At 39.9% G+C, this 51,482-nt stretch overlaps 3 protein-coding genes across 4 annotated transcripts; 1 reads left to right on the forward strand and 2 right to left on the reverse strand.

Moving 5' to 3' along the window:
* The first annotated feature begins 20,855 nt into the window (after window positions 1-20,855).
* Window positions 20,856-22,874, forward strand: LOC108670521. Its single transcript, XM_018157996.2, has 2 exons — window positions 20,856-20,954; window positions 22,075-22,874. Exon 2 carries the CDS (start codon window positions 22,145-22,147, stop codon window positions 22,703-22,705), a length of 561 nt encoding a protein of 186 aa, XP_018013485.1. The 5' UTR covers window positions 20,856-20,954; window positions 22,075-22,144; the 3' UTR covers window positions 22,706-22,874.
* A 3,391-nt stretch (window positions 22,875-26,265) lies between these two features.
* On the reverse strand, window positions 26,266-27,573 carry LOC108670520. Its single transcript, XM_018157995.2, has 2 exons — window positions 27,526-27,573; window positions 26,266-27,032 (listed from the first exon to the last, which is right to left on the reverse strand). The coding sequence occupies exon 2, from the start codon at window positions 26,963-26,965 to the stop codon at window positions 26,438-26,440; it is 528 nt and encodes a 175-aa protein (XP_018013484.1). The 5' UTR covers window positions 26,966-27,032; window positions 27,526-27,573; the 3' UTR covers window positions 26,266-26,437.
* A 3,450-nt stretch (window positions 27,574-31,023) lies between these two features.
* LOC108670523 lies at window positions 31,024-32,748 on the reverse strand. Of its 2 annotated transcripts, none has more exons than XM_018157998.2 (2): window positions 32,668-32,748; window positions 31,024-31,862 (listed from the first exon to the last, which is right to left on the reverse strand). In XM_018157998.2, the coding sequence occupies exon 2, from the start codon at window positions 31,793-31,795 to the stop codon at window positions 31,250-31,252; it is 546 nt and encodes a 181-aa protein (XP_018013487.1). In that variant the 5' UTR covers window positions 31,796-31,862; window positions 32,668-32,748; the 3' UTR covers window positions 31,024-31,249. The 2 variants fall into 2 exon arrangements, with proteins under 2 accessions (XP_018013487.1, XP_047737614.1); XM_047881658.1 differs by lacking the exon at window positions 32,668-32,748 and adding an exon at window positions 32,278-32,429.
* Between the last annotated feature and the right edge of the window lie 18,734 nt (window positions 32,749-51,482).

The raw sequence follows: 51,482 nt of genomic DNA on the forward strand, positions 1-51,482 counted from the left end.
ACAACAACAACTACAACAACAACAACAGCAACAACAACAACAACAACAACAGCAGCGACAACAACAACTACAACAACAACAACAGCAACAACAACTACAACAACAACAACAACAGCAGCGACAACAACAACTACAACAACAACAACAACAGCAACGACAAAAAGACGTCGTCGGCACGAGAGCCTCGCGCGCAGCCAACTGGAGCGCTGCACCTGCTGCTGCTGTTTGACCAGCTGCAGCAACAGTTGCTTCACCTGTCGTGTCAGCAGCAGCAGGTGCAGCAGCAGCAGGTACAGCAGCAGCAGGTGCAGCAGCGGCAGGTGCTGCACCTGATGTTTAAACGGCAGAAGCACTTGTTGCTGCAGCAACAAGTGCTTCAGCTGTTTTTTTCAGCTGTAGCTTCTCTTGAGTCATCAGATGATTTTGATGTAAAATGTTGCATCAACATCTGATGATGCAACACAGTTGCAGCAACTTCTGTGTTTACTACCATTGATGCACCTGTTACTTCAACAGGTGGTGCTGCAGCTGATGTTTCAGCTGTTCTTGCAGCAAAATGCTTCTACCAACTAAGCACTAGACCGAACTATGATAAATTAATAATCTATAGAATATTTAGAGCTTTGCTCAGGGCCGGGTGCAGCAATACGCAGGTTGAATGGAGTCCCTTTTGTATAGGCCTCTTGGTCGGGTTGAGTTCGGAGGATTGGCTTAAATTAAACTTGGAATTTTAATAAAGTTTTAATTTGAATCATAGGTGGCCAGATTATAGGTGGCTGTCCTCAGCAAACGTCTTTTGATAAAGGACTGAGAGGTGCTTGATGATTTTCAGCTCGTCGATAATTTTGTATGATGAGTACATATTATAAAAATGAGATGAAAAATTAAATAATGATTGATACTTTTCATTTGCACTTCAAACTGTGACAGCTGGTGTTATTAAAATTATATTTATTAACGCAAATTCTGTCTAATAATATCGTTTCCACACTTTCGACCATATATAGAAAATGTTGATTTGTGTGGATAAAAATAGCAAAAGCCCTGCCACACCGGCATGAACAAGAAGCGTGGAGTAGACCGTACTCTATGATCGCCCCGCGACATCGGCTGATCGACACCGAACAATATATTTTCACAGGCATTAAATGAGCTTAATATGTTTAACTATTGATCACTAGTTACTCATGTTATTAATATTTGACAGGAAGTTCGTTTCAAGGCGGAGTCCGTGTCCGTCGAAGTTTGCAAGACGACTCTGGAATAAAAAAATTTAGTCAACTTTGAGGAGACACGGCTAGAAAGCGACATTGATAAATTCTAACTACTGATAACAGTGGAGAAAATCGTTGTCACAAAGGTTGTCCGTATTATGCAGAGACTTGTCATTTTGCGCAAATCTAAAGCATGCTAGAGCGATAACGATTATGTAGAGTTACATTGATGTTATGGGATCACTTGTTAATGATCAATAAATAAGCGGATACGGTGACAGTTGTTAAAAGGCTGCGTTTCGGTAACACAAAATTTAAATTCTAAGTTCTTAAACCTGTAGATTGACAATTTCAGTCAATCAATCAATTCAGATTTCAGTAACAAGCTTAAAAAACCAATGTGAAGATTGTAATTATTGATTAATTGGTACGGGAAATAGAAGTTTTTGAAATCTGAACATTAGTGAATAGTATTTTAATAATAACTCTCTTCAGTGCGAAAATGACAATCAGTTTGGAAGTAGCAAAGTTGGTGCCACCCAAATCGTTAAAGGAAAAAGATCTTTGCAGTGAACAAGTATTTAGACACTGTCTCGTGTTATTTAATTATCATAATATTTAAATTATCCAATTATCATAATATATGTATTCAATTATTATGTTATTCAATATATAAAAAATTGGCTAAAGAACCATTCGCCACTCCTGAGCCATTAAAATTAGTGTCATTGCAGCAAGGTCGCTGAAGGAAAATTTTAATTGCGTGCCATGCAGCCTGTGATTGCTTGAGAGCAATAGAGGCATGAGCATGAAAACACACGACAGAATATTGCATTGCATGAGCTTATTTAGTGAAGATTGATTATATAGTGGAATTCTAGAGGGAATACTCCACCCTGGTAGAGGGTAAGAATAATTATTCTACCTGTCGTTACGCAGATAATATCCATAAAAAATTACATAATCAGGGTACCAGCGATTATGTGCACTGGTGGCCATTCATAAACCGCATTGAAAATCTAATGTACACAGATATGCAAATTAAGAGCACAAAATTGTAATCCTGCTTTTTCATTCAAAAAAATATATTTCTATCATAAAGTCGTTTAATTTTATTTGTGGCGAATGATTGATTTGTAATGCATGGTAAGAATGCCTGCATTAGGTTGTGCCGATGGATCGTCGCTATACTCTTATTCATGCCGTGGAGGCTAAAGGGTATGATTATTAATCGAAGCAATAGAGGTATTTATTTAGTTAAATGGGAATACCCAAAAAGTTACGCACATTCCAGAGAAATGCAAGGATTTCATTGCGTTTCGCACTGCAAGATCAGTTAGCGCCTGGCAGTGTGCATTAAGGCTCACTGCATGAGGCTCAGTACGCGCTTGGCAGTGCACACTGAGGCTCACTGAGGCTCAGTACGCGCTTGGCAGTGCACACTGAGGCTCACTGAGGCTCAGTACATGGGGTGGTGGTGATGGGGTGGTGGTGATGAGGTGGTTGTAGTGGTGTGGGTGGTGGTGGTAATGTTATGTTGGTAGCACTGAGCAACGCCCTCTACCAACTAATATTCGCAAACTACCGCTGAATTCAATCTTAGAATTCAAAGAACATCGTATGACACTTGATATTTTACGACCATCACTCAGGAGGAATACCATCACTTCGGCGACAGGCCTATCCAGGCCTATTTATTTATTGCCGAAGATACTATACTACTATACTAATATATCCTGTCCATACTGACCGTCAGACATGACCACTCCACCGAACCTCATGTCCAAACTGTTGTTCACATTTGTATCACTCAAATTCGTCAGAGTTTTACTCTATTTAAAAGCAGCAAGATTGAAGCAGTGAGTTGAAGGTTCAAAACCCAACCACGCTGTGAAATTTCGTCATGTCTAGAATCGAGGCGCGACAATATGTATCCTAATCATAATTGCCAGTGCCATTATGTTATATTATATTAAAATATTATAAATTTCTGTCGCTAGATTCACGATAAGCTGACTTCCACTTTCAAATACCATTAATTATAATATTCTTCGGGATCAGCAATAGGAAGGTTTTCATTTTGCATTTATGTCATTGAACATTTTGTTATCCATAAAAATATATCTCCTCTTTCAGATTGGTTATTTTTCGTATGCAAAGTCAGTCTTCAACCTTGATGTCGTAGAGTAGGGAAATACATCTTATATTGAGGTTTTATATATTGATGCATTTCAGCTTAACGAATCAGACGCCCGCGCAATGTTGCAGGATTAATTGAGATTTAAATGCAGAATAGCTTCCATTACTAATGTCATTCGTTCTGCGCAGTGAACATGTGTCTGCTGGTGTGGTGTACTCTTCGGTGTCAAAATATCAAATATCATTTGATATTTACATAGTAGGGTCAATACCGTTGTTCTTTGTTATATGACCTGAAACTTTTACTTGTGATGTTTAACTTGTATAGAATAAATGTAGCCTTTTTGTTAGGTCTTAGTGTGAAGTTTGAGGCACGAACCATTTGTATAAATCAGTTTTTATCTCTAATGCAGAAAGAGAGACCATCGAAGTCTAGACTGAATCCGAAGTCTAGACCTGAAACCGAAGTCTAGACCTGCAACCGAAGTCTAGATCTGAATCCGATGTCTAGACCTGACTTCAGTTCATACCCACATTGTTGTTCTTTTCGTCGTTGAATGGAAGTTTGCTGTGCAATCGTCTTCATTCTCCTGTCCCGGTTGAACTGCGAGAAGTGCGATGAACCTATACGGGTAATAACGGATAGTTTAGAATCTCGAGTTACGCCCGGGTGATGCTGGCCGCCGTAAACATATGAAATGAAGTTAAAATATAATGAGTATTGGTACACAAATATCTGCGATAGTTATCTATGCCTGCACTAGTAATCATAAAGAGTATGTAATTGAAGGCTAGTCTCCCACGCTGCAGCCTGCTTCTCCAAGTTGACATTTACGACAGTTTTGATGGCCGGCAAGCAATCCCGTCCTGTACAAGTCACCACATCACATTCCTCGAGTCTTGACCTTTACGACGACAAAACCTGCGCGCTTGTCTCCGTTTTGTGACATTTCCCGGACCAAAGACCGGACGGGCAGCGCTGGTCCGGATATGCAGATGGGCTACATTCAACCGGCCACCGGCTTCCGGTCGCGTTGGAAATCACGGACATATTTGATTAGCTTCGTTGTCAAGTGGAATTGTGTTCTAATTATCATTAATTGGTTTTCTCAAGCTGCCAAGAAAAGGAGTTAATTAAGATTCCGTTTACGTTTATTTAGGTTGTTGATGAACGGTCTATCACTGGCATTTTGGTAAACTACATTTGTAATAACGCGAAAAATTCACACATGTGGTAAAATTGCATATTAACTGTAGCTGCGTTACTGAAGGCGATTATAGAGTGGCTTCGCGTTGAATTAAAAATAATGTTCACTAGTTTCAACGCATAAACCTGGATCATATAAAATGAAAATGAAGCATAACAATATGCAACTCGACAAAATGAAATTCGGGCACACCAAACAAAGGTATATAGCAAAGTTTAAGGTAGACATTTGACTTATGGATTAATTGTGAACGGCGTAGACGAACAGTATGACGGTGTAAATATTGGCACAAAAAGGGTTCGTCACTTGTAGAGCAACTCTACTCTTCAACGGAAGTCTGTGCGAACTCCACTCAAACTTCTGGACCGGTTTCCAGTTCTATGCCAACAAAATCTCTCAGTAAACTTACCCTAAACTACTCTTAATATTTCTCCAACTTTCCTCATTACTAAATTCAGCTTAACAAGTAGAAATTCAATGATCGGTGTGAAATTTTCCTAACCATCTCTATTCCAGGGAAAATTTACAGACGCTTCAGCTTCTGATTTGGAGTACCAGAAGCTGGGGCGACTCTATATTTTGGTAGGGATGAAGATGATAATTGTACCGCTCTTGTCACTATTCGACTTAATGATGGGTTGCGCCTGGAGTGGCCCGCCAGTCAGAGAACCGCAAGACATTCTCGATCGTATTGGTTACTAATAGTGCATGTAAATGAATCAAGTGCATTCACGTCGCGTTGAATCGTGTTGAGTCATGTCGAAAAGAGTTCAGACACGTTGAATCACGCAGGTTACTTGGCCAGCGTTATGCAGATGGCGCGGCCAGCGTTATGCAGATGGCTCGGCCAGCGTTATGCAGATGGCTGGGCCAGCGTTATGCAGATGGCTGGACCAGCATTATGCAGATGCTTCATGCATAATTCAGTGCGAGGATTATCCATTGGCCACTGATTACCATTCACGGGACTTAGCATTTATGCCTCTATTGGTTATTCATCCAGAATAATTTGCGGGCTTTAATAATTCCTATGATTCAATTCCTTCCTCAATTTTCCTGCGGTCTTTCGCAGTCCAGTTTTAGATTTTCCTTTTTCCGGGTTACTATCATTGCTCGAATTGTATATTTTTTATGATCGGCTATAGAATATTTAAGTTTGTATATTGTAGTATATACTGTATAGTGAATATTTTAATTACTAGGAAGCAGATGGACTCCCGAGGAAAAAATTTCTTGAAAGATTGTGACAAATCATGCTGCATTCTCAACGCTAATATGATTTGAAGGCAATTTAATGACAAAATTTCGGATATAAAAATGAATTCAAGTAAATCAAGTGAATCCTGGTGACAATTTTCATATAAATAAAAACATATTAAAGGTAATACAACGTACGACACTTCACACTTCTTCACCACACCACTTCACCATTACTCGCACACTTCACACTTCTTCACCACACCACTTCACCATTACTCGCGTACTTCACACTTCTTCACCACACCNTCTTCACCACACCACATCACCATTACTCGCGCACTTCACACTTCTTCACCACACCACTTCACCATTACTCGCGCACTTCACACTTCTTCACCACACCACTTCACCATTACTCACATCACAATATCTCGGGTCACTGAGCCCGGGTCCGCTCGCCCGGTCATCAGGGTCGCGCTATCGCCAGTCTAATGTGAGCCCAAGCGCGTAATTATCGTCGAATTACGGCCGGCCAGGGACCCTAATAGAATAGATGCGCGGCGCCGCATGCCCGATACGACGACGCCGATGTCCCGATACTCGCGCACTCATAACACCAAATAAACAGAACACGTCGGCCCCGCTCCCACAAATTTCAGGCTGCGCTCGAAACCTTAGAATCTTATGGGCTCACAATCAGACTGATGGCAATCCAGGGGGGCTTAAGTTGCAAAAGAAATCGTGTAACCTTTTAACTGCAGTGCACGAAAACGTGCGCTGTCAACGAAATCTCGGGAAATTGTTTGGACTTTTCCCCGCGTTGGAAGGTTCTCGTTTCGATCGTAAGAAATCTATGGGTTTTCAATTTTATTGAAGAGGATTTTTCTGGCTTAAAATGAAGGCAAAAGTTCTTTGTCAAATTTTCTAGGCGTGGCGCAAGTGATTTGAGGGCAAATAGCGTAGAGCGATAGCCCACATTTCGGCCACCCAGAGCTCGTTCATAAGTGTTAGTCGAGGTACCCACGACGCATGGTATATAACGGGAAGAAACTTCGAAGTTGATACTGGAATATTTTTATTCATTTCACATACGAAGAACCACCTTATTACTTTCACTTTATGCTTAATTAATCACGTTTCTACTTGATTCAAATTTAAGGATGTTTGACCTATTATTTATTATTTTTGAAACATTTTTTATGTTCGCAAATCTCTAATTAAGTGTGCCTAAACCGCATAAATGGAAAAAAAATTTCATCTTCATTTTAATTCTGATTGCTGTACCTAAGATACTGATCGCTGAAAGTGTTTGCTAAAGCTGATTACGCTCAGAGAGTATTAAGTATTAAATATAAAGTATTACGCTCATTTGCAGATAAAATGTCAGAAAAATATATCAAATTTGATGATGGCATAAATTTAAGTTTAAAATTTTATTGGAATTGGAACCCCAAAGTGATATTAAAAAACGTAGGTTTTGGTGGAACCACACCTGCTTGGTCACGAGTCAGAAGCGTCTGCTAAAAACAATCTACAATTACTTCAGCGGGCGTTGAATGCACGGTGTTTGGTCGAGCGTTCGTCTGCTATAATTTTCTTCTAGTGTGCAGCTTTCTAAACATACAGGCTCGTCCATGAACTTATTGCGTCCAGTCCGGTGGTGTCAAATCGGACGTCAAGAAATCTGCTGAGGTTTCTTCGGCGTGGCCGACGATAACGCGACGATGTGGCCGCCGATAACGCGGCGACGTGGCCGCCGATAACGCGAAGACGGGGTCGACGATAACGCGATGACGTGGCCAACGATAACGCGAAGACGTGGCCGACGATAACGCGACGGCGTGGCCGACGATAACGCGATGACGTGGCCGACGATAGCGCGAAGACGTGGTCGACGATTACGCGTTGCTGACCCTACGTTTCACTGATGATGTGATAGCTCGCCGCGCCCCAACCTGAAATTCACGAAGCACTTCGCGGGTTCCGGTTCAGTAAAATCCTCTAATTCGTTCTTCTTCCATGAAATATTCAATATGAATCGTGGAATTATCTCGTTAATTTTGCACGAATATTAACGAAATCAACTTACGCAAGAAACGAAGACGCAATCTTCAATCCGGATATGAACTTATGATGGCGAATTAAACTGGTATTTTTTGCCGATTGCTTGTATCATATATCTAACATTGCAGTTCTTAGAATGATGAAAGTAGACAGATTTGTGACGAACAAAAAAAAATTATCTAATAAAAGAGATGTTTATCGCGTCATGATAAAAGCAACCTCATTACGTGCTTATATCCCAATTTTCTGGCAAAAAAATCAGAATTCGAGATTATTAACACTGTTCTAGAGGTCTGAATGGCAAGACAACAATTGGAGCAAAAATATAAGATAATTCATAAAACGTTCAATAAAGCATCTTTGCAAATATGGACCTACAATCCTGCCAGTCAATGTCTTCAGGAATTACACGAGCGTTCCTGATTTAAACGCGCGTTTGTTTTCCCTATTACTCAAACAAGTTAAATGACCTCCAAAACCTGTTTCCTAACCTGTTTCTGAACAAATTCAATCGGTGCTGTCTCATCGTAAGGAACAATTTACATTTCCTGCCTCAATTCTATCTCAAAATCTTTGTTTTGGGACCGATCTGAAGCCTATGTAATTGCTGTACATGTGCTCTTTTCATCCCCCACGAGCAAAATTCATTCATGAAGCTCATGCATACGGTGCTGCTTATCGTGGCCAAATCCGTCGCTTGTTTCATATTCACAAGTGGATCGTAACTTCGGTGCTTGGCTGCGAGCATTTCGTGAGGGTATGTTGGGCAGTTTTTACAGCTGCCTCTCCTATGGTCAGTATTAGAAGCATTCTTCCGAACAGGTGATCTAGGTAAAGTAAAAACTATATTAAATGAATCTAAACATTGAAGTGTTGACAGTTCTTAATTGTGATTTATGTGTTATGAATTTATGGAAACTCGAGTTCGATATTGACATATGTTTCAAGAGTTATCTGAGGCATATATGCTGCAAGAGGCAGGTTGAAAACACACCTGTGGCCATACTTTCAAAACTCGCTAAATGAACGTAAATACTTACGCTCAATTTTTCTTGTCTATGATTGGTGGATTTTGCTTGAAAGGCCGTCAATGATTGGCTGACGAATTTACGATCTCTTAACTTTTTTTGAAAGTATAGGCCCAGTTGATTAACTTTAATTGGAGAGATCTATAAAAATTGACGCCAACTTTTTTTGCCTTCTGTTTATCTTCATTCCGCCTGAACCAACCTGCACAAATTATCGTGCCTGCACTTGAAGTGCAGCTTCATATTTTGTCACTCAGATTCTGTCTCATTTTGCAGCCCACTCTCTCATAATATGAAAATAAGAAACATAGCATAGTTTTGAATAAATTAGCTGTCATATAATTGGAATGAATTCTTCGGAGCTGTAAGGAAACACGTAAGATTAACTGTAGTCAAAAATATAAGGAGTCTTTCTGCAGGGAACTTCCGGATAATTTCCCGATAAAGAGGTGGGTGTGTAGTGCTCCATGAAATCAAATTCGGCATCTGTGGTATGGCGAAAAACAGCCAACAGTTCTCCAGATGTCCAAGCTTTCGAATTGCTGCTGTTCAGGGAAGCGTGCTCAGAAACTTTATTCAGCAGAACATGAGTTGGTGGACATGTTCAACATGTCGCGCCAGCGCCCGAGTTTGCGGACATGTTCAACATGTCGCGCCGGCGCCCAAGTTTGTGGACATGTTGAACATGTCGCGCCAACGCCCAAGTTGTGGACATGTTCATCATGTCGCGCCAGCGCCCGAGTTTGTGGACATGTTGAACATGTCGCGATAACGCCAGAGTTGGTGGACATGTTCAACATGTCGCGATAGCGCCCAAGTTAGTGGACATGTTCAACATGTCGCGCAAGCGCCCAAGTTGTGGACATGTTGAACATGTCGCGATAACGCCCAAGTTTGTGGACATGTTCAACATGTTGCGATGACGCCAGATATTGTGGACATGTTGAACATGTCGCGCCAACGTCAGAGTTGGTGAACATGTTGAACATGTCGTGTTTTGAACACAGGAATTGCTGTGAGAGAATGAGCTGTCACAGAAAAGCTGTCCCCATATAATAGATGCACTCGCAAAAACCCGATCTGTTTTTGTTCTGCAAATCCAACATAAGGTTAGATGTCTAATGGACGTTGTCTCATGATTATATAAATTATAATAATAATTATTGAACTTTTATGCTTGCTTTTACTTGATTGTAAGGTACTCAATATGACGATTGGTTTAAATATGCAGGCAAGAAAGATGCCAAATTATTACAGAGTAGAATAAATAGAAACGGCACTACCGGAACAAATTTCAATTGAAAATTATTCTATAGAATAACACCAAAAAATTTTCAGCAAACATTATCAAAAAAATAATCTGTCAAGAAAAGTTGGAATGAAAATTCGATGAGTAACTTTTAAGTGCTGAAATTATTTGCCTCAGTTGGATCTTTTAGAGAATTGTATGTTCGAGCGTAGCTCGAACATATATACGTATATTTAACTTTATTTTCGAACAGCTATGATATATTTAACTTTATTTTCTCTATCATATTCCAGACTGCTATAGAAATGTAAACTGCATAACGGGTTCGTTTTTCCATGAAATAAGTTGAACGTCGCAGAGATGGCGGCGTGATAACAGCGCTGCCAGCGTCGCAAGTTATTTCTTTTTGTTTCTGTGCTGCAATGAACGACGTCGTGCGCGTCACGGAGAAACCAAATGTCTACAATACTTCAGATAATATTTAATGGGTAACGATGTCCAACTCTCTCTATTGGAGCAAATTTTCGACGTTGCGTGTACTCCAATTTGAAAACATTCTCGGTGCTTATGACGTAGTTTAACTAACGATTATACTAAACATTCGCAATGCTTCAGGCTTAGTATAATAAAACACATTATAGTGAACATGTTCAGTGCTTGAGATGTATTAACGGTTAAAAAATTATGCAAAACATTTTCAGCGCTTCAAATTTAATTCAATTGGTGAAGATACAGGACATTTAATTTTAGAGCTTCAGATGGAGCTTAACGTATTTTTCTTATAATGCATTAAAAATGTTCATGGATCATTGTTGGCGAAATCAGTGAAAATCAATGGTACCTTTTTCAATGGTTGCATACGTACCTTTTTCATAATTGAATAGACCAGAGAATATCAGATCTTCTGATCTCTGACGATCTTGCTGGCTGCTGTATCAAATTTAACGAACAACACGTTAAACATACCGAAATAGATCCCATGTAATAAGTTTATACTTTCTCCAAAGCATATGTGGGATGTAATTTTGAAAATAATATTCGTCAACATTGGGATAGGATGAACAGAATGACCTGGAAAATGTTAACGATAAGCGAAGCGCGTTGACGCATCTGAGGCCATACTTTCAAAACTCGCTAAGTGAACGTAAGTACTTACGCTCTATTTTCTTGTCTATGATTGGTGGATTTTGCTTCAAAGGCCGTCAATGATTGGCTGATCGATTTACGATCTCCTAACTTTTTTTGAAAGTATAAGCCCTGATGTGCATGAGCCTGGAGTTCCTAAATGAGGTCCTGTTAATGCCACAGTTTGTTGCAGGAGGAATGTTTGCAACAAAAACAGGGATTCCTAAAACAGAAAGAAGGATTTCATAGATAGAAAGAGGAATGCTGTTTATTTACGGGGACAATCGTTTGGACGTCCCAGCAAAAACCCGGCGTTCGGCATCCTGGTGACGCGGACCTTAAACTCAGCGAGGTGGCATTTGGATCGTAATTCGCCACTTAAATCTTTGTAAATATATTTTTTCAACAGGAATATCTGGAAATGAGTATATATGAATCTTTTTCCGCTTATGATCACTTCTCATTTCAAGTTCACAACCTAAAAGAGTTAGGGAAGTCGGCAAAAGGAAAATTTGTCCTTCCATAAAGTTTCTTAAAAACACATATAGAGACAGTTTATTGAAACATAAACAGATGTTGCGGCGGGAAAATGGAAGAAAATTGCACTGTTTAATTAATTTTAATTTAATTTGATTATCCATACATTGTTTTCATACTGGAGGTTTATATTCTGCACTGGATTTATACAATCATCCACAACGGCAACGAGAAAATCGAAACAATAGCGAAGGGCTCCGCAGACCTCACCTCGAGCATTCAGTGGTGAGCAGTCAGGATGCCCTTCTCTTGCCTTCTTTAACTTAGCTACGTAGGAAACTGCGGCAGGAATTGTGAGGAGACCCAAAACAAAAGAGCCTATGCTCCACAATGACTTCTATATGCGTTATTTGTAATATTATATATGACGGGCAGATTCCGTGAAATATTATCCCGTTCCATTATTAGCGCCCACGGGTTGAACAGTTCGGAAGTGATTGCGATGGAGGAGAAATACCTGTTTATTGGAATCAACACCTATTACTATTAACTATTATTAACTTATAAATCTTTCATCCATACAATCAACTCATACCATAAACCGTACTTATGAAAATGTTTTTTTTTGATGAAACCTGGAAGAAAATTTAGCTTGTCCCAACGAACATATGGATGGTAACATATGCGTATATATTTGCTTGGTGAATTGGATTCATTTCAAACTTTCCATCGATATTCGTAATATTAGTATTCAAAACACACAAAGTAGCAGTTGAGATAATATGCAACGAATTAACAAATTCCAGAAACAAAATTGTTCCTTTCAATTTTACAAAGTCAGAAGGTGTTCTGAAGAAATCACAGAATTTTAAACTTGAAAAAATCAGTTGGTATCTAAATAATATTATAGCAGGGCAACGATATTAATATTAAAGGCCCACATGTTATGTTGTACGGTGTCTCAACAAGTCACGTGTGGCAGTTCATCTTCGTGGAGGGATTACTTAGCTGGACGGCAGCTCTTGCTGTAGCCGCTGCACTGGATGCAGACACCATGTGTGTGTTCCCTTACAAAATTTAGAGCCGAGGGCGGCTCTGGAGTAACGCCTAGGACTCGGGGAGCATAGTCCACCAGCATCCCTATGTCCGCTTTTCGGTCTACATTCCGGTCCCCAACTCAGACAGCTACAAGCGCCTGGTCCTTATTCTGCCAACTCTTGCCCTACTCTCAGGAGACTAGCTATAACGTCGGCAAGGAGGTTCTAACTAGTCGCTGATTGCGATCAGTTCTCCAACTGACCCAGAATAACTCTAACGCGAGCATGGCGACTCTGGGGCGGAGGCTGAAGCATACCTTGAATTTTGTTAGAGTTCTTTGGGCCAAGTCGGCGTCATTGCGGTAATGATTTTGGGAAAATAATTGAAGTTTATTTGATGTTAGCAACTTTACTTGAAACAATAACTTTCTAGAAAAATATAATTAAATAAGTGATACAATATAATTTACGAGCAAAATCTTCAAGCATAAGTATTAAAGAATACGGTACATGCACCAATTACTCCGAAGTGTCCCGAAAATTGAGTTGAGGAGTGGTGTCTCATGCCAGGCTATCTGAGATACATCAATCTACATATGCTGAATAATTGATTTCCAGAATTTAATTTATTTTCATGTTCTGTGAACACTTTCAAGAGAAAAAAACGACGAGTTTGGTATTGAAAAAAAAAAATTATTATGAAATACGACACAGAATTCTGAACTGAATTAATATTTGAATTTTCAGGAGAATTTATGTGGTGATATTGCAGTCATTGTGGGCACCAAATACGTGCCAACGAATATGGGTAGAATTATTTAAAGTTGAAACATTTTATCAGAAGATTCAGAAGCCCGTTTTCTGTGTTCAATATACCGTCAATCATAAATGTTATTTTCTTATAAAATGTTTGTGATTCATTAGGCCATGGAAGTAAAAGAATTTCTTAGACCCTCTTCAACTTGACGTACACGAGTTACTCTGTTTATTCAGTTAAGTCTCGTTTTAATTTATTCTCTGTTCGCCGGTAAAATTCTTCCAGATCGATCTGGAACAAACAACTTCACTCCCGTTACTATTAATTTTTCTCGCGCACTTGCATAGGCAAAAACTCATTGCGAATTTCATAAAAATTAAAATTCACAAACAGAGCGGTAGACATAATATTTAGTTTCGAAGAATGAAGTCAAGATAATATTGGGATGGAGATCCTATTGTTATCAACGAATACAGGGCAGATGGTGTTTGCTTGGTATTCATGGCAGTAGAAGGGTCAGATTTGGGATAATATTAAGGACGTTACATTATAATAATAAAATAATAGCGGTTTCAGCGTTTAGTAGGCCGTAGGCCTGTCGCCGATTCTTAACATCGCAGAACATTCACAGCTTGTTGCGGTCTCGAACTCGCAACTCACTGCTACAATTCTGCTGCGCTTAACCGCCCGGCCTACTTGCCGATTCAGACCAGAAACTGACGCACGGAGCTGGGATCGAACCCGCGCCTCACTGCTCCAATCTTGGTACTCTGAACTTTAACCACTGGGCCACCCTGTCAAGTAACAAGTAAGTCAAGTGTCAAGTTTGTCAAGTAACAACTCGCAAATTTACATAATATTCCTGAACTGTTGTCAGGTGTCAAGATCATAAGAGAAAAATGGTCAACAGTAAACTGTTGAATACGTTGCTCCACATTAATAAGAGAATTTCAAGTTAAAAGGAGTCTCCAGGTCCCTAACCTCAAGTCAATATAGGTCGGCCTGACCTGAGCCGCGGCCACTCATGCCACGTGGCCGAATAAGGGCAAGCGTATAAAGCACCAAAAAGTTTTTCTGCACGCGTGTCGGAATGCAGGCACTGAGATTCCGTCACGTGGCCACCCCATGCCAAGACTGCAAGCAATGGCACGGCCAGGGAAGATGCCGAGGCGTACAAGGCATAGGCTTTATAAGGCGCAGGTCAAAATACCAGACAGTCTTGGCAAGGCCGTCATGCCCGGTATGGTCGTGCAGCTGGTGATCAGCCGCTGCCACAGCCCGATTTGGATGCGCGTAAAAGCCCGGGCATCAAGTTGAAGTCTCGGCCAAATTTTTTGGTCGCGCTTTCAACTTGGATTGCAATGCAGCTTCGAAGGCTAAGAATAGCAGGCTGGCATTGAATAAAAATTACGAAAAAACAAGCGTCTTCGCCGATTTTTTTTCTCGGCAACAAGCAACAATTGCGTAGAACTCGAGCCTCCACTGAGCCGTATACAACTGACGGCCGTATACGCCCGTCTGCGTACATGCAGGTGAGTTCGATGCACACAATCTATATTCAAGGAGCGTAATTTTTGAAGGCGATAACAAAGTGCAGGAATAATGCATTGAAAATGACGTAGTTTTAATTAATAATGAAATGCCGTAGTTTTAATTAATAAGACCAGAGAGCTGCTCAATTTAAATGTAATTGAATTCATTTCTCAAGATCGTTTATCGTAATTTTATATCGTCATTTACCCTTCATTCGTAACCGTAGTTAAGTTACTGTCACTTATGGAGCGCCCCGAAAGTGGTGTTATGCGTTATAACTTTACTTATAATTTATACATATGAAATTGAGGACTGCATTACACAGATGAAATATGAAATATCTCTTGATATGAGAACTTTATTTGGTAACATTTAATTTTTCAATTCTCACCTGGATAAAAAATGGTGCATAGAAAGCACCAGAAAAGTATAAAATCGAAATATTAAGTAATGAGCTTGTAATTTCTATTGAAAAACATGAATGAAGAAAACTCATATAGTGATAAGTTTTTTTTCATTGATTTCTTTAACGATTTTTTTTGCGTTCGACAGTTGCAGAACATTATAAAACAATTAGACGGGGTGGGCGAACCATATTACATTGCGGTTCTTCTTATCAATTATTTTGTATTTTCAGATGCCGTGATCGTAGCATACACATGTTATCGAAATTTAAATTTTACACAATTTCACGTGCGGACTTTGAAAATTTGACATGGGCCGACTTTACAAAATTGTTATCCCGATTGTTATGGCAACGAACTTTGCCACCTGGTCATGGACGGGAGTTGAAAAATAGAAATGGATGGGTTATAATATCATTATTATTTTATTATTATTATTATTAATGTCATTATTACTATTACTGGTGGGTTCTCCTCAACTTATGTCGGAAAAAATGTATCCGAGTCGTTGATTTTCCTGGATTGTCAGCAGAAAGACAAATGAAGAACAAACAGGGGTTTGTAATTTATTTTTGCGATGTTCCTTTTAAATTGTTAAATATTCACCAATCTATTGTTGGGATAATCTGTTTCAGACAAGTTCTGCGCTCGGTATGACGTACTTTTGATAGAATGGTTTTCTTTTTCGCGATTAAACTGCTACATTTCATTCTGTCTCTGAGCTCTAAGGTGAGATTGTAAACCATTAGCTACATATTGTGAGGCTAAACATTGAAGTTTCACCTAAGCTTAGCAATGCAAAACTCGGAAAATTACCCAGTGAAAATTTACAGACGCGTCAGCTTCTGATTTGGGTTACCAGAAGCTGGGGCGACTATAAATTATGTTAGGGTAATCATTCCGGCGGCATTCAGATTGTTTGCGGCAAATATTCCGTCCTCGGCAACGTACTTTAAAAGTACGGCAACGTACTTAAAAGTTATACGTTGTTATCCGCAGATGTACGTTGTTATCCGCAGATGAAAAAAATACGTTGTTATCCGCAGGTTAACAACGTTATACGTTGTTGTCCGCAGATGTACGTTGTTATCCGCAGATGAAAAAATACGTTGTTATCCGCAGGTTAACAACGTTATACGTTGTTATCCGCAGATGTACGTTGTTATTCGCAGATGAAAAAAATACGTTGTTATCCGCAGGTTAACAACGTTATACGTTGTTATCCGCAGATGTACGTACGTTGCCGAGGACTCCGTCCTCGGCAACGTACTTAAAAGCAACGTTCTCGGCTGTAGATCACCGCACATCAACATTATCTCGGAAAATTTATCATTCCGGCGGCATTCAGATTGTTTGCGGCAAACACTCCGTCCTCGGCAACGCAGCATCTCATTAACGCGAGTTCAGGTCGACCTCGCGCATCTTATGACCTTATGATGAGTTTAGGACGTAGTAGTCCAAGGTCACGCTGATGCGCCGCCTTCGTCGACCTCGCGCATCCAAATTAAGCTGAGCCTCGCACAGTTGCTGGACTTCATAAGATAGTTGCACGGCGAGGACGAAATTCGTCAGGGCAAATGACGTGGAAACGGAGTTGATGACAGATAATTTCGTTGAAAAAATGTTTAATCTACGTTATTTCAACGTCAGATGCCTGGTTTGTTGGCGTTGCAGTAGTTATTAAAATGGGGAGGTGAATTGGCATTGCAGTTTTCAATCCGAGGGAGGCTTTTGACATAGTAGTTTTTATCATGAACACTAAAAAGTAAGTCTTTGGGGCAGTGGACATGCATGATTTCTGTCGAATTCCTGGACATTGACGTGCATATACAGACGGAAAAAGGTGAAATGTAGAATGATTGGACAGTATAGGTGAGCTAGATTCTCACAAAAGACAATATAGCATCTATCAAAGATTCTGAGTTAGTCGTAAGGATATATAAACTCTACAATAATTATACATAATCACAGTGAAAGTGGAATAAATGATGGAAAATTCTTGTAGACCTAGAGCAAGAAAAAAGTAAGATTTAAAGGCTTAATGAGATTTTAAAGCTTGTGCTGATTTTGAAGCACATGCATGCATAGTAATCATGAATCATTCAGCACATGATGATTCTGAAAATTTAGGTGACTTTGGGGCTCAGTAGTGTGTTTAAAATAAATAATCGATATGCGCCTGCAGTGAAATATCTATTTAAAAACTGTGAGAAATAAGGTTCTAGACTTTCCGCTAAATGCGTAGAGGGGTACTATAAAATAGAAAAAATTAATATTAAGCTAACAAATTTAGGGACACTTTTGAGATCTGGAGATTCACGCGGATTCATACACAGTACCGAAACAATAAATCAGTCTTTATAGTGGAGTTTACTTTCATTTGTTACGTTTTTAATTTTATTTATTATATTGATATTGCATTCAATTTACCTGTTTTATGATCTGTACATCATAATGTTTGTTACGTTTTTAATTTCATTTATTTAATTGATATTACATTCAATTTATCAGTTTTATGATCTGTACATCATAATATTGCGACAATTCAATTCCTCTGCTATCCATCAGACAAGAGAAGATGTACAAACTTAGAAATAATGACCGAAATTGGCAAAAAATTATACATTTTTAAGGAAATTTTCGCAGACAGCACATTTATTAGATTAAAATATCAAGCATGGGCACGAGTAATTAAGTGAATATTTACAAATAAATTGGCCAATAAAAGACGAGATTACTAATTAGACGAATAAATGACGAACAGCCTTCTTCGACCGAATTAATTTATGAATATGAAAGTTAATTATATTAAACACTTTTTGGTAAGTCTAAATATCCATTCGTTGAATGATTAATTTATATATACTCCAGATATTCTAAACTCTGCGGATCTCTCTCAGACCTTTCTGCCGACACATTAGCAATACATGACAAGAGTTCCTTAGGCCTCCGAACGAGCGTTGCTGCCACAATGAAATAATTTTAAAAACAAATTTATAGGATTTTCCTGATTGGATGTTCCGGTTTATCCAGATAAATTTTTTGTTCCACATAATGAATGACATTTTTTCATGGAATTGAGTCGTTTGAAACAAGGTATTCCAAAGCGCTAATCCTGCATTGAGATGTTTCCCAAATAATCTTTCGAAGCATATGAAAAACTAAGCTCCAATCGAATATGAATCGATCAGTACAAGTTTCTACTGTATAGCTTGTTCAGGTCTTGTGTTATAGGAGCTCTTCAAACTGAAAAAAATGCTTAATAATATCAATTGAAAAGCCTTGGGAGACATTAGCACTGACACTGGCGTTTTACATGTTGAGATCGTTCACCATTCTGACGTTCTTGTGAACGTTGCCAGCGTTGATGAACAGTTGCTCGATTTTGAACTGGTCTTACCTCGGCGCTCGGTGACATGACAGAAAAATGATCCCAAAACCTAACACTATAATTCGACGAGGTTTACAAAGTCTGCATAAATACTGAAGCTTGGTAAATATTAACTTTTTTTTGTGCACAGAATGTGATCAATTCCTTCTTTTTATGTCCTGCTTAAATTTCACTTGGATTGATCTAAAGTCAATTAACTCTAATATAGAATGATTTTGAGCGGTATATAGGCTTGTTGAATATATAAGAGATCTGGCGAATACAATTATTTCGATATGAAAACTACGGATGTATTCAAAAATTATTGCGAAAGAGGAAAATTCCTAACAGCGATTTAATTTCACGTGAATGATTGCTTTAGGGCATTCAATATTGTCTGTAATAAAGCTCAAAAAAAAAGAGTCTCAATTTCAGAATTGCCCGGTGGGACACAAACCTAAACGTTGAATTTCAAACCTCGTACGTTGATACCACGAAAAATTCAATGTTACACTTAATCGCCGTCGTATTCAATAAATGTTAAAAAAAGAATGGCTCATTCAAGGTCGTCTGAAATTATTCCGGAGTTGTCTCTGTTAAAAAAAACATGATTGAAATTGTGCCATTGAAAACTTTGAAACTGAAAAGACGCCATTTAAAATTAGTTGAAGAGGCTTACGTGCACATATTTTCCCCTTTGGATAAATTATCAGTCAGTTTTAGTTATCCAATGGATCTTTAATTATCCAATAATTAATTTTTGCTGGAGAACGGAAGTTCAATCACAATCGTTCAAATTTCATCAGCGCAATGTATACAAAGGATTTGCAAATGTCAACAATTTTTGGTCCTTAATTCCACGAAAACGCAAGCTACTCAAGTCCATAATTCAACAAGACCGTCTTTTTTGGCAGCTGTTTATTAAATTCATATTTGTTTTCCCATACATGATTAACGCAGTTTCTGGAAAGGGAATAAAGTGGTATCGGTATCAACAGTAAAAATTAAATTTTTCTCGCATCAAATTTGTTGATAAAAGTTCATGAGCAAAATCAATTCGTTTCATAAACTTCAAACACTTCAGTTACGTCATGACACGAAGAGCCACTTTATTGCCGTGTGTTCATACATGATCCCGTATTCGTGATACTGGGGAGCCTGAAACCAAGTGAACACACGTGCTTAAAACTTTAAAAATAATTACATTTTAATTAGAACGAAATATTGAAGAGGTTGAATGGGAAAGGGAAGGAAAGGTAAACAAATTTCAAATATCGAATTATTGAGAAAATGCAGTACTATTGGTTCCTTGAATGTCATGGGAAACACCGCGTATTCAAGACGCTTGACTTAATTATTCACATAACACATCACATTGTTGAACATTAACGCGTTATTCTGCTAAAATCACTCGTCCTGAATGGCGGAGTTTGTTTAAAAGATTCAAAAACCTGACTGATAATGAATCTCATATATAGATATTACAATTACTTTCATTGTAGATTTCGAATAATTCATCGAAAACGATTACAGAAGAGCAAACATTGTTATGAGAGAATTTAAAAAGAAAAAAGAATCTCTCTATATCCGGACAGCATTGAGCAAATAAATTTCTCCAGTTACCTGCTGCCTGCATTAAGCCAGTTAATTTATAAAATTAAATTCTGTCTGCATCGAGTCAGTGAGTTTGTCCAGTTAAATGTTGCCTGCATCGAGCCAGTTAATATATTCAGTAACTTGTTGCTTTAGCCTATTAGTTCATTCAGTTACACGATGCCTGCAGTGAGCCAGTTAATATATTCAGTAACATGTTGCTTTAGCCTATTAGTTTATTCAGTTACATGATGCCTGCATTGAGCCAGTTATATTTAGTAACATGTTGCTTTAGCCTATTAGTTTATTCAGTTACATGATGCCTGCACTGAGCAGTTAGTTCATCCATTCGCATGCAGATTCCAGCGTGCATTAATAACTTTAACACCTGTCATCCACTATTTGTCTTCTACGTGTGTCAATCAAACGTTGAGCAAAATAACTCCCGAATGCGATTAGTTACATAAGCGATAAACTGTGGCAACATCGACACACCTGACGACCTTGATCTTCACACACCGAACAAGCACAACGTTTTTAACTCAATATCAGTCAGGTGAGTGAGAAAGAACAGTTTAAAGAGTTGAGGACACTTACGGGTTAGTCATGTGTAATGACGCGCCTGGTAACGGTATAAGGGTACGCACACAGTGGAATCAGGTTTGCCCGCGTGGGCAACCTGCTCCAACCTGCCACAAGAATGAACATAGGATAATAATCTAAGTGTTCACAGTGAAAACCTGTACAAATAGGCTTCTGTATTCTATGGTTTCAGGCGCCAGCCTGAGCAGGTAACTAGCACGCTGGCAACCTGCTTTCAATGTGTGCGTACCCTAACAGTGAATAATCTTGACTGACGCTCTGCAACACGGAATACTCGTATAATTCCTAAAATTTCACTGCGTGCGGACGTACGTACAACGATGTACGTACGTGGTGGTGCAGATAATCACTACTGAAGCGTGTAGTTTTTTTATTCAATTTACAGGGCAGATGCAAAGCAGCGATAGGCTTCAGGGTTCGTGACAATATTTTTTGGAACAGCGAGGAAAAAGACATTTGTAGGTAATGGAATCTAGAAGAATGGCTTAGGCTTTACTCTTCCCTGTCCCTGTCCCGCGTACAGGTTGAATTAGATTGTCGTCTGATATCCAGGTTAAAAGGCGTTAAGGTCGGGGCCCTGATCATTGACATGAAACCATTCCCTGTTTTTAATAAATAAAATTAATATATCCCTTTTTGTTGGAATGGTGAGTGTGAGGCCTTTTTAAAAAAAAGCTGGGCATGTATGCTTATTAAGCTACGTCGTTATGTCACTTATAAGTTTTGGTGAAGTTCAGATTCGGCCACTGGAATCGTAAAGATTGGTTATGAGCTTGAATGCTGGTTGGTTGAAGGTTTGTAGTTGCTGCAGTTTTCCGATAATTAGGTCTTGCAGCTAGCATCTGGCGAATTTTAAAATTGTGGGCCTGCAATTTGTTAATCCTCTCTCGTATAGAGGATAGAAAGGTGATAGATATTTAGCTAGAGGTGAAAATCCATTTTTAGTGGAACAAAATTTTATTAGTTTGATAGTTGGCAATTGCCTAGAAATTCACTTGAACCTTCGTTACTAAGGAGGGGCAGCGAATTTGAATAATTTTGAACGTTGCTTGATATGATTACATTCATTACAGGTTCGGAGGACATCACTCTTCCTCGAAAAATTTGAGAGTCTTTTATGGAAACTAAAACTAGCCAATAACCATGCCTCTGTGGAACATGATCTTTGGTGGCTTGTCATCGGACTCAGACTCTGACTCGCCTAACAATAGCGACAACAACAACGTCGCAACGCTCAGGAGTTTCAACAGACCAGGCCCCGACGGGCAGATGCCGCCTACAGACAGGAGATCAAACCTGGAAGACAGCAGAACGCCACCAAGCGCCCGGCGTGCCCGGGACATCAGACGCACGCTTGAGGACCAGACAACTCCTCCAGACAGCAGACTGAGTCAGAGTTCATCTGCCACAGACTCAAGCGATGCCCCGATCCCCGCGGGTACGAGTGGCACTGATGATTCCCCTGAGCGGGGGATCTGGCGGAGCAGGACAGGAGGATACCTCCTTTATGATGACTACTCACGCCCGGCGCGCGAGACCAGAAGTCGCCCTGGCGCCTACATGCAGGATATCGTAGCCAACACGGGTGAAGATGAGGTGCCAACTTCCTTTATCCTGTGCATAGCTGGTATTGTAACGGTTGTTCCCTTGGGCATGTTTTTATTCAAGCTCGCAACTTCGATAAAGGATATTTTTAGTCGCTAGATTCATGCAGATTTAAGCTCGAGAATTTTATTGAAATTATTCATGACGGTGGTAATTTTATGCGATCTAGACGTTGGTTTTCCAGAATGCTTTTACCTGCCTCGAATTAATTTTGATTGGATTTGTATATATATTTTTGAATTTTCAGAGTAATACCGACAAAACTATCCATGGCTAAAGTTATTCCTCCTAAATTGTACTAACCTTAGGAAAAAATTTCAAGCTTCAGGCTTTATTCAGTGTTCGTTTAAACGTTCGAGCTCTCACAACAGCTGGCCACTACTGCCTATATTGGATTCTTTCCCGTTTATCTTCAGAGGCTCTGAAATTCTAGCCTGATATGGTTCACCCTTCGAACCTAGGGGCACAAACTCCAAAATAGTCCCGGGCACTGGAATCTTTCACGGGCATGAAGCGTGACGAAGTAGCACTCCAGTTTGGTTGACTGAATTACTCGCGAGGTGTGGTATGTCGTGGCGAGATTTCTTTTCATCCAAGCGGCAGCGTAAGTTCCATATGAGCAATTCTCGCTCGTCAATTAATATCGGATATAATGACTTGCAAATGGGAACCATTCCACTCTTCTCCCGTTGTACCGCCTTACTGTGCTACTCGTTACTAGGAATCCCGGAATGCGCTTTCAGTTTTCCGTTTATGCCGCTTACACTGAACTAGTAATTTAGCCGTTCATCGATCTAATTTGATAGCAAAACTAGAAACTTGTAATTCGATACCAACCTTCACAAATATGTCAAGCATTAGTCATAAGGCGATGATCTGATTTAAATATCCTACTAAAGGTAGGAAGAGAATATGATACACGACTTGATCCATGGCTGGAAGTTTCATGCAGTCTCGAAGTGTTCTGTACGAAACTGTCTTATCAGGCTGCAAGCTTCTTGGACAATGGCTAGCATAGTAGGTCCGACATGCGATAAATGCCTCCATATTTATTGCAATGACGTAGAAAAGCTGGGTAAGCAAGTCCCTTCAAGTGAACAAATTGTTTTGCAAATATCAATTTTTTTAAAGAAGGTTAAAGTACGTTGAAAACACTCTTCGTATTATGAGACGATATTGAAAGAAGACTACCATAGAGGCTGCTGAAGATCCATGCTTCATGAAAATGTCGGTAGGCAGAAAAAAACATGATGCATAGCGTTCCCACAGAGAAATAAATGCTGGCAGTTGCATGGATAAAGGATGTGATGACGACAACCTTGCCCAGGACCTGCCGGGGCCCATCCATCATGGCAAGCAAGGCCGGCGGGCGGAGGGGTAACTTGAGTCGTTTCTAGTTTTTGCTTAAACGGCGAAAGTGAAACTACGCTCGAAACAACGATTCCTCCCTTTATGAAAAATTCTGAGTTTACTTACTCAAAAGTTGAGCGATTATCAAATAGTGAAAGAACTGTACAGATGATCGTATATTTTTATTCGATTTTTGTAGGTAATAAAATTATTACGTGATGCTTTACAAAAAGCGGCAAGCAGAAGAGGGAAACGCCAACATAACGATCCTACCAACTAATTTTTTAAAAATTCGAATACAAGGCACCATATAACAATATTTGCGCCGTATACGGAAGATTAGTTTCCAGTGTAACACGACAGCAGTAAAAACTCGCGATTTTCATAATTGCCGATGACCCTCTGGCAGCCGCGCCCGATCGAGGGGTAATTACCTCGTAGGAGGGTCGGGGTCGCCCTCACTTTGAGGATCCACCCTCATTTCGGGATGATCCTCCCTCAGGTCGGGATGTAAGAATTTCTGGGATGAGAGAGAAGGTCAAGGTCTGGGGCGTACCCTAGCTGTGTGACCCCTCTGGATGGTCAACTGCGGGAGTTACATTCCTCGTATATTCTTTCATTCACTTTACTATTAGCATAAGTTAGTTTTCTACTATTCTATTATTTCTCTTTCCATTAAATGACCATATTGTCAGCTCTATGGAAGTAGGTTGACATGATTTCAAAAATCTGGTTCACATTTATGTTGATCAATATTCAAGAACTTCTGAATCCTTTTTCACCACATTTTCGATTAATCAGGCTTTCACTTCGTTTCAGTAAGAATTGTATTTTATTTCGTCAAGGCTGGGATGATTTGAATTCCAATATGTGAATTTAGGTGTGAATTATTTATGATTTGACGCTCACAAACGCGACCGTTGTGGAACTAAATATTTATACCTAATCATGGCAACCAAATTTCCACACTTAATACCTATAGTCCATATATCCGTACAATAGAGGTCAGGCTGTACAAAAACTCTGCATACATATAGCAGATTTCGCTATCATGATCTGGATGGCGACGAAGCTCGAGCTTTTCCCAAGTAGAAGTGAAGCCACGATGGGGTCGCCTTGCTGACATCCCTTCACTAACGATCGACCCAACAAAACCAAACCGATTATTATTGTGGCTTAATGGTACTGATCAACGATAGCTCTGAATTTGGTGAAATTTATAATCATATGAAAGACGTTCACGAAATAAGCTTTGCTCCTTAAAAGCTCCTCTTAAGAATCGAATCTGTTTACGTTCCCATTTTAATAGGAGATGCCGATTTCGAGCAATTTCAAAATCTATGTATCAATTACGGTTTCACCGAATATGGTCAATAATAGCTTTTTGGATGATTTTAGAGTTACCGTACTCTAAGTGAGAATTCCTATGAACCGGCGTGCATCGAACGAAAAAAACTAACGCTAATAAAAGGAAATGGAACTTTCTGGAAATTGATATGTATCGGTAACGCAAAAGCGGTTTCGATCCTCCCTGATCACCCTAACCTAAGGGCCAAATAATACCCGTCAATACTTCACCCGTCCCTCAGTAAGGCTGAGACGCTCGCGGAAAAGGGAAATTGGTGCAATTCACTTCCAGAGTTTCTCAATTTTTACAGCCTTCCTCCCCAGCAACGATCCGTTCAGCACTGCGTCTAGATTTTAGTTTCGCTTTCAAGTTTTATTAACAAGTCGTTATATTCTACGTTTACCGTAATCTAAATAGAAAAAGAGGCCTGATTTGCGCAAAGCTGAGAAAAATTCTGCATAGCAAAGGGTTTTAACAGGAGTTATAGTTTCATTATGCTCGGAAAGCTAAGGGATATTAGTGAGCAAATCAGCTAATAGAAACTCAGTCTACCACATGGATAAAACGTATCACATACACGAGTACTTGCATCTAGAGTATTTGATTCACCTTATCGGAGTATTGGCACGCATCACTCTGACGAATCATTGGAGAGCCCAAAAACATGCTCCCGAGTTATTGCCCAGTGGGCGAAATTCTAGACATGGAAGGAGAGCCCAACCTTTGGACACTTCAAAAATGCGTCGTACAATGAACCGATAATTTGTAGCTAATTCAAGGTTACTTTTATAGTTCAAGTGTTGCTGAATAAAGTAAATCACAACAGTTCTGAATTGTTAGAGTGAAGAATCTCTTAATTAGGGCAATCCCGACGAGCGACCATAAAAACTAGTATTCGCACGCATCCGGTATCTAGTCTTAAACAGAAGATTTCCCTTCATGGATAGTACAGTCAACCAAGAACAAGTTGCACGTTTTACTCGGAAATTCACAACCAAAAACAAATCCAATCAACTTTAATCCGAGGTAGGTAAGAGCGTTCTGGAAAACCAACGTCTAGATAGCATAAAATTACCGCCGTCAAGATTAAATTGATTAAAACTCCTAAACCAGAATTAACACGAGACTAGGGTCTAAAAATTTATGATCGAAGTTGCGAGCTTGTAGAAAAGAATGCACAAAGGAGTAACTATTGCAGCAAATACAAGGCAATAAATAAATAAAGATTCAGTTTCGTCACTCGTGGTTGCCACGATATCCTGCATATAGCCGCCGGGGCGACGCCTGGTGTCACGCAGGGGGTGTGAGAGGTGGTAGCACCGGCAACTTCGCGGGGGCCACCGCTCCAGTTCCAAGGGTTCATCCGTGTCGTTTATATCCAGGGGGTTCAGGGCGTCGCTGGAGTCTAGTGCCGACAAACTCCGACTCCGTCTTTTGCTGGCAGGAGTTGTCCGCTCCGCGAGTACGGGTCTGAGGCCCTGAGCATTTCGGACACCATGCGGTCTCCTGTATTCTCCCAAGTTGAATCTCCTGTTGATGGACGGCATCCAACTGTCGGGACCAAGCCTGATCACGTTCAGAAGCCTTTGAACGTAGTTATTGTCGCTCTCATCAGGCGAGTCAGAGTCTGACGAGTCGAAGATCAAATCCCATACAGGCATGGTTTTTGGCTAGTTCAAGTTTCTTTAAGATGTCAAACTGTTCGAGGAAGGTTGCTGTCCTCCGAACCTGAAATTAAGTTTTTAATATTAAGAAGTCATGAATAAAATAATATAAATTGCCTGCTTTTTTCTGTCAACTGTTTTCAAATTAAATTCTGGGCTATTGCCAACTATCAACCCATTCAAAACTTTACCCTTCACTAATGCACCATTTTGCCTGAAAATTAGAGTGGACTGATGAAATCTAGTAGGTGCTTGACCAAAATTTAGCTAGGAGACCATACTCTGAAAACTTCACCTAATGCAAGCCATCAGCCCAAAACCTTCCATGCTTAAAACTTATCACACAGATTACCATTGTGGAAAGTGAACTTAAGAGTCTAAATTCAGTTGTAATCGTGTTACATCAGTGGCTAATCCTGTGAGTGTTGCATAAACGTAATGATTTCCGACTTGCTTACTGCCAGTCTGACCTTTTCACTGAAAAATTACCAGGAGCGTCATCATGCAAGTCACACGTCGATAATCTTACCAACCCTTCTAACAGCAGCCCCACTCACCCGACAGCTAGGCGGTTAAAATCGTTGTGCGCATTTTGTGTACGTTGATCTAAAATGTCACGTGTGCAGATGTTGCCACAGTTTATCGCTTATGTAGTTACAAGCGTTCGGACGTTGTTGAGACGTAATTAACGTTTGATTGTCATTCTTAATAGGTAGAAAATTTGTGGCTGGAAAGCGCTATGGTTATTTCTACGTGCTAGAATGTGCATTGTGCATGTAATTGGATGAACTACCTGGCTCAATGCTGGCAGCATTTTACTGAAAATCCTAACAGGCTCAATGCAAGCAACATGTAGCTGGATGAAGTAAGTAACTCAATGCAGGCAACATGTATTTACTTTTTTTCAGTCCTTGCAGAACAATGATTCTGCACGTATGAAATAACCTTCAATTAATTTGGGGAAAAAACAGAGCAGTCATTCCCGTGTCCTGATTGAAAATAATAACGTTTTTCCCAGGAGCATATCATATTTCTTTATTGATCAGGTATCACTTTCCAACATTTTCGGAAATTCCATCATTCTTACAAAGTGCTTTCAATCAACAATATAACGCGTTAACCATAAGATGTGTTATGTGAAGAGTCCAGGGCCTATACATTCAAAAAAAGTTAAGAGATCGTAAGTTCATCAGCCAATCATTGACGGCCTTCCAAGTAAAATCCACCAATCATAGACAAGAAAATAGAGCGTAAGTACTTACGTTCACTTAGCGAGTTTTGAAAGTATGGCCCCTGGACATCGTCTTGAATACGCGGGGCTGCTTGCCCACACATTTAAAGTACCAAGATTACTGTAATGCCTCAAATATAGAGCGATTGTTAGCGCATTTTCTCATTTATGGGAAAAATGCACTTTTGTGCTCGTCATGTCCGTCCGTCTGTATGTCCGTCCGTGACTTCACGTTTTCGTCGACGAGAAAATGCGCTCTCTGTCACTCACTGCAGTGAGTGCCGAGTTATATTTTTTAGTCTTTATTAACATTTCTGTTCACGTGGTCTCAGGTTCTCCAGTATCACAAATACAGAGCACCCGTAATACCATTCCAGAAACTATACGTTGATTATACATGGCTCAATTTGTAATGCAATTTTCATAAAACAGCCACCAAAAATTAAGGACTTGTGGAGCATGCCTTGGTAAATATCGCACTAATAAATTTCGAATGATAATGGTAGAACTTTCGTTCTCCTGTGAAAATGAATTCTATAATAATGAGAAATCAAGCTAGAATGAACTACCATTCTTCAAATAATAATTATTACTCGTCAGTGTTAACACGGCAGCGAGTAAGTGTATTTATACATCGTTTGAGTTATCTACGCACGAGGTTTGAAATGAACTCTTTTGGGTTTAATCTTACTGACGCACTTCTGATATTAACTAACTTAATATATTGATATTATTAATTAAGGTACGAGTTTAGCTTCAATTCTGACAATGCGTGATGCCTTATAGAGTAAGCATTCACATAAAATAAAATCACCGTAATTCTTTTCTGCAATAATTTTTCTTGCTTTTTTTCGCATTGACCGGATCTCTCATATATATCCTCAACCTGCATTTCAAAATCCTTATATATTCTTAGGGTACGTACACAGTGAAAGCAGGTTGCCAGCGTGCTGGTTACCTGCTGAGGCTGGCGCCTGAAACAAGCGCGAGAGGTTCACAGAGGAAGCAGGTTGCCTGCGTGCTGGTTACCTGCTGAGGCTGGCGCCTGAAACAAGCGCGAGAGGTTCACAGAGGAAGCAGGGAACCAGCTGAAATTGAAAGGGTTTATGGTTACTGCCGTTCTTCAGGCAAAAATGCTAACCTTTGAGAGGAGCGTCTACGTGGTGAAAAAACTTTTTTATTTACGGACGGATCACTTTGAAACTTGGTACACCTGTGTAAAACAGAATTCTAAGACTTTTTTGTTCGTGTTAATTTTTCGAAATGGAGGGTTTAAAGGTACAACTACTTCAAAAATGACCATTTGCCAAGCAGGTTGAGCAGATACGAATGTGCAGTACATTCCGGTAAATAGGTATAAGCAGGTTGCCGGCAGAAGCCTATTCGTACAGGTTTTCACTGTGAACACTTACATTATTATCCTATGTTCATTCTTGTGTCAGGTTGGAGCAAGTTGCCCGCGCGGGCAAACCTGCTTTCACTGTGTACGTACCCTTAGACTCTCTTGCGTTATGATTCATACAAAAGGAAACTCGAGCAGCACATAAAACGATGAAAACGATCGGATTATGTGGAAAATAATATTAGTATTTATAAGGCGTAAATATCTTAAAAGTCAATGAAAAACTCCTCGAATAACTTTTTCCAAGTCAAAGTCCAATTCTAAATAGAGGTTGTAGTAGTTCACCAGCGCCGGCAACTATAAATGGTGAACGATCTCCATACTTAGAACGCCAAAACGACAGTATCACAACAAATGATATTCCGGGGAGGTAACCAATGTTTATTACAGATACTTCGCGGCTTTTGAATTATTATGCGTCATTTGGTTTTCAACGCCTCTAGGATAAAATGACAGCTTGTTGCATGATAAATTTATCATATTGCGAGGTGAAACGGAAAATGATATTCGCGTTAAGATGGGACGTCCAAAACTGAAAAATCTAATTACTTCAATTGACAAATATTATAACGTTATTTTATCCATTTCTATCGAAAGTCGTCGCAAGACTCTTTGAATATATCCCAAACTAAAAAGTAAACTGTATACTTGTACAATTTCTTCCTTTTCCCCAAGTTTTCTATTCAATCAAGCTTTCGGCAAGTTAGGGTACGCACACAGTGAAAGCAGGTTGCCAGCGTGCTGGTTACTTGCTCATGCTGGCGCCTGAAACCATAGAATACAGAAGCCTATTCGTACAGGTTTTTACTGTGAACACTTACATTATTATCCTATTTTCATTCTTGTGGCAGGTTGGAGCAGGTTGCCCGCGCGGGCAAACCTGCTTCCACTGTGTAAGTTACTCCGAACCAAACAATCAAGGCAACGCACCTCTCTTCGCACTTAGCCTCAGAGTTTACCGGTTCCATTATGCACGTATATTTCAGCGATATAAAAGCGGCGAAATTACTAAAAATTAGCCATCTTCCACTTGGATAGTAAGAAATGTGCTACGACACACCACTCTTGATTAGTTGCTGCATTTACAGGCGTTGTTGTATCGCCCTCTCTGATGACTCGCTGCAGTGCCCAGGCGATGCTCTTGAGTTTGTACCCTTACTTAGGTCATGAGGTCAAATATGTGGCTGGAATTTCTGACGCATATCAAGAAATTTGCTTTTAGACCCTCTAAGAATCCAATGAATTGAAAATTCGGTACCCTCGACATAAGGTTTCTGGACAGAATGTCATTTGCCTGGTACCATAGGGAGTCAACCACGTTTTTTCTCAATGTTGAAGGGAAGAATCTCAAAATTTGGACAATTGTGGTCAGTGACCATGAAAGCTTGAACGCTCGCACGCATAGGGAATGAAGACAGAAAATTTTGATTTTCCGTCAAATTTACTACAATCATGGATAAATGCGTTCAATCAAACAGTTTGGTCACGCATTACAGTAGTAAGTCAAAACCACGGAAAATTATAATCAAAATTAATCCGAGGTATGTAAAAGCTTCCTGGAAAGCCAACGTCTAGATGCATAAAATTACCGCAGTCATGATTAAATTGATTAAAACTCCTAAGGACCTAAGCTAATATCGATGTGACATTAGGGACTAAAAATCTCCATGATTGAAGCAGAGAGCTTGAAGAAAAAAATGCACGAAAGGGCGACGGTCGCAGCTAGGACGATGCCAATGATGAATTTAGATCGCACCCCAACATTCGGGCGTAATGCGATTTCCTGCACTTGTGCGCGGGGGCGATATCTGGTCGCGCGCAGAGGACGTGAGCGACGGCGGCGGCGGTACGTTTTCCTGCGTCGCATACGCCGCAGCTCGCGGTCCAAGAAATCTTCCACGTCTTTCAAAGCCACGGGGTTCAGAGCGTCGCGGGAGTCTAATGCCGACAAACTCCGACTCCGTCTATTGCGTGGAGGAGCTGTCCGGTCCGCAAGCCCGGGTCTCCTCACCTCGACATTCAGGGCAACAGGCGGTGGTATTCTATGTTCTTCTGGTAAATATCTGTTCATGAGCTCCATCCTCTCCATCAAATCGTCGAGACCAGGCCAGTCAGGTTCTTGAAGCGCTATAACGAGGTTATCATCGCTCTCATCAGAGCCTGCGATGTTAATGATCATGTTCCTCCGAGGCATGGGTATTGGCTTGCTCAATTATCAGAAAAATCAATATTTGTTCGACGGAGGGCGATATCTTCTTGACCTGAAATGGATTTGTCAATGTCAATCAACCATGCAACGTATTTCAATTACGAGCCTTTTAATGCCAACCAAGGATCAAGCGAATCTTTCAAGCAATTTAAAACTAACAAGCGATTTACTATCATTTGCAGTCTTAATGAAACAATATCCCGAACACTTGAAGAGTAACTACGAATTCCAGCTTAATGACCCAACTTCAGCTAGGTGACCAAATGCTCAAAAAGCTCTAACGACTGAAAACTATCAGACAACCACCATTCAAGTGCAATATTAACCATAACTATTCCCGTGGTGGACTAGGACTTCAATTAATCGTAATTCAATTGTAACCATTCAAACATCAGGGCCCAGTCTATCGTCACAGATAAGTACATGGTATGTCATTGAAAAATGAAATCACGAAATTTTTACCGAACCAATGACGTAGCTTAATGAAGAGGATTGTCCAGCATGTCCCCCAGAATCTGACGACGATCGCATCCCCAGCCACAGTAAGCACCAAATAGCGAGTTTCAGAATACACATACATGACTTTCCTCTCTTCACACCTTTCCAAGGAATAAAATTACTAAGTAAACTTTGACTTTAATTAACAGATTCGCATCAGACCTATAAAATCAATGGTAAAAGCTACACTTTCGCCACCCCGCTCCACCGTCATACGCTATTGCATGCACTTCAGTATGGCCTGTCATGGGAACAGCCAAGCGGTACTTCTAACTCATGAACTAAACATTGTAGACGAACACAACCATTAACTGAAGAATTACCATCGTGAACGACCATTACACATCTTAATCACTAACCCGGTTAAGCTCAACCCCACTTTATCTGAAGGCTAAGAAGTTCAAACGTTGTGCGAGTATAGAGCGCGAAGATCAAGTACGTCAACTGAGCAGATGTTGCCACAGTTTACTACGTAATTAAAAGCGTTCAGAATTTATCGAGGTGTCACGTTTGATTGCCATTCTTTATAATACAAATAGTGGATGGCAAGCGCTATAGTTATTTCAGCACGCTGGAATCTGCATGCAATTGAAGGAACTAACTGGCTCAATACAAGCACCATGTAACTGATTAAATTTTGCTTGATGTATGCAGCATGCAAGTGAATAAAATTGCTGGCTCGATGCTGGCAGCATGGAACTGGAAAATTTACTGGCTCAATGCTGGTGGCATGTAGGTAGATTTTGCTCTTGCTCTTCCACTCCATGCAGAATAATGTTTGCACGCATGCAAAAAAGGAACTAACTGGCTCAATGCAAGCACCATGTAACTGATTAAATTTTGCTTGATGTATGCAGCATGCAAGTGAATAAAATTGCTGGCTCGATGCAAGCACCATGTAACTGATTAAATTTTGCTTGATGTATGCAGCATGCAAGTGAATAAAATTGCTGGCTCGATGCTGGCAGGATGGAACTGGAAAATCTACTGGCTCAATGCTGGTGGCATGTAGGTAGATTTTGCTCTTGCTCTTCCACTCCATGCAGAATAATGTTTGCACGCATGCAAACATCTTCGACGGATTTAAAAAATATAACTCAGTACTCACTGCAGTGAGTGACAGAGAGCGCATTTTCTCGTCGACGAAAAAGTGAAGTCAAGGACAGACAGACAGACGGACATGGCGAGCACAATAGTGCATTTGTTCCATAATTGAGAAAATGTGCTAAAAAGAAGCAATTCTTGGCGTGTCGTGATTGAGAATAATATTAATACCGTTTAATACGTTTTTCTACCCAGGGACATAGCAAATTTACTATTCAATAAGGTTTCGTTGTACCTTTCAAAAACTTCGTTTTTCACGGTTAGTGACTTTAATCAACAGGATAACGCGTTAATGCTCGACCATGAGATGTGTCGAGTCACTTCAAGCGCCTTGAATACGCGGGCCTTCTTACGTATTGATGTCAGAAGTTTAGTCACATTTTTGAATATGTGTGTTCACTCGCTCTCGCAGGCTCTCCACTGCCACAAATACGGGCAATGTGTGAACACGCGGCAAGGAAACATCACTTCCTTCATTCACGAGGTCTTAGGCTCTCCTAGCTGGACAGCCAATACGGGGTCATCACAAAATATACGGCAGAGAAACGGCTCTACATTCTATTTCGGGGACCTGAGTTGGTCGGAGTTCGTGAAATGAATTAATTTCTTTAGATTTTGCTGATTACCAATGTATACAGGTACTTCAGTAATATAATTTTTTACAGTTGATACCATATTATTCCCGTTTCAGACAATACGTTGATTAAGTACGGCTAAATAAAAATAATAACTCAGTACTCACTGCAGCGAGTGACAGAGAGCGCTTTTTCTCGTCGACGAAAACGTGAAGGCACGGACAGATAAACGGTCAGACAGACGGACGGATGGACATGACGAGCACAATAGCGCCTTTTTTCCATAAATGAGAGAATGCGATAATGAGTGTTAACACGTGTATGTGTGTGTGTAAGTGGAAATGTACATCTTTTGTCGTATCAACGCTCGAGGTTTGAAATACTCATGTAGGTTCCCCCCCCCCCGAAAGACCTTCTGAAATCGAGCCTTGGTTGAGATGAATGTCACTTATTCAGACGATGTATTATGTAATGCGATAATGAGTGTTAACACGTGTATGTGTGTGTGTAAGTGGAAATGTACATCTTTTGTCGTATCAACGCTCAAGGTTTGAAATACTCATGTAGGTTCCCCTCCCCCCGAAAGACCTTCTGAAATCGAGCCTTGGTTGAGATGAATGTCACTTATTCAGACGATGTATTATGTAAAAAGCCATCATTCACGTGAAATCGAATCACGGTAAATTTTTATATTTTTTTGCAATATTTTTTGAATATTTTTCGTGTTTGTTTCGTATTGAAACAATTATATTGACTGAATCTCTCATATCCTCAACCCTGTTCGAAATCCTTCTTCATTAGACTCCACTATTTATTAAGCGCATAAAACACTTGAATTTGAGCAGCACATAAAGCGAAGAAATCGATCAGATTAAGCGCACAAGGGTACTAGAATTGATCAGATGTTAATATATAAGCAAACTACGTAAAACTTCTCAGATCATGTCGAGGAGTAAAACTCCTGTCCTCAACTGCTAAGTCCAGTTCTAAATCAGGGTTCTTGTAGCTCAACAGCGCTGGTAACGTTCACGAGAACGTTAGAATGCTGAGCGAACGCCGGATGGTTATTACAAACACTGCAAGGCTTTTTATTGGATACAATACGTTATTTGGTTTTAAAAGTAAGGATACATACAAGGCCTGAGCTTGCTACAATATAAATTTTTACGTATTGAGAAGCATTTTTTGATCAAGTTGGTTTGATTACAAATGACGTTCGTTTGAGATGAGACGTTTCAGGACAGAAATATTTAAAAATTTTAATTTTCTTGCATTAATAATAATATTATTCGTCGTTTCATCCGTATCGACCAGAAACAGTAAAACTTTTCTTAAGACATGATCAATACAAACACGTTTAGGTATACAAATTTTTATTCCTCTTAAATTGTTTACAAACTTTATTGTATGCAGAAACACTTAATTTTTTATTTTTCTCTGTTCTCTATTCAAACAAAATCTTTCGCAAAAATATCATATCTCCAAATTACACAAATAAGACAGCGGACATTTCTGCGCTCGCTTAGCACTTACTTCAGATAATATTCGAAATTTCACATCCGCTTCTGTGAAACTACGCACACGCACACATATGCTATTTCCCAACTTTTCCGTCAGATATTTATTAAATTTTATCCCACCAGAAGTTAAACGAATATCTTACTATTGGACGTTGGCATTTACAAAATTTACATGCGATCTAAATATCTCGGAAATCTGAAAATAAACTTAAAGGAACTTCACACATACTAACTTCTAACAATTTTCTTTCTTCATCTGTGTAGTGGGATTGAAATGTGTCTCTGGCGGCAGGTGATATATTCACGATACATTGCGACGGCAGTATAACCACAACACAAAATAATCGAAACTGCCTTGCTTGTACATTGTTGCAAGCTAATTGTAGATGAATTATCATACATACTATTCACTTTTTACATTTGGAAGTCGGTTGCGGGTAGAATCACTTCNGCGCGCGGTCTCAAACAACCGAGTACAAAAGTAGTGTAAACGGTTGTGCGCGGTGAGGCACTGCAGAAAACGACTCAAAGCGCATGTCGTTGCCACTAGTGTAAACGGGCCTTAAGAGTGTGCCCGACGCGTAGACTAGCGCTAAGCGAAGATGTTCTTACTGCTTTCATTAATATTACGTGCCCAATGCGCATTAGCGAACACTCGCGTAATGGAATTGAACCCATTCCGTACTGGTGTGAGATTTCGACGCGCATGCCACGGAGCCTGTCGGAGAGACAGGGTGTCTTGAGTATTTTTGGCAACGGTCATCCTCCGCTATGTTCAACCCGTGGCGAGTGCTGACGGTCGACCAACTTGAGACCAATTGCACATCTGACTCAGAGGAGCGAGGCAAGGCTTCTAAAGAATTTAATTAAAGTTTAATTAGGTTGGGATTGAAAACGAATAGATATTCTTTCACGTTGACAGTGGTATAGTACTTGATTTGATTCTGGTATGAATGCCATGATGTACAAGATCTGACTATTGAATAGCTTTATGCGCAGCATGATTACTGGTTATAGACGTAGTACATTTGCACACTTACTAGTTTTTCTGATGATTTATTGAACGTAGTACGTGGCTTGTCACTGCCCTCGCTTCAGCTATAGCTCAACCGTGTCCCATACAACTTAACATGACGATGGGAGAGAGATTAAGTGATCTCTTTAAATATCCTGTCTGTACTTGTTTCTATTTCTCATTCGAGCGATATCTCGGTTGCTTTTTCTTTTCCTAAAGTCTTCATTTTTCAATCTTTCCTTGGTTCTAAACTCGTTTTCACCATTTTCTTGGAAGTGTGTTCGTTAATAATTAATTTGGTGCATAAAGGCGTTTCGATATTAGTCCACCAACTGACGGGCAAGCAGTGTTCAGCAATGGACTTGACGCAGCTAGCGATTGTGGCCATTTTTAATCCGTTTTGTTACCGCTTCTTTTCCCACACGTCACAAAGTTGCAAGACATTTTATAAGTTATTTCTTTTACGAGCAAAGGCCGATTGAATTAAATGTGGAATTTAGAGTTAAAAACTATTAATATTATTGATAAGGGGTGTTAAATTTTCAAATTCATATCAATAAATAGGGGAATGCAGTTTGTTAATGAAATTTACAGAAACCCAAGATAAGACAAACAGATTTTTAAAGAATATGTAATTTAAGAATATCTGACTATTTGCAAATCATGTATTTCTAAGAACTTAAAAGCAAAGAAATCACCACAAAAATTCATAGTATCTTTAAAGGAAACGTTTCGGAGTCCAGCTCCATCGTCAGTTCGAAAATTCACGAGCGATATTCCAGTTGGTTTTACTTTTCCTAAAGTCTTCTTGTTTTATCCAATCTTTCTTTGCTTCTAAACTCGCTGTCACCTTTTTTTGGAAGTAAGTACGTTCATAATGCGGCGCATGAAACGCGCTTCGATTTTAGTCCACCGCCAACTGACAGGTAAGCATGCAGTGTTTAGCAATGGACTTGACGCGGCTGGCGGGGGTGGCCTTTTCGAAGCCGTTTTGTTCCCGCTTCCTCTCCCCAACGTCACAAAGTTTGCAAGACATCTTGTACGTCATATCTTCTACTAGTGAAGGCCGATTGGATCAAGCACCGAATTTGGAACTGGAAACTATTAATATTATCAATAAGAAGTGTTAGATTTTCAAATCCATATCATTAAATAGGGAAATGCAGTTTGTTAATGAAATTTACAGAAACTAGAGATAAAACAAATAGATTTTAATGAAAATAACTCTATTCAAATCATGTATTCCAACGTGGAGAGCTTATAAAAATTTGGCAAAAGAAGTTAGTTTACACTAGGATTTAGGTACTTTATGCTGCTTTCAATGATAAGCCACTACCAATAAGTGTACTTTTTGGCGCAAGAAAAATGTTAGTAACCTTACTTTACATATTAATTGCATTAAATAATTTTATCATTTTAGTTGTCTGTTTATAATCAAACAATTCCTATCCCCCAGTACTAATAAATTTCACACCTATAATCCCACCTAAGCCTGCTGATATGAATCCCTCGGCTACTATTTACTAATAATCAAACAAATGTCCTACAATATTTATCCAATCTTTTGAAGCCTTTCAATCGGCTATTAGTTGTCATCGGATTCTCAACGACGTTTGCTGATAATCTACCAATAGATTATTCTGTATATGTTCCGTTGTCGTTTTCCGTCATTTATGTTACTATATCTTTCGTTTATATCTAAATATTCATGTCTAAATATATTTCCATATCTTCCGTTTTTATTAAAATTTTTCCTTTTGATTGTACCAGTATTAAATAAATTTTGTAAACTAATGATAGAACTAGTCTCCAAAACAATTTTAATCGAGATATAGTGAATTTATTTGCATTTTCTATAGACGCTTTTAAATTATTGGTCATTCTGTATTCTAATATTACGATTGCAGGAACACTGGAATAAATTATTTGAAGTTCGCCGGCCGTTCAGACGAGCAGACTAGCGTGAAGTAAGCCAGAGAGAACATCAAGACAGGAACGGACGAGGTGTTCTAAGTCTGCAATTTTTGGGCATGAGGCACTAGTGTGTGAGAATAGAACTCTATTCTGATACTTGTTCTTGAAAACAGGTTCTGGTTCTAAATGATTTAAAGAAATTTATATCACAATGGAACAAAACTTAAATAGTTTGACGCTCCGTAGAAACGTAATACAGATATGTAGAATAATAATAGATTGTGTGCCATATATTGTTCACAGCAAGTTTACAGTAGTGAAGGGTTGTGAAAGTGCAGCCAGTGGTACCGTAGCACCTGCAATATGGGTGGCGTGAGATTGTATTGTTGGTGTTCATTGTGTTTCTCCAGCTTTAGTTATGCCAAGTGTCTGGAGCATATAATCACAATACGAAATTATATAATGATATATAGCTGAAATAATCATCATTTGAACTGATATAATCGCTATCAGTTCGGTTGGCCGTCGCTTACTTTTTTGGTCATACTAGTATTTCAATCGTCTTTCTCAAAGCTCGCATGCACTATTATCTAATTGTGTTAAACAGCACCTTGCCTCTGTCACCATACGTAACGATGATGTCACCACTGCGTCATGCTAAAGTCACTACTGCGTCATGCTGATGTCACTATTGCGTCATGCTGGACAAACTTCACTTAGGCATGCCACTCTGAAATAATTAGCACGCTGGAATATTCTTGGTTTATCCCTTGCATTTATCGACGTAGCCACGAAGTGCGGAGTAAATAGTGCATTATCACCGTGTTGCTAGCGTACGTTCAACGTGAGAAGTTCAAATTAAGCGCTCAAATGTTTGGTGGAATATAATTTCCCGTTATAATAGAGAAATATTTGCCTGTGTATAACTTCTACTCGCGTATCTGCTACGCGAGGTAATCGTTAAAATTTATCCAACTGGGTGGAACATCAAACTTACATCTAATTGGAACGATTAAACTGGTTTTATCAAACTAACTAGGTTTTTATGCAGGAATAGCTTTTTAATACATTTTCTAACTACACTAGACAGAAGTCAATGCCCTTAACTTACGTATTGAGTAATGATTATTCAATGATTTGCTACCTGCCTTCGTTCACCTTAATATTAGATTAAAAATTAGTCAAATACTTTGATTGTTTAATCGATATTCAACCTTATCATTTGCTTTTTCAACAGAACGTTTTAAACATTTTACCTATTTTAAATACATATAAGTTTTATCTCAACAGCTCCTACATTAAACTCTAATATGTATCTCGACATGAAAGGCCTGAGCAACCCAGCGTTGGCAGAGCACGACTATGCCCATGTGTACGTTGGTCCTTCCTCTCCCCAATACATCAACCTGGACAATGATGGCTATGCCAGCCTCAATGACTTCACTTCTGTTCACTATCGTAGAACTGGCCTATCTCCCCCAAGCCTACCTCAACCTAATCCTAGGACTTCGCTAGCCTCGACCGTCCCAAAAGACCACGGCCGTGTCGTTCTACGTAGAAGTGAGCCGATGAGGGCCGGCGGAAGCGGCCAAGTTGCGGTCAGGAAAACAAATTCGCTCGATTTTCTAGATTCCAGACGTTTATTTGTCGCTGAAGGCTGCCAGTCGCCAGCATTGGCCACGTCGACGTTAAACAGACCTGGACACAAGCGTCCCGTCTCGGCGCTTCTACCCGGCGCCGAAGAAATTCGACCTCTGCCCGCACCGCGGCGCCATCACTCAACCGACCTCTGATTACGTCAACAAGAAGACATTTACGTGAATTATGCATACCAACTAAGTGCAATACCGACGCTACACCAGGAGGCCAGGCCGGTCTCTCGTTCGAACAACATTTTATTATTCCCAGACGACAGTGAGACTCCCGAGGACGACGGCCCTCAGGACGAGCAGCGCGATACGGTCAACCTGAGTGATGACGCGGTGCGGCAGGCGGCCTGGCAGAGGAAGAAGCTTATATTTAATTTAGCTATTTTTGTTCTGTTAACATTAATCTCCTTACTGGTGATTTTACTAATCGTTTTGCTCCAGTCCAAACTCTCTGAAAATAATGCCGTCATGTTATCTGACTGAGTATCATGTATTAAAACATCTGACAATTCAAAAATTATTATGAATAAATTAGGTGTTGAATTCACAACAGTATAAGTGAGTATGAAGTGGATTGCATTAGTTTGTTGTTCCAATGTATTCGCGTCGAACATTTTTTTGAAGACCTGCAGATTTTCTTTTAACAGATGATCCAAATTTAAAGTGACCACTCCATTAAATGTATTTCAGTATTCGTGGTAATTTATGTTTAAGGTATTGTCACCTGACTATATAGCATTCAACAAGTTACAGACTGATTCTCGGTATATGCAATGATTTTTCCGGTTTGAAATCAGCTTTAACCTGTATTCTATATCACTATTGATCTCAACACTTCCATTTCCTTGGGCTATGCAGTGGGTATAACCCGCATTTCGATTTTTATTCCTGACAGATCTTGCAATAAAACCTACTGCAACTGTAGAGGATACTTGTTGTGGATTGCCAGAATCAAAATCAAATCCATAAATTGAAATATTGATCTATTCGACAGGGATTGTATGATGGATTTTAGTTACTGGCGCTCTATTTATATTAAAAAATTTCCCACAGTCTTCCTTTTTTAAATGCCTCCGGCAAATTATTACTATTATAAAATACCTTTTTCCCTTACTTTGAAAATTATTAAGAAACAAACCTGCAACATACGTATAGTAAAGGTACAATAGGTATAATCAAACCTGGATAATAGAAAGCCTAAGTAGGTTTTTGTTTCCTAATTGCTGCGGCGTGTAGTATCGGGAATTTTGGAATAGGGAATATGGAATCGGGAATTTTGTCCTGTATTTATTCAAATAATTATTTTTTGACCACGTATATGACAAGGGCTTTACCATCCGAAGACTCAATATCCCCAATTTACTCCTCCGCAATAAACCAGATGAATTTTATTGCATTATTTTGACATCTCTGATCGCCAGCTTCATGTCGTCGGATTCGCAAGCTGCATTGTCGATGCGCTATAGTACAGATACCAATACTCATCGGTATTGCACAGTCCTCTTATAGTGGACTCCTTTATGTGGCCTATGTGCCCTATAATAGAGCAATCTGTATTTTTCTGCACGGCTGCATGTATCTCATAGCCACGGCATAATCATCCACGCATAACGCCTTTTCTCTTTACCTACACTGTTGCCATATTTTGCCTGTTTTCTGTCCGTACTCTTCGTCCCAGACGCTTCATGTTGTCTGTCCGTACTCATCGTCCCTGACGCCTCATGTTGTCTGTCCGTTCCCCTAATTCGTCCCTGACGCCTCATGTTGTCTGTACGTACTCTTCGTCCCTGACGCCTCGTGTTGTCTGTCCGTACGCTTCGTCCCTGACGCCTCATGTTGTCTGTCCGTGCTCTTCGTCCCTGACGCCTCGTGCAGTCTGTCCGTACTCTTCGTCCCAGACGCCTCATGTTCTCTGTCCGTACTCTTCGTCCCTGACGCCTCATGTTCTCTGTCCGTACTCTTCGTCCCTGACGCCTCATGTTCTCTGTCCGTACTCTTCGTCCCTGACGCCTCATGTTCTCTGTCCGTGCTCTTCGTCTCTGACGCCTCATGTTCTCTGTCCGTCCTCCTCGTCCCTGACGCTGAAGGTGTCGCGCAACGCACGTCCGCGCGTGGCGTCTCTGATGGGCGGCGGACGGCGTGACGTGGGGCGGGGATCTCGCGCAATAACGTCCACTAAAGACGCCGTAACTATACCAAAGGATTCAACTGCCCGTGGTAAAAGACTGCGCGTGGCAATGCTTGGCTGCTGAAGCGTTGTGTGCGCAAGAGGCAGAAAAGCGAGCTTGTTGCTGAAGATGCGCCACATTTACGAAAACTTCGGTGCAGCTAGCCATTTGTACGTCATGGGAGCGGAGATTTCTCTTAATAGTTCAGAGATACGAGCTTGAGTATTGCTGTGTGTGTTCGGGGCAAGTTACGCATCGGTAATAGCAGCATCTTAGAAGCGGTCGCTGATACCGAGTCCGGTCACTCGCCGGACCACAATGAATGTACAAGAGCACAAGAATAATCAAAATAATCAAGTGATTGCGCTTCGAAGTGAAATGTTTACTATGCTAAATGTCAGAGTAATTTTCAAAATGAGTTCCATGAATCCGAGTAAATAGAAATTGCTGTGTTTTTTCTGTAATTAAGGCACAGACTTGTGCCAGGAACTTTCGAAGATAATTCAATTATCTACAGCCATTGAATTGACAATTGCGAATCAAATTGTTTTAAGTTTTTAATTAATTAAATTTTCTTTCCTGGCAACCTTTGATCAAAGAATTTTCGTCATACAATAATTTTATTATATTTTTTAAAGAACACATCATCATTGCATAGTTTATTATGTAAGAATTTAGAGTGGCTTTAAAATTATTTGTATTTTGTGGTCCATGTGAAAGTGAGCTACCACAAATCTCTCTTAATTCTTAAATTTTCCCGGATGTTCTATCACTTTTTTTAATAGATCCTGGGACAGTTCTTTCTAAGCATCTGAAGAACGAAATTGTTGGGAGATTTGTTGAATGCACGATTTATTGAAATTTTTATTTATTTTAAATATTATATCAAATATTGATTTATTTATGTTGGAGATTCATTCCCACAGGTTCATAGCTGGTAAAGATTCGAGTTTCTTCAATTGACAATCGACGGAAAAACTTCGGTTCATTCACATTAAAGGAAAACGTTGCTCACTGAAGCTATACTGCGCTGGAATTAATGCAGCTGTGGCTCAAAAGAAAAGAGCACAAGAAATAGAGCTTGATCGAATTTAATACCTGACAAGAACGATTGGATTCCATTTCAAGGCGTGACTTTCGGGAGGTTGCGATGCGCTTGAGGAATTTTCGCTCTTCACGATCATAGACTTAGCAAGTTTGGCTAATTTTAAAGGCACGAGTCTAGCGATTGATGGAGGAAGAAGAATTCACAGGCAGGAATTATTGAAGGGATTATTGGACCACGATCGCTGGAAATATGGAAGAGCAGGTCGCGCTCGAGTGAACAGAGAAGGTGTCGAGCAACGCGAGGTGCGATCACCTGCGGTAAATGAACTACCGGAATATATTAGCAGGACTACTGATTAGGACCAATGCAGATAATGTTCCGTTTCTCAGCTTATTATGAGAATATAGAGCGTATTCTTTCAGGGAAGGGGATGAAGACTTTGTGAAATTCATGTAAGACTTGAGGGCGGAAAAATTGCAATCGTCAGGGATCTGAATGGCATGATTTTTTTTTCGATTAATCCTGATCTGAAGATATTTCATAACCAAATATTCATGAAAATTTTCTTCATGAAGATATTGGACCGAAACATTAAATTAAAAAATGGAAGCGTGCGAAAAGATTATTAATATTTATTAATCTGTGTTTCCGAATCAAGAATCATGTATTCTATTAATCAGTTTACATACTTCAAAAGTTATAAATAATATGGTTATTTTGCATCTAATTCGATATAACTGAGAACTCGTATCCAATCTAATCAAGTATCGAGATGAATCGTGATTGTTATAAAGACTTCACCGCTCATGCGTTGCCGATAAAAGAAAAACGACAAAGCTGGGTCCCCTGTAGGCAGGTTGCTTGTGACGGGCGCAACCTGTAGGCAGGTTGCGTGTGGCGGGCGCAGCCTGTAGGCAGGTTGCGTGAGACGGGAGCAACCTGTAGGCAGGTTGCGTGTGACGGGTGCAACCTGTAGGCAGGTTGCGTGTGACGGGTGCAACCTGTAGGCAGGTTGCGTGTGACGGGCGCAACCTGTGATGGCAGCGTCCCAAGTGCCACGCTGGCGGTCATTGCAGCAGCGGGACGGTGCGTCCGTGACTCAGTTAGCTCTCTGCTGTACTCCCGGGACTGTTAACCCTTCGTCGATAGATACACTGACCATCGTCAATGCTATTCGAATCTAGAGTCCTGGAAACGAAAAATACCGTCAATAGATAATATGTAAATCATTTATCTAAAGACAAACTCACCGTTGACAAGGTTCTTTGCTTCTATATGTTTGTTCCTATAAATACCCTTAGTAGGCAAAAGTTATACCCTGTCTCTGCAGATGCATTCACCGCCGGTGTCAACTTGAGGCACGGGCTGAAAGAATCGAAGGACGTTTGAGTGCGGCAGCCCTCATCGAGAGGGACTTCAGAAACAACTTGAGAGTGACGTGGCCAGCCCTCCCTGCATGAAACAACAAAGGCAATTTTGATGCAAAATGGCTTTCCAATGGGAAGCTTCAGAGAAAATTCTGGAACGGCCGCGACCCTCTTTTCTAACTGGAGTCGCGACGATCATTTTTGATCGACACGTTACCCCCTCTTTCTTAACTGAAATCACGAAGACCAATTTGGTAGTGACATAGAGCGTTCCTATAAACTGGAGTCGTTAAGTCCACTTTAGAGTAACACAGAGACCCTAAACCGGGACCACGAAGTCTACTTTGGAGTGACACGAAACCTCCTAACTGGGACCACGAATTTCACTTTGGAGCGACACGGCACCTCCTAACTGGACCGCGAAGTCAACTTTGGAGTGACACAAAGCCCCCTAACTGAGACCACGAATTCCACTTAGGAATGACACAAAGCCCCCTAACTGGGACCACAAATTCTACTTTGGAGTGACACAAAGCCCCCCAAACAGGGACCACGAATTCTACTCTGGAGTGACACAAAGTCCCCTAACAGGGACCACGAATTTTACTTTGGAGTGACACAAATCCTCCTAACTGGGAACATGAATTTCACTTTGGAGCGACACGGCACCTCCTAACTGGACCGCGAAGTCAACTTTGGAGTGACACGCCTGGGCGCCGTCGTTACCTCAGCAGCGGCACGAAGTCCGGTGTTGGCCGCAACATTAACGTCATTCGACGCGAATATAAGAGACTCTGAAGTTACGTTCGAGTGCCTTGGCCAAAATCATTGTTTAGAGATGCTAATTTTAACGGAAAGCAAGCTGTAAAGTTTGGTTTAGCTGCCACAAGTGGAGCATTTGTTGGCTTAGGCATGGATCTTTGATGCCTAACGAACGGTTATCTCCGCGAGTGGTTCGGGCAATGCCAAGGCTTGATGCCCATGGCTGCTGCATTGAAATGCAACGATTCCTGATATTCGTGTGTGTACAATTCCCTGGGAATTGTCCAGCTCATTTACGCTTCACGTCAACGACCGCCCTCATTGCTTATTCTTCTTTGTGTGAGCTCTGGGGAGGTACGTGGCTGTGAGCGTAGAAATTTGTATCATTGAAAAATTTCATTCATTCTATTTATCAATGAAACAATGAGCAAACGATTTTTAGAAACAGTCTACACAACTTAGACAAATTTTCATTCTTATTCCCGTTGTTCGATATTTGAAGAAGTACGATCCAGAAAATTAGAAGGTCTTGGTAAAGAAATAAATTATAGCTAGTATACTATTTATAAACTTGAAGGAATCCCATTAGTGTTATAAGTATTGATATTTTCCAGCTCTGAATATTTTAAATTAGATAAAGCCATTATGTTAAACAGTGGGTATATTTAGACGTTCCGCTTACGTTTCTGTTACTTGTTACTATATTTTGTGCACAATATTATAAGGTATCTCTCTTTTAATGGTTGTACACTGCATTGTAATGCTAAGTGAGCTTCACGCTTGAAGCGTTGTGCGCTTATATTCAGCGGTAATTGATTTCATTTAATACCTTTTTGAAAACGTTAAACCGGCGTATTGACGCCACTGCATAACTTTAAAGCACCCCATGCCCGTTCCTGCAATACCCTGTGTTATTTATTATACTCAACAGTGCGTTGTGTTACTCGCTTTTGAAAACATGAACATCTATATTTCCTACAATGTTCTATATTTCCTACATAAGGATGTTCTTAGACTTTTACCTAAGTTCACGTTTTATCTGCGCACAAATGAGGGTATACTTGTTATGCCTACTATACAACGTTCACCATCCGGTGCAACTGGAAGGTAACTTCAAATAGTCTGGAATATGTCAATATTAACAGGCGTCCTTAATTAGATGTAACCACTCAGAAGAATCCTGTCATGTCGTGTATGGATTTGTCAAAGTTTGTTAGCGTGTGTGTTATAGGGGCTGTTAATCAGGGCGAGTTGCCAGGATACTAATCGAGTCGGAATGTAACAGGAACCTGCAAATTTATTTCAAGTTAGGAAATACCAAAGCATTGCAAAACTGGAGGGAAGGATTGGATCGGGAATATAAGTACGATTTTTCATGTTTTAATGCGAGAGTCAAATGAGATTTCTATGTTGTATGTAACGTGTTGATATGAACGGTATTCTCTGTGATTTGCATACATGCATGAGCTTAATAGTTATTAACGAAAGGCCTCTTGTACGTCATATCTTCTACTAGTGAAGGCCTCTTGTACGTAATATCTTCTACGAGTGAAGGCCTCTTGTACGTCATATCTTCTACTAGTGAAGGCCTCTTGTACGTAATATCTTCTACGAGTGAAGGCCTCTTGTAAGTCATACCTTCGAGTGAAGGCCTCTTCTACGTCATACCTTCGAGTGAAGGCCTCTTGTACGTCATATCTTCTACGAGTGAAGGCCTCTTGTACGTCATATTTTCTACGAGTGAAGGCCAATTGAATCAAACACCAAATTAAGAACTGGAAACTATTAATATTATCAATAAGAAGTGTTACGATTTTCAAATCCATATCATTAATTAAATAGGGAAATGCAGTTCGGTAATGAAATTTACAGAAACTCGAAATAAAACTAACAGATTTAAAAGAAAATGTAATTTAAGAATATCTGACTCTATACAAATCATGTATTTCAACGTGCAGAGCTTATAAAAATTTTGCAACAGAAGTTAGTTGTTAATTTGAATATACTTCATGCTGCTTTCAATGATAAGCCACTACCAATAATTGTACTTTTTTGCCGCAAGAAAAATGATAGTGATTTACTTTACTTATTAATTGCATTGAATAATTTTATCATTTAGTTTCTTTTTGTAATTAAACAATTCCTATCCCCCAGTACTAATAAGCTTTACATATAGAATCCCCCCTAAGCCTGCTAATACGAATCCCTCGGCTACTATTTACTAATGATCACACAAATGACCTACAATACGTATATTACCCAATCTTTTAAAGCCCTTAAATCTTTTAGTCGTCTTCGGATTCTCAACGACGTTTGCAGATAATCTACCAATAGATTATTCTGTATATGTTCCGTTGCCATTTTTCGTCATTCATGTTGCTATATTTTTTGTTTATATTTAAATTTTCACTTCTGATTGCACCACCTTTAATAAATTTTTTAAACTGATGGAGCTGGTCTCCAAAACACTTTCAATCAAGATATAGTGAGTTAACTCGCATTTTCAATGCTTTTAAATTATTGGTTTTTCTGTATTCTAATATTAATTAATATTATATTATTGTAATATTATTAATTCTAATATTATATTCTTTAATATTCTGTATATATTCTAACCCTGGAACAGATGAGTTAAAGTTCGCCGGCCGTTTTGAAGGAGCAGACCAGCGTGAAGTAAGCCAGAGAGAACACCAATACAGGAACGGAAGAGGTGTTCTAAGTGTGCAATCTGTGGGCATGAAGCACTAGTGCGTGAGAATAGAACTCTATTCTGATACATGTTCATGAAAACAGGTTCTGGTGCTAGGTGGTTTTGAAAAATTACTTGCACAGTGGAACATAAATAAATAGTTTGACGTTACACAGGGGCGTAATACGAACGTGTAGAATAATCATAGATTGTATGCCAAATATTTTTTACAGTAAGTTTACATCAACAAGAGTTGTGGAAATGCTGCCAGTGTTACGGCCGCGCCCGCAATATACGCACTCGGTGTGACATTGTCTTGTTGGTGTTCATTGTGTTTCTCCAGCTTTAGTTATGCCAATGGTATGTAGCCATTTAATCATAGTAAGAAAATGCCTCGGCATCAGTTTGGTTTACCGTTGCTTCCTTTTTTGGTCATATTATTATTTCAATCGTCTTTCTCAAAGCTCTCAAGCACTATTATCTAATTGTGTTTAACCGCGACTTGCCTCTGTCACCATGCGGAACGATGATGTCACCATGCGTAACGATGATGTCACTATTGCGTCATGCTGATGTCACTATTGCGTCATGCTGATGTCACTATTGCGTCATGCTGATGTCACTATTGCGTCATGCTGATGTCACTATTGCGTCATGCTGGTCACACTTCACTAAGGCATGCCACTCTGAATTAATTAGCACGCTGGAGAAAATTCTTAGTTTATCCCTTGTATTTACCGACGTAGCTACGAAGTGCGGAGTAAATAGTGCATTATCACCGTGCTACTAGCGTACGTTCAACGTGAGAAGTTTAAAGCGCTCAAATGTTTGGAATTTAATTTTCCATTATAAAACAGAAATGTTTGCCTGTGTAGAACTTCTACTCGCGTGTCACCTACGTGAGGTAATTGCTAAAATTTATCCAACTGGGTGGATCATCAAACTTTCATCTAATTAGATCGATTTAATTTGTTTTTATCAAGATGCAAGTATAGCTTCTTTTTATGCAGGTAGCTTCTTTTTATGCAGGTATTGCTTCTCAATACATTTTCTAACTATTCTAGGCAGAAGTCAATGCTCTTAGCTTAACTTACGTACTATTGAGTAATGATTATGCAGTGATACTATTGTTACCTGCCTCCGTTCACCTTAATATTAAATTTAAAATTAGTACAATACCTTGATTATTTAATCGATATTCAACCTTATCATTTGCTTTTCCAACAGAATGTTTTAAACATTTTACCTATTTTAAATACGTATAAGTTTTATCTCGCAGGCTAATACATTAAACTCTAATATGTATCTTGACATGAAAGGCCTTAGCAACCCAGCGCTGGCAGAGCGCGACTATGCCCATGTGTACGTTGGTCCTTCCTCTCCCCAATACATCAACTTGGACAATGATGGCTATGCCAGCCTCAACGACTTCACTTCAGTTCACTATCGTAGAACTGGCCTATCTCCCCCAAGCCTACCTCAACCTAATCCTAGGACTTCGCTAGCCTCGACCGTCCCAACAGGCCATCGCGATGTCGTTTTACGTAGAAGTGAGCCGATGAGGGCCGGCGGAAGCGGCCAAGTTGCGGTCAGGAAAGCAAATTCGCTCGATTTTCTAGATTCCAGACGATTATTTGTCGCTGAAGGCTGCCAGTCGCCAGCGTTGGCCACGTCGACGTTAAACAGACCTGGACAGAAGCGTCCCGTCTCGGCGCTTCTGCCCGGTGCCGAAGAAATTCGACCTTTGCCCGCACCGCGGCGCCATCACTCAACTGACCTCTGCCTACGTCAACATGAAGACATTTACGTGAATTATGCATACCAACTAAGTGCATTACCAACGCTACACCAGGAGACCAGGCCGGTCTCTCGTTCGAACAACATTTTATTATTCCCAGACGACAGCGAGACTCCCGAGGACGACGGCCCTCAGGACGAGCAGCGCGGTACGGTTAACCTGAGTGATGACGCGGTACGGCAGGCGGCCTGGCAGAAGAAAAAGCTGAAATTTAATTTAGCTATTTTTGTTTTGTTAACATTAATCTCCTTACTGGTGATTTTACTAATCGTTTTGCTCCAGTCCAAACTCTCCGAAAATAATGTCGTCATGTTAGCTGACTGAGGATCATGTATGAAAACATCTGACCATTCAAAAAGTATTATGAATAAATTAGGTGTTAACTTCACAACAGTATAAGTGAGTAAGAAGTGGATTGCATTAGTTTGTTGGTCCAACTAATTCGCGTCGTACATTTTTTTGAAGACAAGATACCTGCAGATTTTCTTTTAAGAGATGATCCAATTTAAAGTGACCACTCCATTAAATGTATTTCAGTATTCATGGTAATATATGTTTAAGGTATTGTCACCTGACTATAAAGCATTAAACAAGTCACAAACTGATTCTCGATAGATACAAAGATTTTTCCGGTCTGGAAATGCGTTTCTTAACCTGTATTCTCTATAACTGTTGATCTCAGCACTTCCACTTCCATGGACCGTGCAGTGGGTAACCCGCATTTTGATTTTCATTCCTGACAGATCTTGCAATAAACTCTGCTGTAACTGCAGGGGATATTTGTTGTGGATTGCCAGTATCAAAATCTAAATCATAAGTGAAATATTGATATATTCGACAGGGGCTGTATGACGGATTTTAGTTGCTGGCTCTCTATTTGCATTAAAAAATTTTCCACAGTCTTCTTTTTTGAATACCTCCGGCATATTATTACTATTATACAATACCTTTTTCCCTTATTTTAAAAATTCTTAAGAACAAACCTGCAACATACGTATAGTAAAGGGTACAATAGGTATAATCAAACATCGATAAATAATAGAAAGCCTGAGTAGGTTTTTGCTTCTTAATTCCTGCGTTGAGTAGATTCTTATGGATTCAGGAAATTTGTCGTGTATTTATTCAATTAATGAATTTTTTGACCACGTATATGACGACAAGGGCCTTATCATCCGAAGACTCCATATCCTCAATTTAATCCTGCGCTATAAACCAGATACATGTTATTGTATTATTTCGACATTCCTGATCGCCAGCCTCGTGTCGTCGGATTCTCAATTTGCATTATCGATGTGCCATACAGATACCGATACGTATCTCTATTGCACAGTCCTCTCAGTGGACTCCTTTATGTGGCCTATGTGCCCTATAATGGAGCAATCTGTATTTTTCTGGATGGCTATAGCCACGGCATCTCACCCACGCAAAACGCCTTTTCTCTATACCTACATTGTTGCCATATTTGCCTGCTGTCTGTCCGTACTCTTCGTCCCTGACGCCTCATGTCTGTCCGTCCTCTTCGTCCCTGACGCCTCATGTCTGTCCGTACTCTTCGTCCCTGACGC

The sequence above is a fragment of the Hyalella azteca genome, unplaced genomic scaffold, assembly GCF_000764305.2.
Source record: "Hyalella azteca isolate HAZT.00-mixed unplaced genomic scaffold, Hazt_2.0.2 contig8519, whole genome shotgun sequence".
Taxonomy (NCBI): Eukaryota; Metazoa; Arthropoda; class Malacostraca; order Amphipoda; family Hyalellidae; genus Hyalella; species Hyalella azteca.

Coding starts and splice junctions, on each gene's coding strand:
- LOC108670523 (XM_018157998.2), bottom strand. CDS start 31,795: ATGCCTCGGAGGAACATGATCATTAACATCGCAGGCTCTGATGAGAGC.
- LOC108670521 (XM_018157996.2), top strand. CDS start 22,145: ATGCCTCTGTGGAACATGATCTTTGGTGGCTTGTCATCGGACTCAGAC.
- LOC108670520 (XM_018157995.2), bottom strand. CDS start 26,965: ATGCCTGTATGGGATTTGATCTTCGACTCGTCAGACTCTGACTCGCCT.